Source organism: Leptopilina boulardi, unplaced genomic scaffold, assembly GCF_019393585.1.
Source record: "Leptopilina boulardi isolate dan_hultmark-lab unplaced genomic scaffold, ZJU_Lbou_2.1 LbouV2_102, whole genome shotgun sequence".
In the NCBI taxonomy this organism is placed as follows: Eukaryota; Metazoa; Arthropoda; class Insecta; order Hymenoptera; family Figitidae; genus Leptopilina; species Leptopilina boulardi.
The window spans coordinates 122321-193486 of record NW_026137644.1 but is presented as its reverse complement, the minus strand read 5'-3'; the positions used below and the strand labels follow the sequence as shown (position 1 = coordinate 193486).

General features: G+C 28.4%; 9 protein-coding genes across 9 annotated transcripts in view; 7 read left to right on the top strand and 2 right to left on the bottom strand.

The window, feature by feature from the left end:
- Nucleotides 1-12982: 12982 nt before the first annotated feature.
- Nucleotides 12983-14460, top strand: LOC127291697 (pinin-like). Its single transcript, XM_051320939.1, has 3 exons — nt 12983-13021; nt 13101-13331; nt 13837-14460. The coding sequence occupies exons 1-3, from the start codon at nt 12983-12985 to the stop codon at nt 14458-14460; spliced, it is 894 nt and encodes a 297-aa protein (XP_051176896.1).
- Nucleotides 14461-15699: 1239 nt separating this feature from the next.
- On the top strand, nt 15700-16584 carry LOC127291623 (uncharacterized). The gene is made up of 4 exons (XM_051320824.1): nt 15700-15836; nt 15917-16169; nt 16255-16419; nt 16504-16584. The coding sequence occupies exons 2-4, from the start codon at nt 15930-15932 to the stop codon at nt 16582-16584; spliced, it is 486 nt and encodes a 161-aa protein (XP_051176781.1). The 5' UTR covers nt 15700-15836; nt 15917-15929.
- Nucleotides 16585-18661: 2077 nt separating this feature from the next.
- Nucleotides 18662-19888, bottom strand: LOC127291694 (uncharacterized). Its single transcript, XM_051320930.1, has 3 exons — nt 19327-19888; nt 19042-19212; nt 18662-18795 (listed from the first exon to the last, which is right to left on the bottom strand). Exons 1-3 carry the CDS (start codon nt 19886-19888, stop codon nt 18662-18664), a joined length of 867 nt encoding a protein of 288 aa, XP_051176887.1.
- A 3114-nt stretch (nt 19889-23002) lies between these two features.
- LOC127291686 (uncharacterized) lies at nt 23003-23926 on the top strand. Its single transcript, XM_051320918.1, has 3 exons — nt 23003-23297; nt 23385-23717; nt 23784-23926. Exons 1-3 carry the CDS (start codon nt 23003-23005, stop codon nt 23924-23926), a joined length of 771 nt encoding a protein of 256 aa, XP_051176875.1.
- Nucleotides 23927-25582: 1656 nt separating this feature from the next.
- LOC127291680 (uncharacterized) lies at nt 25583-29116 on the bottom strand. The gene has a single exon (XM_051320906.1). The coding sequence runs from the start codon at nt 29114-29116 to the stop codon at nt 25583-25585; it is 3534 nt and encodes a 1177-aa protein (XP_051176863.1).
- Nucleotides 29117-31921: 2805 nt separating this feature from the next.
- Nucleotides 31922-36133, top strand: LOC127291674 (putative mediator of RNA polymerase II transcription subunit 29). Its single transcript, XM_051320894.1, has 5 exons — nt 31922-32186; nt 34548-34640; nt 34717-34773; nt 35431-35616; nt 35891-36133. Exons 1-5 carry the CDS (start codon nt 31922-31924, stop codon nt 36001-36003), a joined length of 714 nt encoding a protein of 237 aa, XP_051176851.1. The 3' UTR covers nt 36004-36133.
- A 19438-nt stretch (nt 36134-55571) lies between these two features.
- LOC127291596 (uncharacterized) lies at nt 55572-58120 on the top strand. Its single transcript, XM_051320798.1, has 4 exons — nt 55572-55914; nt 56120-56332; nt 57434-57781; nt 57865-58120. The coding sequence occupies exons 1-3, from the start codon at nt 55850-55852 to the stop codon at nt 57573-57575; spliced, it is 420 nt and encodes a 139-aa protein (XP_051176755.1). The 5' UTR covers nt 55572-55849; the 3' UTR covers nt 57576-57781; nt 57865-58120.
- A 9950-nt stretch (nt 58121-68070) lies between these two features.
- LOC127291605 (uncharacterized) lies at nt 68071-70610 on the top strand. Its single transcript, XM_051320809.1, has 4 exons — nt 68071-68413; nt 68619-68831; nt 69935-70282; nt 70366-70610. The coding sequence occupies exons 1-3, from the start codon at nt 68349-68351 to the stop codon at nt 70074-70076; spliced, it is 420 nt and encodes a 139-aa protein (XP_051176766.1). The 5' UTR covers nt 68071-68348; the 3' UTR covers nt 70077-70282; nt 70366-70610.
- LOC127291662 (uncharacterized) overlaps nt 70447-71166 on the top strand; it is a 4964-nt gene continuing 4244 nt past the window's right edge. The window contains exon 1 of the mRNA XM_051320868.1: nt 70447-70563. Coding sequence (XP_051176825.1) covers nt 70447-70563 — 117 coding nt within the window. The remainder of the gene's footprint in view (nt 70564-71166) is intronic.

The following is a 71166-nucleotide window of genomic DNA, read 5'->3' as shown; positions in this document are numbered from 1 at the left end:
ACGAATAAACTCATCAAAATCTATTTCAATTTTTTTTACTCTCCACTGACTGATTCTACACGATAGGATTCGCCAATCTTCAATAAAAACTTGAAGTTTTAGTTCCACTTTTTATCTCTCCACAAATCGACTGTACACGAATAAACTCTCCAAAACTTAATTCAATTTTTTTTATTTTCCACTGACTGATTCTACACGAAAGGATTCTCCAATCTTGAATAAAAACTAAAATTTTTTGATCCACTTTTTATCTCTCCACAAATCGACTCTACACGAGCAAACTCTCCAAAATTTACTTGAATTTTTTTTACTTTCCACTGACTGATTCTACACGAAATGATTCTCCAATCTTGAATAAAAACGAAAATTATTTGATCAATTTTTTATCTCTCCAGAAATCGATTCTACACGAATATACTCTCCAAAACTTAATTCAATTTTTTTTACTCTCCACCCACTGATTCTACACGAAATGATTCTCCAATCTTGAATAAAAACTAAAATTTATTGATCCTTTTCTTATCTCTTCAAACATCGATTCTACACGAATAAACTCATCAAAATCTATTTCAATTTTTTTTACTCTCCACTGACTGATTCTACACGATAGGATTCGCCAATCTTCAATAAAAACTTGAAGTTTTAGTTCCACTTTTTATCTCTCCACAAATCGACTGTACACGAATAAACTCTCCAAAACTTAATTCAATTTTTTTTATTTTCCACTGACTGATTCTACACGAAAGGATTCTCCAATCTTGAATAAAAACTTAAAGTTTTAATTCCACTTTTTATCTCTCCACAAATCGACTCTACACGATTAAACTCTCCGAAACTTAATTCAATTTTTTTTATTCTCCACTGACTGATTCTACACGAAATGATTCTCCAATCTTGAATAAAAACGAAAATTATATGATCAATTTTTTATCTCTCCACAAATCGATTCTACACGAATATACTCTCCAAAACTTAATTCAATTTTTTTTACTCTCCACTGACTGATTCTACACGAAATGATTCTCCAATCTTGAATAAAAACGAAAATTATTTGATCAATTTTTTATCTCTCCACAAATCGATTCTACACGAATATACTCTCCAAAACTTAATTCAATTTTTTTTATTTTCCACTGACTGATTCTACACGAAAGGATTCTCCAATCTTGAATAAAAACTTAAAGTTTTAATTCCACTTTTTATCTCTCCACAAATCGACTCTACACGATTAAACTCTCCAAAACTTAATTCAATTTTTTTTATTCTCCACTGACTGATTCTACACGAAATGATTCTCCAATCTTGAATAAAAACGAAAATTATTTGATCTATTTTTTATCTCTCCAGAAATCGATTCTACACGAATATACTCTCCAAAACTTAATTCAATTTTTTTTACTCTCCACTGACTGATTCTACACGAAATGATTCTCCAATCTTGAATAAAAACTAAAAATTTTTGATCCTTTTCTTATCTCTTCAAACATCGATTCTACACGAATAAACCTCTCCAAAATTTACTTCAATTTTTGTTACTTTCCACTGACTGATTCTACACGAAATGATTCTCCAATCTTGAATAAGAACGAAAATTTTTTGATCCATTTTTTATCTCTTCAAACATCGATTGTACACGAATAAACTCTCCAAAACTTAATTCAATTTTTTTTATTCTGCACTGACTGATTCTACACGAATGGATTCTCCTATCTTGAATAAAAACTTAAAGTTTTAATTCCACTTTTATCTCTTCACAAATCGACTCTACACGATTAAACTCTCCAAAACTTAATTCAATTTTTTTTATTTTCCACTGACTGATTCTACACGAAAGGATTCTCCAATCTTGAGTAAAAACGAAAATTTTTTGATCCATTTTTTATCTCTTCAAACATCGATTCTACACGAATAAACTCATCAAAATCTATTTCAATTTTTTTTACTCTCCACTGACTGATTCTACACGAAATTATTCTCCAATCTTGAATAAAAACTAAAATTTTTTGATCCTTTTCTTATCTCTTCAAACATCGATTCTACATGAATAAACCTCTCCAAAATTTACTTCAATTTTTTTTACTTTCCACTGACTGATTCTACACGAAAGGATTCATCAATATTGAATATAAACAAAAATTTTTTCATCCATTTTTTATCTCTTCAAACATCGATTCTACACGAATAAACTCGCCAAAATCTATTCCATTTTTTTTACTCTTCACAGACTGATTCTACACGAAAGGATTCTTTAATCTTAAATAAAAATTTAAAGTTATAATTCCACTTTTTATCTCTCCACAAATCGACTGTACACGAATAAACTCTCCAAAACTTAATTCAATTTTTTTTATTCTCCACTGACTGATTCTACACGAAATGATTCTCCAATCTTGAATAAAAACGAAAATTATTTGATCAATTTTTTATCTCTCCACAAATCGACACTACATGAGTAAACTCTCCAAAATTTACTTCAATTTTTTTTACTTTCCACTGACTGATTCTACACGAAATGATTCTCCAATCTTGAATAAAAATTTAAAGTTCTAGTTCCAACTTTTTATCTCTCCACAAATCGACTCTACACGAGTAAACTCTCCAAAACTTAATTCCATTTTTTTTACTCTTCACAGACTGATTCTACACGAAAGGATTCTTTAATCTTAAATAAAAATTTAAAGTTATAATTCCACTTTTTATCTCTCCACAAATCGACTCTACACGAATAAACTCTCCAAAACTTAATTCAATTTTTTTTATTCTCCACTGACTGATTCTACACGAAATGATTCTCCAATCTTGAATAAAAACGAAAATTATTTGATCAATTTTTTATCTCTCCACAAATCGACACTACATGAGTAAACTCTCCAAAATTTACTTCAATTTTTTTTACTTTCCACTGACTGATTCTACACGAAATGATTCTCCAATCTTGAATAAAAATTTAAAGTTCTAGTTCCAACTTTTTATCTCTCCACAAATCGACTCTACACGAGTAAACTCTCCAAAACTTAATTCAATTTTTTTTATTCTCCACTGACTGATTCTACACGAAATGATTCTCCAATCTTGAATAAAAACGAAAATTATTTGATCAATTTTTTATCTCTCCACAAATCGACACTACATGAGTAAACTCTCCAAAATTTACTTCAATTTTTTTTACTTTCCACTGACTGATTCTACACGAAATGATTCTCCAATCTTGAATAAAAATTTAAAGTTCTAGTTCCAACTTTTTATCTCTCCACAAATCGACTCTACACGAGTAAACTCTCCAAAACTTAATTCCATTTTTTTTACTCTTCACAGACTGATTCTACACGAAAGGATTCTTTAATCTTAAATAAAAATTTAAAGTTATAATTCCACTTTTTATCTCTCCACAAATCGACTCTACACGAATAAACTCTCCAAAACTTAATTCAATTTTTTTTATTCTCCACTGACTGATTCTACACGAAAGGATTCGCCAATCTTTAATAAAAACGAAAATTTTTTGATCCATTTTTTATCTCTTCAATCATCGATTCTTCACGAATAAACTCTCCAAAATTTATTTCAATATTTTTTACTCTCCACTGATTGATTTTACAGAAAGATTGTCCAGTCTTAAATAAAAGCTGAAAGTTTTAGTTCAATTTTTGTTCTCTCTACACACTGACTCTACACGATTAAACTCTCCAAAAGTGATAAAAATTTTTTTTACTCTCCACTGACCGATTCAACATAAAAGTACTTTTAAACTTAGTAAAAATCTCGATAGTTTAGTTTAACTTTTATCTCTCCATTGAGCGACTCCACTGATGTAAAATCTGTAAAACTTGTTTCAATTTTTTTCCCTCCAATAACTGACTTTACAGGAAAGAACTCTTCAATCTTAAATATAATTTTCAATGATTAATTTAATTTTTTTCTTTTTACTTTTAACTTTTACACGAAGGAACTCTGCAAAATTTAATTAATTTTTTTTATTCTCTACTGATTGATACTAAATGAAATATGTTTCCAAACTTAAATATAATGTCAAATATTTAATTCATTTTTTCTCTCCTGACCGATTCTACACGAGTGATCTTTTTGAAATAAGATAAAGAGTTGTGGCGTTCCATTTACCATGTCTATAGAAGAGAACTTTTAAAAATAGATATTTTTTTAAAATGACTAGAAACAATTTTTAATTTACATAAATATAAATTATTTTATTTTATAATTAGTTGATTATTACAGTGTGTAAAAGATATTAAGAAAATAAACATTAATAAATGGAATAATATCGAATGAAATTGAATTTTAACATTGTACAATTATAGTAAATAATATTAATATTAGAAATTTCAATTCTGCTTTGTTTTTCGTCCCCTTTTCGGAGGAGGTGCTTGATTCTGCTTATCTTCCTTTACGTATTTTGACGATCGCCCTCTATTTGTTTTAAGTTTTTCTGGCGACTTGTCGATTTTCGATTTCGATAATGGTCGTCCTCTTTTTCTCTTTATTTCAGCTGTGAGTTTTTCCCTCGCATTTACATTTTCGTTACGTTTGAAATTATCATTTTCCTCGTTAGTTTTGCTTGTTGTTGGCGTAGTTTTATCTACATTATTAACTCAGGTAAGTATAAGTTTATAATTTTTATAGTTAATATATAATACTTATAATAATAAATAATATTATTATTACTGTTATATAAATGTCTCCTTATCATTATTATTATCTTTCTATGGTTATGTTTTTTCTATATTTTCTGGGGTACCTGATAGATCGGATTTCTCTTCAACAGGATTGTTTATTGATCAGATAATTCTAAAAAAATTGTTTCGATAATTTTAAAGCTTAAACTTCAAGTGGAATAACTATATGATTTTATTAGTTATTAATTTTTTCTTATTATTCTAGTCTGTTCTTTATTACCCGTAATTTCAAAGATCTCGCTGAATTGTTGCTGTTGTTCACGCGATATAACGTCATTCAAAAACGTTGCCAGCGTCATCCTATTTATGTTTATAATAAAAATAATTTTAAATTTATGAAGGATTATTAACGATCGAAGCAAATACTTTTTTATAGCGAAAATATAAAATTTGTAATTTAAAATAATTTAAAAATTATTGTACAAGTTGACATATTCTTAATTTTTGCACTCTGTCTTACTTTTCGTTAACTAATTCTTGCTGGCAATGAAGAATATGTGCATCATTGCTTATGTATTTTTTCGGTACATTTCGACGAATAGAGAACCCTTTTTGAAGTCGTAGAAACTGCATGTCTTCAGATTTGATGTAGGAAGACATTTTTGCTTAAAAATTATAATTATAATGGGTTAAATTTTAGAAATTTTTATTATTTAAAAAAATTTATTTGTTAAGATACTCTCAACTAAATTAAAGTTTAGAATATCGACAGTTACAAAAGTTAATAAGAAATCTTAAATTTTTGAACCTTTTTTCTCAAATGTTTTAATTTTTTTAAAATGTGCATTTACGCTATTTTTTCTTAAAATAATTAAAGATGCTAATATTTTTAAACTTTATAGTGGTATTTTTGTTAATCAATATATTTAAAGATTAATTCAATATGATTAAAAGAAAAGTTTTAATGTCTGCAGTTAATATAACTGACAGATCTTGATTATTTTAGAGAAAAAATTACTACAATTTAATTTAATTTAACTCACTGAGAAATGAGTACATGTTAGGATGATTTCCTCCTAATTCATCGAAAGCATTTTTGTGGAAGCTTTCCACGGCATTATTCGTTCTTCTGCCATTGTCGTACATGCAAACAACATCTGCAAGAGGAAGCCATTGCTGTCTCAAATATTCAAAAAACAACTTAATTTGTTTAAATTGTTTTATATCCTCGTGGCACAAACTTTCTATTAATTTTAAACCTTCTTCGAAGTACGTTTCTGGTGCCAAAGCGAGGTTCATTGCCATCCACAAGGCCTTTTTCGGAGATTTTAAGCGAATTAAGCCCAACTTCTTCCACCTTCTCAATAAACACTTAAAAAATAATAAATAAGTATAATATAATAGTAAAGCGTTTAAACCCATGTGGAAAGGTTTCCGGAATTTCTGCGGATTGCCTTTAGAAAAATTTGTGGGATAGACTTCGGAAAAATTTGGGGAGTGATTGCAGAAAATTCTGCAGAGCGATTTCCAGAAAGTTCTGCGCAGTGACTTTTGGAATTTTCAAAAAAATTTCCGAAAATGATTGCGGAAAATTCTGCGAAGTGATTTCCAGATATTTCTGCAGAGTGATTTCAGGAAATTTTAAAAAATAATTTCCGGAAATTTGTGTAAAAAATTAACGAAAATCACTCCGCAGAATTTTCCGCAATCACTCCGCAAATTTTTTCGAAGTCTATCTAAAAATTTGTCTGCGAATTGACTTCAGAAAAATTTGCGGATAGACATCGGAAAAATTCGAGGAGTGATAGCAGAAAAATCATGCAGAGTGATTTGGGGCCATTCAAGTATTACGTAAACATATTTTTATGGTTTTTAGACCCCCCTCCCCTAATAAGCATTTTGTCATTATCCCCTCCCTAATATTAACATTACCGTAAGCAAATCAGAAACCCCCCCTCCCCATAAGTTACTTACGTAATACTTGAACGGCCCCTTTCCAGAAAATTATGCAGAGTGATTTTCGGAAATCATTCCGCAAAATTTTCCGAAAATCACTCCGCAGAACTTTCCGGAAATCACTCCGCTGAATTATCCGAAAATCACTCCGCAGAACTTTCCGGAAATAACTCCGCAGAATTTTCCGAAGTCAATCCGCAGAAATTCCGGAAACCTTTCTACGTTGGAATTCAAGTCGTTAATTTAGGTATTAAATATCAATTATAATAATTTTTTCTTTTAATTATATATAAAGTATAAAAATAACCTGGCAAAAATGAAACCAGCATCCCTTGATGGAGATTAATCTTGATATACAGTTGCGGACTGATTGCGGGATTGCTGATTCAAAATCAGACATTATTTCTGTAATATTTACCATCAAATTCGGGGCAAGTTCCATTATCTTTTTCCATACAGCAGTGTACAGTTTTAATTTCTTATGAGTCATCAAAACCCAAACCGCACAAAATTCCTGATAAGTTGTAAAAAAAATATGATTGATATAAATAAATTATAAATAATGGGTAACTAAGAAAATTATATATAATTAAAATAATAAATAACTTGTAATTCAAGTCTTTAAAATCGAAAAAAGGACTTACTGCACCCCGGTTTTCTATATGTACTGTATAAAGCTGATAAATTCTTAGATCCCGTGGTGATACCTACAGTGAAACAGTAACATTTAAAGTTTTAAATCAGGTAAGTTCGATTAATGAAATAATAGAAATATCTCTCATTAAATAATTTAACAAAATGATTCAATAAAAAATCGGGATAAGAAGTAGGCGCAAAGCGCCTACATCTAAAGTTTCGTGGCTTTTGAAATTCTAGACAAAAGTTATCTGTATATAATTTTAGATCACGTTAGTTTAGGTTAGATCTTATGGTAGTTGAGTCAGGTCAGGTCAGGTCGGGTCGGGTTAAGTTTTAAGATCAGTGGTCCATTTTTACCGCAAAAGTAGCGTCAATTTCGACTCTTTTTGTTTCATCTGAATTTAATAATTCAAGCATTAAGTCAGATGCAAAAATTGCAGCTGCTGATCCACCATCTGCTTCGACAATTCCTCTAAATAGTTCTTTTGTCGGTTGAAAACTGTTGTTTAAAATTTGCTCAAAATCTAATAAGTGTTTCGGAATCTTTGGTAGTCCGCCTACGCTTTTCCGACGCTGCATTGCTGCTCTCATTGAGTTATAATTAATGGACGATCCAAGACTCAATGATTCTCTATAATTTTTTGAATTTAATTAATTTTTACTTCAAAATAAATATAAAAATTGTAAATCAATGTTTTAAAGGCTTAGATCATTTTTTGAAACTTTAAAGTAATTTTGAAACACAATGCAAGATCGTTGTCTGCCCCACTTTAAAAATATGGATGTCAGTTTAAAAGCATGGTAGCCACTGGTTAGGAAAAACCTAGAAATCAAGGAAAAGTCAGGAAAATTTTTGATTAGTCAGGGGAATCGTTAGGAAAAGATTTAAATTTAACTAAACTTTAAAAATAGTTAATTTTTTATTAATAGTAAAATATAGAAATATTTCTCATTAAAATTAATATTAACTGAAATAATACTTAAGAACAGAAAAAAAATTATTGCTACAAAAGCTCAGTTTACTGAAATTTTTATCAATTAAAAATTTAATTATTCCAAGTTTTAATACATGAAAAAACTCAACTGTTTCAAAATTTTAATCACTTTAAAATTCAATTATTCAAGAATCAAGTGAAATTTCAATTATTCTAAATTTTAATAAATAAAAAAATCAATTATTTCAACTATAATCAGTTTAAAATTCAATTATTCAAGAATCAAGTACAATTTTAATTATTCCAAATTTTAATCTTTGGAAAATTCAATTATTCAAGAATCAATTAAAATTTAAATTTTTCTAAATTTTAATCCATGAAAAATTCAATTAATTTGGAATAGAATTTTCGTTAAAAAATTTCAAAATAATTGAATTTTAGGAAATCTGAAATAAAATTTTTTGTTAAAAAGTTCAATGAAAAAACCAACTTACATAATTACTGATTATTTAGCGGTGAAAGTCAAGGAAGGTAAGGGAATTGTCAGGGATATTTTTTGATTGTTTTTAGTGGCCACCATGCGAAAGGGGCCGTCCATAAATCACGTAGTACATTTTTTTTTAAATTTTGACCCCCCTCTCCCCCCATGAAGAACACTTTTCCCTACAATAGCGCAATTTTTTCGTCTTACCGTAGCAAATGACTTGACCCCCCTCCCCTAAAGAGCTACGGGGTTTATGGACAACCCCAAAGGAATTAAAAATATTATTTCACAATAAACTTACATACTTGAAAAATAGTAAATTTTTTCAAAAATTAAATACGGTTAACATGTACATAATATTTTTTTAAATAAAAAATCTATCATTTATTACAAATACATCATCATTTTAAAAAAGTCGGAATTAGCTCATTACTTACTTGGAAACAATTGAATTAAATAAATGTTTAGGTTTTATTTTCGCTGTTTCACTTTTTTTCAAAATTTTATTTTTCAAAAGTGACACTGACTGAGCGTTGAAATCCGCTTTATGGTTGTGATTTTTTGTAATTTCAACAACTTGAGACTCTATATTTACTTTTGCATCTCCCAAACAGCCACGAGAAAAATTTACGCACCGATACTCTATATCTTCATTTTTCTCAGTAGCACTTTTCATTTTTTTATGATAATAGTAACCATTGTGGTAATATTTTGAGGAGCCTTTTCGTACTCCTTCTTCCTTTTCCATTTTCTTAAAAAAGTGGATATTTTTCAAAAAAGACTTGAAATTATTATATAAAGCTTTTACATTATTATTTTACGTTAGAACCATAAAATATTAAAATTACAACTTTTTAAATTTGTATTAATTACATTTTAATTATATTCTTGGAATACTAAATACCATATTCAAATATTATTTTGTCAATGAAAAAACAACAAGCTATGTGAAATAAGCATATTATTGCTTTTCTTTTTTTTTGTTTTACTTAGTGATTAATCAATAAACATCAAGGCGTGCAAGTTTTCGAATGCAATTTGAGGTCGATAAATTAAAATTAATAATTAAAGACTAAAAAATTTAATTTGAAAGAAGGAAATTTATTGAAAAGGTAATTATGGAAAAGTTGCCTGGAGAGCGTGGAGACACTTTCAAATATTTCTCCAAAGGCTATATGTATCATAAAGATAAAGCTAATAAAAAAGGCCAAAGTAAAGTGACGTACAGATGTGCAACAAGATCTACTACTCATTGCGTTGCGTACGCTGAAGAAAATGATAGTGGAGAAATTGAATTGTTCGGAATACATTGTGATCAACCGATGATTGAGGGTGCGACCATATCGCGACTAAAAACCCAAATGCTTCATTTATCAAAAACCACTCTCGATTCGTTCGATGCCATTCACAAGAAGGTTCTTGAGGGGTAAGAATAAAAATTTAATTTATCGTCGATATCATTATTTTATTTCCAGAAGCTACATTTAAAAAATAATAAAAGTAAATAAATAAAAATAAATAATTATAATGAATAAATAAAAATAAGTTCATATATTTTAATTTTTGTCACACAGGCAGCCTGAAGAAATACAAAAGTTGATTCCATTGAAGTCAGTTAAATCGATGATGAGAAATAAACGATGCCCGAAGTCAGCAAGAAATCCAGAATCCATGACAACTTTAACGGAAAGTTTAAAGAATAATACCGAACTTGATAAACTATGTCGAGGAATTGTTGAGATCGAAAATTCCGAATCAGCCGCCATAATATTCATATCCAATTTTATGACAAAATTTTTAAACGATAACCCAACGTTAAACGCTCGCATTGAAGATTTTGTCTCAGTAAGACGATTAAAGATTATTATATTTAAAAATATTGAAACATTAAAATCTTTTGTGCCTTTTTCTAAGTTTTAAAATTTAAAAGAACCAATTTTCTCTAAATTTTATTAGAAATTAATTTTTTTCAGACTTTTTTATTAACATTTTTTTTTAATTTAAAAAAAATTTTTCTTTTTGAAATAAAAATTTTTTAAATAAATTTTTTTAAATAGTAAATTAAAAAAAAAATTTCTTAAATTTGATATTAATCAAGACGGCATTTTATTTTAATATTGTATTGGATTTGTCACAATGGTAATTTTTTTTTAATTTAGCTATTTAGATTTTCTTATTTTTGTTTTTTAGCTTAAATAAAGTTTTAATAAAAAGTACATTTTCAAGGTGCAAAACAAATTTCAATTTTAAATTTTCATCAAAATGTAGGGATTTAAGAAAATTTACAATTATTTTTAAAAATAATAAATTAAAAATGCTTTTAAAAATCTTTTTAATTGTTTATTTTATTACCGTAGTTTCCTTCCGTGAAACCACCATTTTCGCACCTTTACGTTGTAAGCGTACAAAAAGTTGAATCAAAAATTGAACAGGTAAATGATTTTCTATTTTTATCTTAAAGTAAATTATTTTTTTTAATTAGTCATTTTATTTTTCAAATTTAATTTTATAGATTCATTCAGCAATTTGGGTTATAATGACCGATAGGAGTTTACTTTTGTATGATGCTGTTTGGTCCAAAATTCTCGAACTCTTTCCACAACTGAAGTTTCAAAAAATTAAATGCGGCTTCAAACTCAATGCAGTGACTGCTCTGCATCAGAAAATGCCAGAATCAGTTTTCATTGGCACTTGTCACAATTTTACATTGGTAAATAGATTTAACGCACTTTGGTTTCACTACTGATAAAGAAAAATATCTTTAGAAAGTCACATCTGGTTTTAAAAATCGCAGATAGTTTTTAAAATTTTAAATATATTACCACTCTATTCTTTTCATTTGACATTATAAAAAATTGCCTGTGGTGTGAGAATTAAGGATTATATAATCTTTTGATTTATTTGAGGGAATACACCCAGAAAAAATATTTCTTTGATTTAAAGAAATCAATTTCTTTGACTTGTTTTCTTTCATTCAAAATAAAATTTTCTTTGAATCAAAAAAATTTAATAGTTTAAGGGGAGGCACCGATGAAATTTTAACTCATCGAAATCATTGTTGTTTAGGGTCGTTAATTCTTTTTCTGGTAATATTAAGTATCTAAAATTATAATATAATGTAAAAAATTTTTAAAAAATAAAAATTTAGTAGTATAGCAACACGGGTTCTAGCGCAGTTACCGACCGAGGTCGGTAAAGTAGGAATCTGTTTTACCGACATTTTTTACCTGCGTTGCAATGTGGTGTAGTTCTAATTTTCACCGCTAGATGGCGCCACTTTATTTTGGCGGCCAATTTAAACTGGCTTGCAATGTGGTAATTTTTTTTTCTCACACATTTTTTTACCTGCGTTGCAATGTGGTGTAGTTCTAATTTTCACCGCTAGATGGCGCCACTTTATTTTGGCGGCCAATTTAAACTGGCTTGCAATGTGGTAATTTTTTTTTCTCACACATTTTTACCTGCGTTGCAATACTGTGTTCTTCTTTACCGATCGTTTTAATTCTCGTTGCCACCGCTAGATGGCGCCACTTTTTTTTGGCGGCCAATTTAAAATTGCTTCGAATTTGGTAATTTTTTTCTCAACCATTTTTACCTGCCTTGCAATATTGTGTTCTTTTATACCGGCCGTCTTAATTCTCATTGTCACCGGTATATGGCACCACTTTATTTTGGCAGCCAATTTAAAATTGCTTGGAATTTGTATAATTTTTATTACCGGTGAAATTAAAGTGCCTTGGCATAGGGGATTTTTAAATTCCCCACCAAATTTAACGATAAAATTATTACCAGCGTCACTATTAGAAGGGGCCACTTTATTTTCGCGGCCAATTCAAAATGGCTTGGCGTTTTGTAATTTTAAAAATAATAATTTAAAGTTCCTTGGCATAGGGGATTTTTAAATTTCCCTCCAAATTATTACTGGCTGCCACGGTTAGATGACACCACTTATTTTCACAGTCAATTTGAAATGGATCGGCGTTAAGTAATTTTTTAAAACAACTTAAAGTCCTTAGGCATGGTGGTACTAGGTAATAATAATAATAATGTGTTTTAATTATTTTTATCTAATTAGTATTAGTATATAATTATAGTATATTAAACAATAATAATTTTTCATATAATAATCATAAGCTATTTATATTAAATGTTAAATATAAATGTTAAATATAAATGTTTGTATCGATTTTATTTAAAAACACGCTGATTGGCTATTTCTAATAGAGAAAATAAGAGCAGCCAATCAGAAGTTAGACAGCTGCTGAAAGCATCCTTAATTCATAAACCTTGGTTTTACTGTAGTATACTAACCTTCTCTACTCTGGCCGTGAATGCAAATGGCCGCTATTGATGAAAAACAGCTGGATATAACGATGGTAAGTGTAAAATTAATGTACATAAATATGTTATGTTTATATATATATTGTTATAAGAAAAAGAACAAATATTTTCTAGGTTGATGAACAAAGAAAAGGATGCGATTGCGAGAGTTGTCGTTTTTTCCGAACGACAGATCCGTTTTATTTAAGGTCGTATGCACCAGGTCCACCGAAGGAAAGCGTTTATTGTTCCTGTGAAGCATGTCAACTAGTTTATCCAAATGATCCTCGATTAAAAAAAAAGCAAAGAACAAGAACAACAATAACACTGCCTGTGCCACATTTTTCTTTGACTTCAATTCCAAAGGTAAACGATTTTTAAAAATATTTTTTTATTTACATATTAATCTAAATAAATATTTTTGTGACTATTTTTTCACAAGTCAAATGCAAAAATAATTAGCTTCTATAAGGGAGAGTTGGGTAACCATGGCCATGGGGTAGCCGTGGCCACACACGGTAATTAATAAATTATTATTATTATTATTATATTTACGATAATAGTAAATTGTTTTTTTTTATTTGAGATGTTCTCATAATGTAAATTTAAAATTATTTGAACAAATGGTCACCCTAAAAGAGTAAAAAACCTTGTCTAAAAATTTTGCCTTCAAAACAAGTCAATTTACTAAAGTTGCGCTGACTTATTTATCCATTATTTTTATATTTTATATATTATATTATTTTTATATAATAACCTGAAAACGTTAAGATGACGGGGCTACCCGACTCTGCCCTATATAAGAAAATAAGAATAAAACTTTCCATGATTTACACACACTTAAATTAATGAAATTAATTGATATTTCTAGTGTCAGCAGAAAGACGAATCCGTTGTCAAGGTTGACCTTGCGGAACGAGTACGAAAGGTACAATTAAAATTAAATATTTTAAAAGAGAGAAGACAACAAGAAACAAAAAAACGGTGCAAAGTATCTAGATGGGATATTTTGCCCTCTACAAACCTCATTGCAATCCAGCCACCAATAAACAGTGAAGAAGCAGATCTACCATTGCAGGCAGCATCTATTCCAACTGAAAGTGCTAAAATTCCAAATCAAAACTTGAGTTTTTCCGAAGAAGATTCATTTGAGGAGTCGGAACCGGAAGAGAACCCAGAGAATTTTGCAAACGTCGACTCAGATGCACCCTCTGAGGTAAATGAAAATATCGAGGCCGTGAACGAGGAAGATAAAGATGATGATGATGATAATCAGAAAAAAATCCCATTTTCATCGTCAAGCTCATCTTCTACATCAGGCTCCTCTTCATCATCAGGATCATCTTCATCATCAGGCTCATCATCATCGTCAGGCTCATCATCATCGTCAGGCTCAACTTCAGATTCATCTTTATCGACAGGCTCAACTTTAAGCAATAAAAAAAGAAGGAAAAAAATGGACAAGAGGTCATGTAAAAAGTCCAGAAAAAGTTAATCTATTAGATGTTACTGTCATCGCCTTCATTTTTTTTTTTTTGTATAAAGTTTTTTTTTATCTTGTATGAAATTCTCTTTTATTTTGTGTGAAGTTTTTTTTTGTATGGCCTTTTGTTTTCTTTTCAAATGTGTTTATTTTATTTTTTTATATATAATTTGTGTTTAATTTTTTATCTTGTGTGAAATTTTCTTTTATTTTGTGTGAAGTTTTTTTCTTTTCTTTTTTTTTGTATGGCCTTTATTTTTTTTCTAATGTGTGTTTATTTTATTTTTTATAATTTGTGTTTATTTTTTATATCTTGTGGGAAATTTTCTTTTATTTTGTGTGAAGTTTTTTTTTGTATGGCCTTTTGTTTTTTCAAATGTGTGTTTATTTTATTTTTATAATTTGTGTTTATTTTTTTGTTTTTATCTTGTGTGAAATTTTCTTTTATTTTGTGTGAAGTTTTTTTTGTATGGCCTTTATTTTTTTTCTAATTTGTGTTTATTTTATTTTTATAATTTGTGTTTATTTTTTTTTATCTTGTGTGAAATTTTCTTTTATTTTGTGTGAAGTTTTTTTTGTATGGCCTTTATTTTTTTCTAATTTGTGTTTATTTTATTTTTTATAATTTGTGTTTATTTTTTAAAAAGTTTTGCAAGTATTGCTAAAAATAAAAAATATTTCTTGCACGAAGTGAATTTATTTGGTTTTTTTTATATTGTATGTGTTTATTGTCTTGAAAAAAAATTTCTTGACTTTTAATAAAAAAAATTTTTTTTTTTCAGTGAAAAATTACTTGAAGCGTTCTATTTTATAGTTTTGTGAAGAACTTTTTTGTTTTTTTTGTGATATACTTTTTTTGATTTTATTCTATAAAAATTACATTTTTTAAAAAAATTAACGTACATCTTAGTGTTTTACGAGAACTTCATATAATTAAATGTTTTCCATATACTTTTTTTAGTTTTAATTTTGTAAAAATTCTTATATAATACGAATTGCATTAAATTAAATTAAAAGAAAAAGTAAATTAGGTAAAATAATTTTCAAACACATCTAAGGTGAGTACAAATAATTTTTGCTATATCAAATTATCCTGAAATAACTAAAATTAAATGAAATTCACAAAATTGTTCTAGTAAAAGTAAGTGTAACCTAACTTACTTAAAATTGAATTTGATTTAAATAAAATATTTAATTTATGTCGTATTTTAAAACATCGCGCCAATGAGTGTTAGTTCTTCAGTTTGCCGCGGAGGGTGTTGGATGTCATGTGACTGTAGTGGGGAGCGTTGAAGAGGCATAAAAGTTAGCGCACGAGCTCGAAGAGTCATTATTTCTTTTTCAGTTGCAGCAACATCAGAAGCAGCAGTAGAAACTGTAGTAGAACGGTACATTTTATTTTCAGTTTCCTTTCTCTTTCTTATCTAGGCGCTTTTTCAAACATGTTTTTTTTTTTTTTTTTTTGCAGTTTCAAAGTAAAAATGTCAAATTTCTTACCAAACTCTAATCAACTCTGTAGCGGGGAAGAGGACATAGAATATGTTATATTTGATGAATATTATTATAATTCTTATGAGGATTCGGATGAGAACTCCGATGATAATGAGGTTGAAATATATGATAGTCAGGGTTCAACCATCATTCTTAGCAGCGATGATGAAGACACAAATGATAATAATAATGATATTAATATATTTGATATTAACTTTGGTGAAGAAGAGGTATTTTTTTCTTTTTTTTAATAGATTAAATTATAATTATTCTTTTCTTATAAAAAAAAAAAATTTTATGGCTTTTCTTTTATAGTTGTCAGAATTATTAGAATGCGTCCCTGACATTGATCAAATGTTGAATGCATACAACATGTTCGAATCTTTGCCTGATATTAATCAAATATTGGATGAATACGGCATGATTCTACCAGAGAGTCCGAACAGTGACGTATTAGAAATTAATATTAGTGAAGATGAGGTAAACTTCTTGGAATAAAACATGACTATTAACATACTTTTTATAAAATTGTTTTACTAAAAACTTATAATTTTTTTTTTATAGATGTCGGAATTACATGAATTAATTCCTCCAGAAACACCACCCACTCTAAGCGATGACACATCCTGCAAATCTTCACCTTAACGTCATGACAATTCTGATTAAAATACTTATTAAAAAAAAAAAAATTTAATAATTAAATATTTTTTTATACAAAATAAAATCATTAAATATTTTTTTAAAATATTACCTCATGCTAGTCACATTCAAATGATGCGTGCGCATGTTGTGAGAGGGGAAAGAGAAAGTGGGGTAAAGAGAAAGTGGGGGTAAAGAGAAAGTGGGGACTTGGTGATTTAAACCGGTGTGCAAAGAAAGGCAGCTCATTTATGTTTCAGCATTCCGGGACTATTTGCAACATTAAAACAGTAAGTATGGATTCCTTCTTTCAGCTTATTTTTCTGTTACAGATTTCTCCTTTTAATTTTCTGTTTCAGTTCTATTTTTATGTTTCAGGTTTTTTCTTAAATTTTTTTTTTGTTTCAGTTCCCTTTGATTTTTTTTCAGTTACAAGTTTTTCTTTTTATTCTCTTTCAGCTTATTTTTCTGTTACAGATTTCTCCTTTTAATTTTCTGTTTCAGTTCTATTTTTATGTTTCAGGTTTTTTCTTAAATTTTTTTTTTGTTTCAGGTTTCCTTTGATTTTTTTTCAGTTACAAGTTTTTCTTTTTATTCTCTTTCAGCTTATTTTTCTGTTACAGATTTCTCCTTTCAATTTTCTGTTTCAGTTCTATCTTTATGTTTCAGGTTTATTCTTAAATTTTTTTTTGTTTCAGGTTTTTGTTTTAGCTTTGTTGAACTTGAAACATAAAAATGTTTCAAGTTTCTTTTTTTCAGTTTCCTTTTTATGTTTCAGGTTTCTTCTTTTAATTTTATGTTTCAGTTCTATGTTTTTTTTAAAAATGTTTCAGAATATTTTCTATTTTTCTGTTACAGATCTTTTTTTAACAAAAAAAAATATGGATTTAGAAAAAGTCAATGCAGTTGGACGATTGGAGGGTTTTCTGCCAACAAAGCCGCTATCGGAATTAGTGACAAATGGCCGATACTTTGTGACAAAAATCAAAAAGGTGCAGACGAAATACGGACCCAGAATCATCGTAGAACTCGACGCAGACTTTATCACATATCTTCCAACCAGATTCGCTAAACATTTCGAAGATGATGAGCCTAACACTTTAAAAATGATGCAAGAAGCTGCAGCCCTAAAGAACCTACAATTGAAGTACCTTGGAGGACCATACAACATCGTTGAATTTAAATTATTAAAGTGAAAAAAAAAGAAAAAAATTAATTTAAGAAATAAAAGTTATGTTAAAACAAAAATGTATACATATAAAATAACTGTTAAAAATAAAAAAAAAATTTAATTGTAAATTGGTTTTAAAATTATTTTCTTCACCCTATATAAGTTTATTTTCATTAAACATTAACATTAAAGGTTTTAAAAATTAACGAACAAAGTATTAAATTGAAATTATTAATATTTTATTTGAAAAAACATATTAAACTATTTACAAAAAAAAGATTCACAATTTTCGTAAAAACATTTTAAACTAGTAGAATCAACTTCATCAAAGCCTTTTGTAGCAGCACTTACATATTTGTTTGGAGGATCCAAAAACCAGTCGCGAAGAATTTTAACATTTCTGACAGCACAATTTTCAGTATAAAGAGTATGATGCGTACATATTGTTAACAAATCAGTCTTAAGTTTTTTTAAAGAAGGACATTCGAAATCTTCTAAATTTTGTACATTCAACACATATTTCTCTAACCATGTTTTCTTTTCTAATCCTTTAACGTAAATTACGCTAGCGCCTTGAAGTATTTCTCGTAGAATAGGACGAAGTTCATCATATGAGACATCTCCAGCTGCCCAATGGATTCCATGGTAGTTGTGTGTTAACCAGCGATTTTCACTTTTATAGCGTCCTGGCAATGAATTCCACGTACAAGGTGATTCAAATAGGTAGACAAGTGGTTGAGCATCTGGTTGAAGAGGAAGTATTGCCAACTCTTTGAAAATAAAATCGTTGTAGGGTCTTTTAAATCCTTGGACGTCTACAATGAACTCCATGTTGAACCAGAAATGAATTTTTTGGCTGAAAACTACTGCATTTATACTCAATCATACTCCCTCCACTTTATCCCCTCTCCTCTACAGCAGCTTCTTGACGACGCCGCTGATTGGTTTATATTGTACAACGCGGTCATGAATAATGAGGCAATATGCAGTGGTCTCAGCCGGCATATTATTTCCTGATTCAAATTCTAAACGTACATCTACTGATGCTTGTTTAAGAAACTCATTTTGTTTTGAACAATCAATAACAATTAGAGGAAATAGTTGTTTAAAAATAGCCCTTGTTAAAATAGGTTCTGAGTCTTTTCCATAGTAAGAACTTTGAAAATTAGCATACATTTCATAAAGCAGAGCATACTGATTTTGATCAAAGTTTAGATTTAAATTTCCATAAGGGTAATATTGTGAATTTAAAAATAGTTTAACATTTGTAATGTTACAATGATCAAAATGACAGGCATATTTTTTTCGTTTATCTTTTCTTGCTGTTTGAAATCCTACAATTACATATCGTGGTTTCTCCAATTGTGTTGATGTTTTTATTTGCCATAGGACTTTTGAACTTGTTGGAAGTAACGGATACTCGTACATTTCCCATGATCGAAAACTTATTGAAATTAAAGGATCTTTTTCAATAAATTTCAATAATTTTATTTTATTATTATCAGCTGGTAAAACGTATGGTACCATCCATTCTAGTTTATTGATGAAAATTTTAAATTCTTCATCAGCTCCTTGACCTGTTTGAATTATAGCATTAGTGTCATTACGTGCTCTTGTTAAAATAAGTTCATGTTTAGCGTTCATAACAATTTTCTTATAATCCTCAGCAAAACCAAAAATCATGCCAAGTGGTATTGTAATATCAAAGTATCCATTTTCTAAAGAAATTCTTGCATCAGCTGTAATTTTTGAAAACCCTGCATTTTCAATTAGATTTAATTGAGGTGGAGTCAGAGATACTAAATTTTTCATAATAGTTGTATGTCCAACGTATTTGCATCGATCAATCTCGATACCATTTAATTCATAGCGAATTTCATCAAATAAAAAACATATTGCATTGCTACTTAAGTGCACGTTTTCTGTAACAGCAATACCATCATTTTTAGTCAATTTCCCAAATATGTGCAATGAACTTTTACTCGGTAGAATACATAAATCTTGATGTTGAACTGCAATTCGAATTTCATCACTATTGTTAAAAGAGGATGAAGCATACGGTTGATGAGCATGAATTTCATAATGAGCTATGGACTCATCAAAATTCACTGCTGCTGGAATGTTGAGAATTTCGTCCATTTTTGTTGCAACAACACCCAAAAAATATATAAATTATTTGTCTTGGCGTTTTCCTTGAGGTATAACTTTTAGACCTAGTTTTTTCAGGAACAGGTGATTCTGAGGTGTTAACACCTTGTGAGACAAATTTAAACTGATTTGTCTTTGGCATGTTGGCTGACTTTTATAGTTTCCACCAACTTTTTGATTATATACAATTCCCATTACATTGACTTTATGTGCAATCGGGTAGTTATAGTTTCTCCTCGAAAATTAATCAAATCACCGTCCTGATCGACAATGCGGAGTTGAATATTATGTATTGTCTTGACAACAATCGGAAGGTAAATGACGTGTGCTGGCACTTCCACAATCTTATATCCTGGTGGAACGCTAGGGAAGAATTCATGGATAGTGTGGGCTTTTTGATTATTTATATATGCTCCAGATGTAATACTACACTCAACTCTGACTGAATTTACCTTGAGAATGGCTACAGGTAAATCAGAGATGTGCGTTTGATTAGGTGATAATTTCCGGGGTGTAAATCCTAATAATTTACCAATTGAATCTTTATGTTTAAAATCAATTGGTAAATTTGATTCAACTAAACTGCGCAATGTATTGTTATTAGGTTTTATACTAATAACAGTTCCAAGTTTCACTGAATTTTTTATACATGTTTCAATATCTGTGATTTCATAACTCCCAGTTGGTATATCAATTATATGATTACCAATGTAAAATTTATTGTTACCTTGATCAATATTGGGAATAGAATTAAAAGTCAGTAATTCAACAAGACCGAGGACATAATTTTTATTTGGATTAAGTTCTATTGGTGGGAAATATTCAGATTCAAGAACTGAACTGTTTCCACTTAGTGTTAAAGTAAACGAATCACTCATGATGCTGTCAGTTTATATACTAAAAGATTACAAAAGTTACACGTTCTTATATACACTAAAGCTGCTCTTAACATTAAGTTGTTCATATACTAAAAGATTACAAAGTTACACGTTCTTATATAGACTAAAGCTGCTCTTAACATTAAGTTGTTTACATAAAAATTTTAAACATAAATGTCCACACACATAAGTATCATAATTCTGATATCTTTCATGATTATATTTTATTAAGCTACCATCACCCAAGTATATGATTAGATCTGTTGGTGGAGGAAGGTTGCCAAAACTATCAAAATACATTATTTCGTTATTACATTTTTTATATGCCACCCAATGTGTTCCTGGGCCTTCTTTGTTATCTAAGTTAATAATTCCTGACTCATATCGATAAGGTCCTTTTAAAGATAGTTCATTTCGCATGAAAACTCCACGAAAATGTGGTATTTTCATAGTTTTAGCATATTTCAACAGATCAAAATCAGTTAGAGGACGGTGAGGTAGCTTCAATACAAGTTTTTTTTCTTCCTTTATGTTGGTTTCTTCTTCTTTTTTAATCCTTTCCCCTGAATGTATGGTTTAATATGAAGACCAAGTCCTTGTCGGTAGGGTTTGAGATGTAATCCTTTTCCAAGCGATATTGCTTCCATTACTTTATTATGTCGTTGAGCTTCAACAAGTTGTTCCTTGGCAGTTTTAGCCTTATTTACAGCTTTCACTATACCTGAAGCTCCACCAGCAAGAGCTCCTAAAGCACTAAGTCCAGCAAAAATTGGAACTAGTGGTAAAATACCACCAACTTTAGAAGGTACAGGTAGAATTCGCGGTGACAAAATTTTTGATTTACCACCAGCATTCTTTATTGCTTCTTTTGCACCAATCAGAGCAGCTTGAATTGATTCTCCAGAATTATGATCGGGTAGCATACTTTTTCTAGCAGCATCAACAACTCTTCTTAATGCTAGTCGCTTTTTCTTACACATGGTTTTCCTTTTTTTCTTCCTAATTAAAGACTTTTTCTTTCTTTTCATTCCCATACCTAACGTTGATTTAGCTTTCATCGTTCCAGATATCGCTAAAGCTGCTGCCTTTTCACTGATACTAGAATCCTTAGCTGTAACACGTTGCCACGCCTTTTCAGCTAGCTCTTGGTCTGCAACGTTTCTTGCTTCAATGTTTTCTCTATTTTGTGAATATGCAATGTCATGTGCTTTACATGCAGCGTCTAATGGGTTAACACCTTTATCACCACGTGCCAATCTTTTTGTCAACTTTGTACCGGGTCCACAGAATTGGTATCCAGGTAAATGTAATTCAAAAGGTAAACTATTGATAATACGGTTAACTAATCCTCTACCACGACAAAGATGTTTTTTATCACTTCGATGTAAAATCATTCTACACTCTATGAAGTTTGATATGCAACTGACTGTAAGACTATAAAAGCCGAGTATTTATAGTTTACAGAGCAGTTACTGTCAAGATGCAGTTCACGAAACAACCTGTAGCACTCCCAATCACAAGTATTGACGTTGAAAGTAGTGAGAAAAAAATTCAACGTCATGGTAGCTTGTTTTCAGATAGCATCCGAGCTGTCTTTTGTGGTCCCTCAAATTGTGGTAAAACAAACGCTCTTCTCTCTTTAATTATACATCCAAATGGTTTAAGTTTTGAAAATATTTATCTATACTCTAAATCTCTGCAGCAGCCAAAATATCAATTTTTGAAAAATGTAATTCATGACGTGGATGGAATTGAATACTTTCCATTTAGTGAGCATGAAGAAGTAGTATCTCCAAAAGATGCTAAACCAAACTCAATATTCATCTTTGATGATATTGCTTGTGAAAAGCAAGACAATGTTAGAGCTTTCTTTTGTATGGGTAGACATGTAAATGTTGACAGTTTCTACTTGTGTCAAACATATGCTCGTATTCCAAAACATCTAGTCCGAGATAATGTAAATTTACTGGTGCTTTTTAGACAAGATGAAAAAAATTTAAAACATGTCTACGAAGATCATGTAAATACAGACATGTCTTATACTCAATTTCGTGATTTATGTTCAGAATGTTGGAAATCTGATAAATATGGATTTGTCGTTATTGATAAAGATAGGAATTTTAATGAGGGAAGATATAGAAAGGGATTTGATTGCTTTATTACACTATAAATATAAGGACTTTATTTCATTTTAAATTAGTATAGTTTATGTTATCAAGACGAAAACATGTATCGAAAAGAGCAAGAAACATTGCGTCAAATAGCAAAAGCAAGCGACGCTATTAGACGAAAACATCGCTTACTTAAAATGGGTAAAGAGGCTGCAGAGACATTGTTAAAAGAAACTCTGCAACCAATAGTTACACCTCTTCAAAAGTTGGCAAATGTAACTGAAACTCCTTTCAAAAATGTTAAAATTGAAAAATTCAAGAAAGATATTAATGATTTCTCTTTTTCAACTGCTGTTGACGATGATGAAGAATTTGATAAAACTTTACTAAATTCAACTTTTCTTGATAAGAGTAATAACTTTGAAAAAGAAGAAGATTATGAAAAAATTACAAATAAATTTATTTTTATGTTAGATAAAAATAGAAAACTGTTTTTAGATACGGTTTATGGAGTACGTAAACTTGCCAACGGTTCTTTTATGATTGGTGATACACCTATTGAATTTGAAGGTTCACATATTAAGCTTGTTGGAAAGAAAAATTATTTAAAAACTGCTGGGTTACTCGAACTATTATTTAAACAAAAACCAAAAGAAGCTTTAATAAGTTCAGATGATTTTTTAAATTACAAAGAAATTCTCATTGCTACGAATGCACATCGAAAAAATTATAGTCCAAGTGAATCTGTCAACATAAGTAGAACTTCCAAGTACACTGATGTTATTGCAAAACTTATCAAAAGTACACCAAAGAAAAGTGGTGGTGGTGGTGGTTCTTTAAAGAAGCATAAAAATATATTACCACAATTTATGATTGCAAAAAGACAATTTAATCCAGACTACATCTATTGGGATGATCCAAATGAACTCGTTGACCGTTTACGACTACTCATAGGATCACAGCAAGCTGGTAATCCAAGTCATAATAATGAGATTATGTCAATTATCGAAGAACTTCGTGAAGCTCGAATTATATATTAAGAGAGAGCATAAAGAAGAAGTGCTTAGTATTACAATGAGCATTGATGTGTTCGGACATTCTTTAACACGACGTGTTGCCTCTGCAAGTCGTGGACTGCCTGGACCTTCTGGTATTGGATTTAAAGTTACTCCAAGTGGAGATTACAATATTGAAGGCAAAAGACTTTGTAACGTTCAAGATGCTGAAGAGCTGCATGATGCAGTAAATTTACGACTTGTACAACAAATTATCCGAAACGAGATAAAAACTATCTTTCAAATTATATCTTCATTAAGATCAGCCATTGATGATTTGAATATTTTAGTACAAGTTGTTGAAGATAGAGTTAACGAAAAACTAAAACAAATTAAATTACAACAAAATATTATTATCAAGGAAACTACATTTATTCCAAATGATGAATGATAAAAAGTTAACAGTTGTAACTGAACTGCATAAACAAGCGAGAAGGAATTATCCTCGTCGTAAAGTTCAAATGCGTGGCATAGATGAAACCTGGCAAGCAGATTTGGTAGAAATGATACCTTACTCCTATTCCAATAAAGGTTTCAAATACATGCTCACAGTAATAGACATATTTTCCAAATATGCCTGGGCTGTACCTGTAAAAAGTAAAAATGGAAAAGATATTTCTTCAGCCATGAAATTAATATTAAAAGAAGGTCGTATTCCAAAAAATTTACACACTGATAGAGGCAAGGAATTTTATAACTCTGAATTTCAGAGTTTAATGCAAGAATTCAATATTAATCTCTATTCGACTTATAGTAATTTAAAAGCATCAATTGTTGAAAGGTTTAACCGCACTCTAAAAAATATGATGTGGCCTGAATTCAACTTACAAGGCAATTACAAATGGTTTAATCTTTTACCAATTCTCATATCAAAGTACAATAATAAAAAACATCGTACGATTGGTATGAAACCTAAAGATGTCACCGTAGAAGATACAAGAGAACTGATGAGACGTATCCGTAAATTAAGAAAAATTCTAATGAGAAGACAAAAATTTAAAGTTGGAGATAGAGTTCGAGTCAGCAAACATAAAAACATCTTTGAAAAAGGATACACCCCCAACTGGACAACGGAAATATTCACTGTAGATCAAGTAAAACGAACAAAACCAGTTACATACAAACTTTCAGATTATGAAAATCAGCCAATCGAAGGTGGTTTCTACGAAGAAGAACTATTAAAAGTTAAATATCCAGATGTTTACCTCGTCGAGAAAGTCCTTAAAAGCCGTGGCAACAATGTATATGTAAAATGGCTTGGATTTGACAACTCACACAATAGTTGGATAAAAAAATCTGATATGTAATATATATATAAAAATAGTTAAAATAAAGTTAAAATAAAGTTAAAAATAGTTAAAGATAAGTTAAAATAAAGTTAAATATAGTTAAAAAAAGTTAAAAATAGTTAAAGATAAGTTAAAAATAGTTAAAATAAAGTTAAATATAGTTAAAATAAAGTTAAATATAGTTAAAAAAAGTTAAAAATAGTTAAAATAAAGTTAAAAATAGTTAAAATAAAGTTAAAAATGTAACTAGATTAAGGTTCTAATAAATAAACATAATATAAAATGTACAGTATCTTTTATTAAAACACCTTTATCTTCCCAAATCATCATCATCATCATCATTATCATCTATTTACAATTCCATAGCTTCATCGTTAATTTGTCTAATTTTACAATGTCCCCATGCAAGGGTATCTGTACTATTATCTAACAAAAATCTTTTATCATCGTAAGGACTTAAAGCTACTTTTGTTTGTTTTAAAGTTTGAACATTGTGAAGTTTCGATCTGATACAATATTGAGTTCGCGATTGCATTTTAACATTTCGTAAACAATACGTGTAGTCATCAAAGGTAATAGTTTTCTTTACAACTGCGGATTTCACACCTTTTGCTTTTTTAATAAAATCTTGATCTTCCACTCGCACACTGTACATTTTACTCCGCAAGCCAACAAATTCAGTTACAATTTTCCCGCTGCACTCATCTTTCATAAGTCCTAAAATTTTTTTGTTGGCTTGCGGAATATTGTACACATTATTTACTGGATAATCCGAAGTATCGAATTTGTGAATATCTTCTTTCATGTCTCTATAAATATTAGAGCATTTGATTTCATAAATAAGGCTATCGGTGTCGGTGTACAACAGTTTTAAATTTTTTCCATCATACTTTTTTAGCATGTAATCGTAATGAAAGTTGTAAATTAAAGTTTTTGACACATCCAAAACAGTCAAACCAACATAAAGTGGTTTGTTCATCAAAACTTCCATTTTTCTAAGCTCCACAGCAACCAAGTTCTCGTTAAAAATGGCCCTGCTGTGGAAATTAGGTTTCGCAATGAATGCTTCAGCTCCATATCTACCCTGCCACTTTGTCACAAGTTTTATATCAACATGTTTTCGCACGTTCTCCATTGTTTTGCCAAATACCGCGTTGTTCATTAATTTAAACAAGTTTTTTTCAAACTCATTATTAGCATTAGTTCGTTGAGTTGTATTAAAATCAATGTAATTTTTTAACCACATGGCTTGCTGAAATTTTAAAACGCGATGAATTTGAATTAATACTAGGCCGTTGGCTACAGCTTGCTTCAAAGCACGGTAATGGAGAACATGCTTTCGCTTCGGTAGAAGGGTAGTTAGAAGCTTCGGCTCTTTTGACCCTGGTGGCTTTGAGCGTTCAGGACAAAACGGAAAATCACTATGTTTTTCATGAAGTTCTTCCGGATAATCTAAGTCGACTTCCAAAATGTAACCTATTGGCCCATCATCTGGAACGTTAAAATCAAAAGAATTGTCAATATTTTCTTCCCACTCAAAGCCACCATATGGAAGTGATTGAATCATGGCCCAACCATACAAGTTATTTGCGTCAAAGTATACGATGTAAGATGTTTCCTCATTTTCATTATATTCTTCCATGTAAGGATTATTTGCTTTTGCGTACCGATTGGTACATTGACTTATTCCACCTCTAATTCCACGTTCAACAAACATCACCATATCAATGTCTGTGAGGAGTTCCAATTTTATATTCGTATACTTTAACATAGCATCCCATGTTAAACCTGGTGTTGTATAATAATGCGCTGCATCAAGACCGTATGCGAGTAAACACTGATTTCGGAAATTTTCGAAAATATCTGCAAGTAACAGTACATCTGTTTGCATATACAAATACACGTAGTCGCCGAGATTTTGACAATTGAATTCGGTCCACACTTTCTGCGCATGTGCATAATCTTCGTCGGAAACATTTGAATCATTTAACGTACTATAAAATTTTTCTTTTGGTGGTAATTGAGTCTCTTCAAGTTTTTCCCGTGAATCAATATATTCGTAAGGAAAAACTCCTTTACGAGTTAACAATTTAATTTTATCGTTGCTGTAATTAAAAAATACTGAACTTACAATTTTGTATTCATCGAGGTAGGACGCTAATTTGTCCAATGATGATGCCATAAATTTAAATGAATCAATAAAGCGAAATTTTATAACACTATCCTTAATATTTTTTGTAAAACTGATATACTTCTCTTTATTTATGGGAAGCAGATCAACTTTGCCTTCAAATTCCGTAGCAATAGATTCAATTATGAAATGCGCGTCATAACCACTCAGGTTATGAAAAACAACAGGTATAACCTGTGATTCGTGATAATTAATGTTGCACTCTTGATGCGCGGGCCCACGATACTTCCCTGTTAGATGACAGTGGTCTCTTACTTTTACATCCCCATACTTGATTTTCTTTCTACAAATATGACATGTATTTACATTTCTAAAATCAACCAGTTCTTGTCGACTTAGCACTTTCATTGGAATAGGGTTTTTAAATCTCATATTAAGATTATCTGATAAATTCTTTAACTCCTTTGAAAACCACTTTGCAGGATTCTCCTCATCTATTGGAGATGCTTTGTACATGGACAATGAGTCATCAAAACCACACTTCAAGTAGTAACCAATACTGAGCGTTTTATGATTTTGGAAAACCTCAGTATTATTGATCTCTTGTGGTATATCAGCAGGAATTAATAAACTCTCACAATCCGCATAAATAATAAAAGGAACACGCTCCTTGTTCTGGAAATTTTTAAATTCAACAAAATTTTTTCCTTCTTCCGGTAGCCTAATTCTTGTCTCGTTCATTTTTCTACAATTTTCTTCATGGCTTGTAAGCTTTTGTTCATTAAGAAAATAGTGTAAACAGCGATCACATATGTACTTTTTATTTTTCTGCTTTGATAAATCCGAACTTACTAGTCTCGATAAGTCCTTTATCCAGACATAATGGTAGTTGAATGAAATGATAGTTACATTATCAGACTCCCTCTCTTCATCATCAATAAGATTTTCATCTATGTAGTGGTCTTCAATTAGTAACATATTTACATGAGTAAACTTTTTTTGAGATGAAAGATGTAGAGGTGAAACGGTAAACTTTTTATCTCTTTTGCTAAGACCGTATACATTTACTGAAATGTTGTTCAGAGCCTCAAATTTAGAAATATCTTTAAGTGCGACAGGAAATTTAATTCCAGTAAAATTAAGCGTTTCTTCATACTGTCTGTATTTTGAAACGCGGTCAGCATCTCTCAAAGGTGGGTATAAAGCTGATAGTATTGCCCATTTAAAACACTGATTATCTATGTTTTGCACATTAATACAGGCTTTTTTACGTTTTATTGGAAGTGGTAAGTCAATGTAAGAACTTGCGCGCATAGGGTTGTACTTGTTAATGTTAACCTCTAATCTTTGAATCGAATCAAGTTTCCAATTAGAATCTTTCTCTTGGAACTCTTCAATTCTTCTCAAAGTAACTTGTTTAACATTAACATTATACCAGTCATCTAACGGGGTTGTATTTAAGATTTCAGCAGTTTTTGCGGTAAATGTTTTTAAATCAGATATTTCTTCTCTACCATCTATTGAATCTTTTTTGAATTTTGCACCTAACACGGTATATACTTTTATTGGACCAAATTTGTTTAAAGCTTTTTCAATATTAATCTGAAATAAAACAAAAGCATCATCAAGGAACTCATTAATGTCCTTGTAATCTACATTAATGATAGCACTACTTTGTAATCGACCCTCAAAAGCCTCATCAAAATTCACCCACTTTATTCTGTCATTCATTTGCACTCCTGCACCACGCTTCATTAACGCATCAAAATTGCAACGCAAGTATTCAAGCTTTTGGCATAAATTTAGATATCTCGATTTTTGATGTGGGAAAAAATCAAATTTACGCGAAAATGTTCTCATTACATTTTTATAACGTTGACACTTGTTTTGCCATTCAAATGCGTTAACAAATCTATCATCTCCAGTCTTTCCCATAGTGGAGATGAGTTGATTTTCCGCGATTTTTATAAAATTGTCACATTCTTGGCAAACTTCATTGAATTCATTTACCTGAATTCGTTTCCGTGATTTTTTTGGAGAATTAACCTTTGGCATTTTTTTTTACAAACGAAGAATCTTAATTCTAAACCTTAAAACGTATAACGAAAACCCTAAGACTAAGAAAAAAAGAGATACAATATATACACTTAAACCTAAAACAAAAGAACAAACCTGAAACAAAAGAACAAACCTGAAACAAAAGAACAAACCTGAAACAGAAGAAAATCTGAAACAAAAAAAATAAGAAAAAAAAACTGAAACAGACAAAATAAAACAGAAGAAAAAAACTGAAATAAAAGTATTAAAAAGTGTGGAAAAATCTTCTTGAACTGCTACTCTTCTCTATAGACGATCTATGCTGTACCTGTGAACACAAGATAATGCTGCTGGTGGCTTGCGCTGCCCGCCTTATACCCTGTTCCCCACTATGGCGCACCCCACCTCAACCGCTCCCCACTATGGCGCACCCCACCTCAGCCGCTCCCCACTACCTAACAGCCGCGCGCAACTAAACACACCCATCCCTGCGCGCTCCGCTGACAGGCGCGTAAAGCCTGGGGATTCCCCGAACTAACTGAATGAAATGAAGTGTTGATAGATCAGGGTGCAACTACTTCCAAGCAAATTTAAATAAAGACGCCATCATTGGCGCTAAAATTTAAAACGCCCCACTTCCAATACACCTTTTTAAGTTTATAATTTTTAAGTGAGGCCATCTATTGACGGCAACAGGTAATAATTCGGTAGGTAAAATTTGCGAGATATTTAAAAATTATACAAATTCCAAGCAATTTTAAATTGGCTGCCAAAATAAAGTGGTGCCATATACCGGTGACAATGAGAATTAAGACGGCCGGTATAAAAGAACACAATATTGCAAGGCAGGTAAAAATGGTTGAGAAAAAAATTACCAAATTCGAAGCAATTTTAAATTGGCCGCCAAAAAAAAGTGGCGCCATCTAGCGGTGGCAACGAGAATTAAAACGATCGGTAAAGAAGAACACAGTATTGCAACGCAGGTAAAAATGTGTGAGAAAAAAAAATTACCACATTGCAAGCCAGTTTAAATTGGCCGCCAAAATAAAGTGGCGCCATCTAGCGGTGAAAATTAGAACTACACCACATTGCAACGCAGGTAAAAATGTGTGAGAAAAAAAATTACCACATTGCAAGCCAGTTTAAATTGGCCGCCAAAATAAAGTGGCGCCATCTAGCGGTGAAAATTAGAACTACACCACATTGCAACGCAGGTAAAAAATGTCGGTAAAACAGATTCCTACTTTACCGACCTCGGTCGGTAACTGCGCTAGAACCCGTGTTGCTATACTACTAAATTTGTTAATAATTTCTTTCAATAAACTTCAAAAATCTCGAAAAATATAAATTTAAACATCTCTCACAATTTTAATTATTTTTTATTGACGATTTTTGCATAAGTTTTTTTCATAATTCTGAACAATCAGGCGCGTGGATTTTAAAAAATGTAAATTTTTTTAAAAAATGAAAAAATTAAAAAAAAAAAAATTGTAAAATAGTTAAAAATTTTTTTTTTTTCACAGTGGAATACGATTTTAGGTTGTAAAAAAATGTCACAAAAAAATTATTACCCCTAAAAATATTCAATTTGAATTTTTTTTAGTTTTAGTGTTAATTCCTTAAAAAACAACTCCTTCCACAATTTTCGTTATTTTTCATTGTCAAATTTTTTATACGATTTTTTCATGATTATGAACAATCAATCGCATGGATTTTAAAAAATTTTAATTTTTTCAAAAAATAAATGTTCTAAAATGGCCAAAAAATTTTTTTTTCAATTTTAATAATATATATTAATATATTAATTTTGGGTCCTAAATTATGAAAGAAAAAAAATTGACACCCTTTAACAATAATAATTTTAATAGGCTGAAATTTCACCAGTGCCTCTCATTAAAAGAAAATTTCTTCGATTCAAAGAAAGTTTTTTTGATGGAAAAAAATTTGTGTATTAAATCAAAGAAATTTCTGCATTGTCATATGGTCAAAGAAACATTTCTTTGAATTTAAGGCCATGTGGGAAAGTCCCACGTGACGAAGATACATTAGATCACTATTTATTGCTTTATTTTTATTATTTTTCCGTAAAATTATAGTTAATGAGGAGGACAGCGCAATTAATTGAACCCTTCTCTATCATCCCTCAAAATTTCAGCTAAAAATTTATTTTTATTTCCAAGGATACTTGGAAGTACCAAAAAGTGTATTCTTCTCAAATGGCCAAATTTCTATGAAACGAAAATAATTTTTTTAACAAAGATGAGTTGTTTGAAAAAAAATTTATTTATATTAAATAAAAATTTGTCAAAGAAATTGATTTTTTGAATTAAAGAAATCTTTATTCTGGAGGTATGTTAAAAAAATATCTGGGATGTATCATCCACAATTAATGCCTTCTTGGGATATTATTAAAAAAATTATACAAAAAATATATTTATTTCCTCAAAACAATCATATGTACAGGAATTGTTAAAACAGTGGAAATTGCTTGGTATTTCTGACAATTACAATGAAATATTGTGGATGTCACTGGGATTGCCTTTAGCGTCACTCTCACATTTCCAAGATGGATTAACGATTATTCAAAGTGAAGCTGACAAAGTTGCTCATGAAGTTCCACTTGTTAACAATTACATGACGTATTTAAGGAGAAAATGGATACCATTATCAGAATCTGTGAACTCATTTTATTGTACTGAACGAATGGATCCGTTTGCAGAAACGCTTTTTAATACACTAATTGCATCATTCCTGCAAGTGTCGGACCCAACAATCATGAAGTACATCAGTGAGTTTAAACATTGACCACATTGACTAAACCAGGATTGTTGCGCTTTTCCATTATGAAAATCCCCTAACTTTTCCAGGCCAAATAATGATATTTTTCCAAGTTTTTTAGAAATTATTTTTCATAAAAAAAGAAAAAAAATTCATAGAAAAATATTAGAAGTAATATTTATTAATTATTTTTCATTTGGTCATCCAAAAAATGGCTTGCATTTCTGAAATCATTACATTACATTTTTTTGATCCATTAATAAAAATTTTTTTTTCATTAATTCATTAGTAAAATTTAACCAACTAATAGAAAAAAGTCAATCACTGATACAAATTAGTTAAAAATTGAACATTTCTCAGGTTTCAGAAACAAATTCCCTGACTTTTCTAGGTTTTTTCAAGGTTAAAAAAATGAAATTAAATATTTCTGTAATATTGAAATTAAAATAGAGGTGTGCGTTTAATCAACCCAAAAGAGTTATATATCTTTCGATTATTCTAACATAAGAGTTCCAATAATTCAGATAAATACAATTGAATAAATTGAAGATATCTGTAACTATAGCCGAGAAATTTTTTTTTTATTTTTCAAGTTTTATAAAGTAAAATAAATGAAATTCCAGGAATTCACAAAAATTTCCTGTTTTTGTCAGAATTTTTTACGAATTCCAATTGTCATTTTCAATCTTTCATAAAAATTTGAATAAGTTCAAAAATAATTAACGTTTTTTCATGTTCTTAGGTTTATATTTTAAAGGTACTCTTTATACAGAATGAGAAACATTAACAGGTAACTTTTTCTTGAAAAATACAAGTTGTCAAAATTATACTAAAAAATTTAAAAATTTGGAAAAATTTTTTTATGTTGATAGCAATTTTGTAAAATATATAAAACTTGATATTATTTGGATTTATTTAAGAAAAATACATAAAGTAAATTTATTAGAATTTTAAAAATCATTTTACTGATAAAATAATTCTAAGAACGTGAAGAAGCGTTTATTATTTTAGAACTTAATCAAATTCTTATGCAACATTGAAAATGACACTTTTTTTAGAAATATCTAAATAAAATTTTGACAAAATGATTTTTTTAAGTTTTATTCTTCCGATTAACTTTAAAAAAAATTAACAAAAAATTGTTAGTTTCCATGAATTTTATATTTTAAGATGTTTTACATTCATAAAAAATGGATGATCCCTCATATTTTAATTGGTTGTGTATTTATAAAGAATAAATTGGAAATTTGTCAATGATTAATAAAATAATTAGATATTTATACGAAAAATATATGTGTAAAATTAACCTTGAAATTTCTGAAACTAGTCCTGGAAAACCTGAAAATGTCATTGAATTTTAAAATCAGATTTTTGTACCAACCCTGATTACAACATAGCGTAATTTTATTTTTTATTTTTACAAGTACTCGATAAGCTGATTAAGAAAGAAGATCAGAAGCTAGAGAGAGTAATTAATGGGGAAAAAAATTGAGACAAAGTAGGAATTCGCGTTGGAGCATGGACAAAGATTTCATTAAAAATCAACAAGAGAAACTTACAGTAAACAAGTAAAAAAAATTGTTAATCAATAATTATCGGATTGATGACGATTAAAACTAAGCTACTGATTTATATGAGCCCTAAGAGCAACCGGATATTCAGGATATCCTGTGGACGTCGTAGGGATACCCGGAAATTAGGATATCCATAGGATGTCCCACGAATATCCGTGGATATCCTGAAGACATCCTAAAGATATTCTAATTTCCGGATATGAATATGACATTCGTAGGATATCCTAGAACATCCATTGTTGTTAGGGAGTATTTTATTATCAGTTTTATTATTTATTTCATTAACTAAGAGAAACATTTTTATAACTAGTGTGAATTAGTAGCGCAGTGTCACTAATGAATTTAATAATCTTTTATTGATTTAAATTTAGAAGTGATAGTTAGCGCACAAATTTTTTAAAATATTTTAGAACTTTTTATATAAAAAATAATAAATATTTATAAATTCAAATTTAGATTGTCTTTGAAAGGATTCTTACAAACTGTAATTAATTCTAATCGACGCTTAGCTTATGACAATATATTATATCAAATGTGTACGTAAGAAAACAAAATTAAATTTAGTAATATGTATATTTTTATTATTATTACCTATATACATATGTAATTATATGTAAAAAATTTTAGACTCAGAAAATGAGAGTGAACTTTTGTTGGAAACCTCTATGATGGAAAAGAACAAAAATACAGAAGGTCATAAAAAATTCGCATATAAAAACTCAAAAAACATTAATGGAACTAAAGTAAACCGATTAGCACAACTTGATAATAAATTAACAACTCCATATTTTTTCTAGAAACTGTATCTGATAAATTGCGCAGGGACGTGGGTCGGGGCGTAACGCCGCAGCCAGATAACTCGAATCAAAATTCAAATCTTTCTACACCAGGTAATAAAAATTCAGATCGATAATTTTTTAAGCAATTTTTTTAAAATAAGATAATGAAAATCTGATTAAATTATAGATTTTCACGAATTTCTGTTCAATGAACATGGCCTTGAAGAGGAGTTCCTTTCGAAAGGTAATGTATACATCATGTGGAAATTAAAAATTATTTGTGCATTTCAAAATTTAACATTAAAATAATAATTTTTTATAGAGTCATCTTTCTTAATTGATGGTTTTCTTGGCATTGAATTAGATTTAACAGGTATTTTATATAAATATAGCCTCTGAATATAAAAACAATAAAATTAAAATAAAATTTAAATAATAATATTAAAAATAATATATAAACAATAAAAATAAAATACAAAATAATAATAATAAACCAATAATAATAATAACACAAGTACATAAAAAATTTTTTTAGCCGAGATACCACACTACTATATTTTCATGTATTTTTCCACTGAATTAAAATCTGCTGTGAAAATTTTCAAATTGACTCAAATTTTTGAGACAATGTCAAAAACTGCCCAAGAAAAATATGAAACAAAAAAAAATATGTTTCGCCTTTATTTCGTGTTTCTGAGTAGTTTTTCGAAATTATCTGTAAAATTGGACACAATCTGACAATTCTGTTTTGAATTTTAATTCAAGGGAAAACACAAAAATATATTAGTCTATTTTTTTGGCCAAACAAATTTTTTTTAGATCAATAAAACTTTATAAAATGGGGGTTCTATAATTTCTTTCTTAAAAAAATAATACTTACATATTTGGACAAATATTTCAGAGGAAACAAGATTAACGACAATCGGCACTAACGAGAGCAGCCAAAAACATTGCGAAAATAACGATAACAGCGAAATTGAGAAAAACAACGAAAACAATCACGATATAAATAAGTGTAATAATAACAGAGAGGCAGAATCAAAATTAAATGTAGAAAGTGAGAAGGAGAACAGCCAAGAAATTTCAGGTGATTTGTATGGTGATTTGTATAAATGTATAAAAATTACAATATTAAAGTGTGAAACGCACAGTAAAAACCTGTGACTCAAAATGATCCGCATGCGGTTCATTTTGATACGCAGCAAAAATGAGCCAGTTAGGTGGCGCCATTAGCCCATGTTTGTTGCGTATCAAAATGAGCCTCATGCGTATCATTTTGAATCGCAGCTTTTTACAGTGAAGATACAAATAATTCAGTAACTAAAATTTAACTAAAATACTTACTTGAATTATTAATTTAGATAAAACAACACCGGGAACGAGCGGCACCAACGAGGAAAACAGAAAGAAGTCCGAAAAAAGGGAAATGTTAAGTCCAACGCAGGGGCAAAAAACACACCTGAAAATAAAATGAAAAAAAGAGGTCGACCATTCTCGAAGTCCAACAGCGTCAAGCCGTCAGAAAAAGGGAAAATGACAAAAACACGATCGATAAAAAAAGTAAAAAAAGATAAACAGGATCAAGCACCTCCCCCAAAACGGAGACGTAGAACAAAAAAGAATTAAATTTTGTTGATTCCCAGCATTATTTAAGAACTAATTATATTGGCTACTTGTTCAGTGATTACAGACATTTTTTATTATGGATTTTTCCGTCTGTTCCTAATTAATACTTCACTACTTTTGTAAGCTACAATAATTAATAAAAATAAAATGATATACATTCCTGTCAACCAAAAATTAATTTTAATAATTTCCAAAATTTTATATTACTCATTTATTGAGTTACGTTAATTCATTTATTCAAACTATTAAATTGGTCAGGTAACACTATTTATAATTTATAAAAACTGAGTTTAACTTCCTGTTCATTAATTAAATAACACAATTACTATAAATAAAAAAAATGGTATGTTGAAATAAAAAATTGATTTAATTTTGGGGAATTCCTTCGTGAAGAATCGATCACTGTTGAGGAAGACATTAATTTAATTTTAAACAGTTTCTTTACATAGAATTAGTCTGTGGGTATAGAAAAATACTTGAATTAAATTTTGGAGAGTTTATGAGTGTAGAGTCAAAGTGTAAAAACATAAAAAGTGGATCAAAAAATTTTAGTTTTTATTCAAGATTGGAGAATCCTTTCGTGTAGAATCAGTCAGTGGAGAATAAAAAAAATTGAATTAAGTTTTGGAGAGCTTACTCGTGTAGTCGATTTCTGGAGAGATAAAAAGAGGAACTAAAAATTTAAGATTTTATTAAAGATTGGCCAATCCTTACGTGTAGAATCAGTCGATGGAGAGTAAAAAAAATTCAAATAGGTTTTGGAGAGGTTTATTCGTGTAGAATCGATGTTTGAAAAGATAAGAAAAGGATCACAAAATTTTAGTTTTTATTCAAGATTGGAGAATCATTTCGTGTAGAATCAGTCAGTGGAAAGTAAAAAAAATTCAAGTAAATTTTGGAGAGTTTGCTCGTGTAGAGTCGATTTGTGGAGAGATAAAAAGTGGATCAAAAAATTTTAGTTTTTATTCAAGATTGGAGAATCCTTTCGTGTAGAATCAATCAGTGGAGAATAAAAAAAATTGAATTAAGTTTTGGAGAGTTTAATCGTGTAGAGTCGATTTGTGGAGAGATAAAAGTAGAATTAAAACTTTAAGTTTTTATTCAAGATTGGAGAATCCTTTCGTGTAGAATCAGTTAGTGCATTATAAAAAAAATTGAATTAAGTTTTGGAGAGTTTGCTCGTGTAGAGTCGATTTGTGGAGAGATAAAAAGTGGATCAAAAAATTTTCGTTTTCATTCAAGATTGGAGAATCCTTTTGTGTAGAATCAGTCAGTGGAGAATAAAAAAAATTGAATTAAGTTTTGGAGAGTTTACTCATGTAGAGTCGATTTGTGGAGAGAAAAAAAGTTGGAACTAGAACTTTAAATTTTTATTCAAGATTGGTGAATCCTTTCGTGTAGAATCAGTCAATGGAGAGTAAAAAAAATTGAAATAAATTTTGGAGAGTTTATTCGTGTAGAGTCGATTTATGGAGTGATAAAAAGTGTATCAAAAAATTTTCGTTTTTATTCACGATTGGAGAATCATTTCGTATAGAATCAGTCAGTGGAAAGTAAAAAAAATTCAAGTTAATTTTGGAGAGTTTGCTCGTGTAGAGTCGATTTGTGGAGAGATAAAAAGTGGATCAAAAAATTTTAGTTTTTATTCAAGATTGGAGAATCCTTTCGTGTAGAATCAGTCAGTGGAGAATAAAAAAAATTGAATTAAGTTTTGGAGAGTTTAATCGTGTAGAGTCGATTTGTGGAGAGATAAAAGTAGAATTAAAACTTTAAGTTTTTATTCAAGATTGGAGAATCCTTTCGTGTAGAATCAGTTAGTGCATTATAAAAAAAATTGAATTAAGTTTTGGAGAGTTTATTCGTGTAGAATCGATGTTTGAAGAGATAAAAAATGGATCAAAAAATTTTCGTTTTTATTCAAGATTGGAGAATCATTTCGTGTAGAATCAGTCAGTGGAAAGTAAAAAAAATTCAAGTAAATTTTGGAGAGTTTGCTCGTGTAGAGTCGATTTGTGGAGAGATAAAAAGTAGATCAAAAAATTTTAGTTTTTATTCAAGATTGGAGAATCCTTTCGTGTAGAATCAGTCAGTGGAAAATTAAAAAAAATTGAATTAAGTTTTGGAGAGTTTAATCGTGTAGAGTCGATTTGTGGAGAGATAAAAGTGGAATTAAAACTTTAAGTTTTTATTCAAGATTGGAGAATCCTTTCGTGTAGAATCAGTCAGTGGAGAGTAAAAAAAATTGAATTAAGTTTTGGAGAGTTTATTCGTGTAGAATCGATTTGTGGAGAGATAAAAAATGGATCAAATAATTTTCGTTTTTATTCAAGATTCGAGAATCATTTCGTGTAGAATCAGTCAGTGGAGAATAAAAAAAATTGAATTAAGTTTTGGAGAGTTTATTCGTGTACAGTTGATTTGTGGAGAGATAAAAAGTGGAACTAAAACTTCAAGTTTTTATTAAAGATTGGCGAATCCTATCGTGTAGAATCAGTCAGTGGAGAGTACAAAAAATTGAAATAGATTTTGGCGAGTTTATTCGTGTAGAATCGATGTTTGAAGAGATAAAAAATGGATGAAAAAATTTTTGTTTTTATTCAAGATTGAAGAATCCTTTCGTGTAGAATCAGTCGGTGAAGAGTAAAAAAAATGGAATTAAGTTTTGGAGAGTTTAATCGTGTAGAGTCGATTTGTGGAGAGATAAAAGTGGAATTAAAACTTTAAGTTTTTATTCAAGATTGGAGAATCCTTTCGTGTAGAATCAGTCGGTGAAGAGTAAAAAAAATGGAATTAAGTTTTGGAGAGTTTATTCGTGTAGAATCGATTTGTGGAGAGATAAAAAATGGATCAAATAATTTTCGTTTTTATTCAAGATTGGAGAATCATTTCATGTAGAATCAGTCAGTGGAGAATAAAAAAATTGAATTAAGTTTTGGAGAGTTTACTCATGTAGAGTCGATTTGTGGAGAGATAAAAAGTTGGAACTAGAACTTTAAATTTTTATTCAAGATTGGTGAATCCTTTCGTGTAGAATCAGTCAATGGAGAGTAAAAAAAATTGAAATAAATTTTGGAGAGTTTACTCATGTAGAGTCGATTTGTGGAGAGATAAAAGTGGATCAAAAAATTTTCGTTTTTATTCAAGATTGGAGAATCATTTCGTGTAGAATCAGTCAGTGGAAAGTAAAAAAAATTCAAATAAATTTTGGAGAGTTTGCTCGTGTAGAGTCGATTTGTGGAGAGATAAAAAGTGGATCAAAAAATTTTAGTTTTTATTCAAGATTGGAGAATCCTTTCGTGTAGAATCAGTCAGTGGAGAATAAAAAAAATTGAATTAAGTCTTGGAGAGTTTATTCGTGTACAGTCGATTTATGGAGAGATAAAAAGTGGAACTAAAACTTCAAGTTTTTATTGAAGATTGGCGAATCCTATCGTGTAGAATCAGTCAGTGGAGAGTAAAAAAAATTGAAATACATTTTGGCGAGTTTATTCGTGTAGAATCGATGTTTGAAGAGATAAAAAATGGATGAAAAATTTTTTTTTTTATTCAAGATTGGAGAATCCTTTCGTGTAGAATCAGTCAGTGGAGAGTAAAAAAAATTGAATTAAGTTTTGGAGAGTTTATTCGTGTAGAATCGATTTGTGGAGAGATAAAAAATGGATCAAATAATTTTCGTTTTTATTCAAGATTGGAGAATCATTTCGTGTAGAATCAGTCGGTGAAGAGTTAAAAAAATGGAATTAAGTTTTGGAGAGTTTAATCGTGTAGAGTCGATTTGTGGAGAGATAAAAGTGGAATTAAAACTTTAAGTTTTTATTCAAGATTGGAGAATCATTTCCTGTAGAATCAGTCAGTGGAGAGTAAAAAAAATTGAAATAGATTTTGGCGAGTTTATTCGTGTAGAATCGATGTTTGAAGAGATAAAAAATGGATGCAAAAATTTTTGTTTTTATTCAAGATTGAAGAATCCTTTCGTGTAGAATCAGTCGGTGAAGAGTAAAAAAAATGGAATTAAGTTTTGGAGAGTTTAATCGTGTAGAGTCGATTTGTAAAGAGATAAAAGTGTAATTAAAACTTTAAGTTTTTATTCAAGATTGGAGAATCCTCTCGTGTAGAATCAGTCAGTGGAAAATAAAAAAAATTGAATTAAGTTTTGGAGAGTTTATTCGTGTAGAATCGATTTGTGGAGAGATAAAAAGTGGATCAAAAAATTTTCGTTTTCATTCAAGATTGGAGAATCCTTTTGTGTAGAATCAGTCAGTGGAGAATAAAAAAAATTGAATTAAGTTTTGGAGAGTTTACTCATGTAGAGTCGATTTGTGGAGAGATAAAAAGTTGGAACTAGAACTTTAAATTTTTATTCAAGATTGGTGAATCCTTTCGTGTAGAATCAGTCAATGGAGAGTAAAAAAAATTGAAATAAATTTTGGAGAGTTTATTCGTGTAGAGTCGATTTCTGGAGAGATAAAAAATGGATCAAATAATTTTCGTTTTTATTCAAGATTCGAGAATCATTTCGTGTAGAATCAGTCAGTGGAGAATAAAAAAAATTGAATTAAGTTTTGGAGAGTTTATTCGTGTACAGTTGATTTGTGGAGAGATAAAAAGTGGAACTAAAACTTCAAGTTTTTATTAAAGATTGGCGAATCCTATCGTGTAGAATCAGTCAGTGGAGAGTACAAAAAATTGAAATAGATTTTGGCGAGTTTATTCGTGTAGAATCGATGTTTGAAGAGATAAAAAATGGATGAAAAAATTTTTGTTTTTATTCTAGATTGAAGAATCCTTTCGTGTAGAATCAGTCGGTGAAGAGTAAAAAAATGGAATTAAGTTTTGGAGAGTTTAATCGTGTAGAGTCGATTTGTGGAGAGATAAAAGTGGAATTAAAACTTTAAGTTTTTATTCAAGATTGGAGAATCCTTTCGTGTAGAATCTGTCGGTGAAGAGTAAAAAAAATGGAATTAAGTTTTGGAGAGTTTATTCGTGTAGAATCGATTTGTGGAGAGATAAAAAATGGATCAAATAATTTTCGTTTTTATTCGAGATTGGAGAATCCTTTCGTGTAGAATCAGTCAGTGGAGAATAAAAAAAATTGAATTAAGTTTTGGAGAGTTTAATCGTGTAGAGTCGATTTGTGGAGAGATAAAAGTGGAATTAAAACTTTAAGTTTTTATTCAAGATTGGAGAATCCTTTCGTGTAGAATCAGTCAGTGGAGAGTAAAAAAAATTGAATTAAGTTTTGGAGAGTTTATTCGTGTAGAATCGATTTGTGGAGAGATAAAAAATGGATCAAATAATTTTCGTTTTTATTCAAGATTGGAGAATCATTTCGTGTAGAATCAGTCGGTGAAGAGTAAAAAAAATGGAATTAAGTTTTGGAGAGTTTAATCGTGTAGAGTCGATTTGTGGAGAGATAAAAGTGGAATTAAAACTTTAAGTTTTTATTCAAGATTGGAGAATCATTTCGTGTAGAATCAGTCAGTGGAGAGTAAAAAAAATTGAAATAGATTTTGGCGAGTTTATTCGTGTAGAATCGATGTTTGAAGAGATAAAAAATGGATGCAAAAATTTTTGTTTTTATTCAAGATTGAAGAATCCTTTCGTGTAGAATCAGTCGGTGAAGAGTAAAAAAAATGGAATTAAGTTTTGGAGAGTTTAATCGTGTAGAGTCGATTTGTGGAGAGATAAAAATTGGATCAAATAATTTTCGTTTTTATTCAAGATTGGAGAATCATTTCGTGTAGAATCAGTCAGTGGAGAATAAAAAAAATTGAATTAAGTTTTGGAGAGTTTATTCGTGTAGAATCGATTTGTGGAGAGATAAAAAATGGATCAAATAATTTTCGTTTTTATTCAAGATTGGAGAATCATTTCGTGTAGAATCAGTCAGTGGAGAGTAAAAAAAATTGAAATACATTTTGGCGAGTTTATTCGTGTAGAATCGATGTTTGAAGAGATAAAAAATGGATGAAAAATTTTTTTTTTTATTCAAGATTGGAGAATCCTTTCGTGTAGAATCAGTCAGTGGAGAGTAAAAAAAATTGAATTAAGTTTTGGAGAGTTTATTCGTGTAGAATCGATTTGTGGAGAGATAAAAAATGGATGAAAAAATTTTTGTTTTTATTCAAGATTGAAGAATCCTTTCGTGTAGAATCAGTCGGTGAAGAGTAAAAAAAATGGAATTAAGTTTTGGAGAGTTTAATCGTGTAGAGTCGATTTGTGGAGAGATAAAAGTGGAATTAAAACTTTAAGTTTTTATTCAAGATTGGAGAATCCTTTCGTGTAGAATCAGTCGGTGAAGAGTAAAAAAAATGGAATTAAGTTTTGGAGAGTTTATTCGTGTAGAATCGATTTGTGGAGAGATAAAAAATGGATCAAATAATTTTCGTTTTTATTCAAGATTGGAGAATCATTTCATGTAGAATCAGTCAGTGGAGAATAAAAAAATTGAATTAAGTTTTGGAGAGTTTACTCATGTAGAGTCGATTTGTGGAGAGATAAAAAGTTGGAACTAGAACTTTAAATTTTTATTCAAGATTGGTGAATCCTTTCGTGTAGAATCAGTCAATGGAGAGTAAAAAAAATTGAAATAAATTTTGGAGAGTTTACTCATGTAGAGTCGATTTGTGGAGAGATAAAAGTGGATCAAAAAATTTTCGTTTTTATTCAAGATTGGAGAATCATTTCGTGTAGAATCAGTCAGTGGAAAGTAAAAAAAATTCAAATAAATTTTGGAGAGTTTGCTCGTGTAGAGTCGATTTGTGGAGAGATAAAAAGTGGATCAAAAAATTTTAGTTTTTATTCAAGATTGGAGAATCCTTTCGTGTAGAATCAGTCAGTGGAGAATAAAAAAAATTGAATTAAGTCTTGGAGAGTTTATTCGTGTACAGTCGATTTATGGAGAGATAAAAAGTGGAACTAAAACTTCAAGCTTTTTTGAAGATTGGCGAATCCTATCGTGTAGAATCAGTCAGTGGAGAGTAAAAAAAATTGAAATACATTTTGGCGAGTTTATTCGTGTAGAATCGATGTTTGAAGAGATAAAAAATGGATGAAAAATTTTTTTTTTTATTCAAGATTGGAGAATCCTTTCGTGTAGAATCAGTCAGTGGAGAGTAAAAAAAATTGAATTAAGTTTTGGAGAGTTTATTCGTGTAGAATCGATTTGTGGAGAGATAAAAAATGGATCAAATAATTTTCGTTTTTATTCAAGATTGGAGAATCATTTCGTGTAGAATCAGTCGGTGAAGAGTTAAAAAAATGGAATTAAGTTTTGGAGAGTTTAATCGTGTAGAGTCGATTTGTGGAGAGATAAAAGTGGAATTAAAACTTTAAGTTTTTATTCAAGATTGGAGAATCATTTCCTGTAGAATCAGTCAGTGGAGAGTAAAAAAAATTGAAATAGATTTTGGCGAGTTTATTCGTGTAGAATCGATGTTTGAAGAGATAAAAAATGGATGCAAAAATTTTTGTTTTTATTCAAGATTGAAGAATCCTTTCGTGTAGAATCAGTCGGTGAAGAGTAAAAAAAATGGAATTAAGTTTTGGAGAGTTTAATCGTGTAGAGTCGATTTGTAAAGAGATAAAAGTGTAATTAAAACTTTAAGTTTTTATTCAAGATTGGAGAATCCTTTCGTGTAGAATCAGTCAGTGGAAAATAAAAAAAATTGAATTAAGTTTTGGAGAGTTTATTCGTGTAGAATCGATTTGTGGAGAGATAAAAAGTGGATCAAAAAATTTTCGTTTTCATTCAAGATTGGAGAATCCTTTTGTGTAGAATCAGTCAGTGGAGAATAAAAAAAATTGAATTAAGTTTTGGAGAGTTTACTCATGTAGAGTCGATTTGTGGAGAGATAAAAAGTTGGAACTAGAACTTTAAATTTTTATTCAAGATTGGTGAATCCTTTCGTGTAGAATCAGTCAATGGAGAGTAAAAAAAATTGAAATAAATTTTGGAGAGTTTATTCGTGTAGAGTCGATTTCTGGAGAGATAAAAAATGGATCAAATAATTTTCGTTTTTATTCAAGATTCGAGAATCATTTCGTGTAGAATCAGTCAGTGGAGAATAAAAAAAATTGAATTAAGTTTTGGAGAGTTTATTCGTGTACAGTTGATTTGTGGAGAGATAAAAAGTGGAACTAAAACTTCAAGTTTTTATTAAAGATTGGCGAATCCTATCGTGTAGAATCAGTCAGTGGAGAGTACAAAAAATTGAAATAGATTTTGGCGAGTTTATTCGTGTAGAATCGATGTTTGAAGAGATAAAAAATGGATGAAAAAATTTTTGTTTTTATTCTAGATTGAAGAATCCTTTCGTGTAGAATCAGTCGGTGAAGAGTAAAAAAATGGAATTAAGTTTTGGAGAGTTTAATCGTGTAGAGTCGATTTGTGGAGAGATAAAAGTGGAATTAAAACTTTAAGTTTTTATTCAAGATTGGAGAATCCTTTCGTGTAGAATCTGTCGGTGAAGAGTAAAAAAAATGGAATTAAGTTTTGGAGAGTTTATTCGTGTAGAATCGATTTGTGGAGAGATAAAAAATGGATCAAATAATTTTCGTTTTTATTCGAGATTGGAGAATCCTTTCGTGTAGAATCAGTCAGTGGAGAATAAAAAAAATTGAATTAAGTTTTGGAGAGTTTAATCGTGTAGAGTCGATTTGTGGAGAGATAAAAGTGGAATTAAAACTTTAAGTTTTTATTCAAGATTGGAGAATCCTTTCGTGTAGAATCAGTCAGTGGAGAGTAAAAAAAATTGAATTAAGTTTTGGAGAGTTTATTCGTGTAGAATCGATTTGTGGAGAGATAAAAAATGGATCAAATAATTTTCGTTTTTATTCAAGATTGGAGAATCATTTCGTGTAGAATCAGTCGGTGAAGAGTAAAAAAAATGGAATTAAGTTTTGGAGAGTTTAATCGTGTAGAGTCGATTTGTGGAGAGATAAAAGTGGAATTAAAACTTTAAGTTTTTATTCAAGATTGGAGAATCATTTCGTGTAGAATCAGTCAGTGGAGAGTAAAAAAAATTGAAATAGATTTTGGCGAGTTTATTCGTGTAGAATCGATGTTTGAAGAGATAAAAAATGGATGCAAAAATTTTTGTTTTTATTCAAGATTGAAGAATCCTTTCGTGTAGAATCAGTCGGTGAAGAGTAAAAAAAATGGAATTAAGTTTTGGAGAGTTTAATCGTGTAGAGTCGATTTGTGGAGAGATAAAAATTGGATCAAATAATTTTCGTTTTTATTCAAGATTGGAGAATCATTTCGTGTAGAATCAGTCAGTGGAGAATAAAAAAAATTGAATTAAGTTTTGGAGAGTTTATTCGTGTAGAATCGATTTGTGGAGAGATAAAAAATGGATCAAATAATTTTCGTTTTTATTCAAGATTGGAGAATCATTTCGTGTAGAATCAGTCAGTGGAGAGTAAAAAAAATTGAAATACATTTTGGCGAGTTTATTCGTGTAGAATCGATGTTTGAAGAGATAAAAAATGGATGAAAAATTTTTTTTTTATTCAAGATTGGAGAATCCTTTCGTGTAGAATCAGTCAGTGGAGAGTAAAAAAAATTGAATTAAGTTTTGGAGAGTTTATTCGTGTAGAATCGATTTGTGGAGAGATAAAAAATGGATCAAATAATTTTCGTTTTTATTCAAGATTGGAGAATCATTTCGTGTAGAATCAGTCGGTGAAGAGTTAAAAAAATGGAATTAAGTTTTGGAGAGTTTAATCGTGTAGAGTCGATTTGTGGAGAGATAAAAGTGGAATTAAAACTTTAAGTTTTTATTCAAGATTGGAGAATCATTTCCTGTAGAATCAGTCAGTGGAGAGTAAAAAAAATTGAAATAGATTTTGGCGAGTTTATTCGTGTAGAATCGATGTTTGAAGAGATAAAAAATGGATGCAAAAATTTTTGTTTTTATTCAAGATTGAAGAATCCTTTCGTGTAGAATCAGTCGGTGAAGAGTAAAAAAAATGGAATTAAGTTTTGGAGAGTTTAATCGTGTAGAGTCGATTTGTGGAGAGATAAAAGTGTAATTAAAACTTTAAGTTTTTATTCAAGATTGGAGAATCCTTTCGTGTAGATTCAGTCAGTGGAAAATAAAAAAAATTGAATTAAGTTTTGGAGAGTTTATTCGTGTAGAATCGATTTGTGGAGAGATAAAAAGTGGATCAAAAAATTTTCGTTTTCATTCAAGATTGGAGAATCCTTTTGTGTAGAATCAGTCAGTGGAGAATAAAAAAAATTGAATTAAGTTTTGGAGAGTTTATTCGTGTACAGTTGATTTGTGGAGAGATAAAAAGTGGAACTAAAACTTCAAGTTTTTATTAAAGATTGGCGAATCCTATCGTGTAGAATCAGTCAGTGGAGAGTACAAAAAATTGAAATAGATTTTGGCGAGTTTATTCGTGTAGAATCGATGTTTGAAGAGATAAAAAATGGATGAAAAAATTTTTGTTTTTATTCAAGATTGAAGAATCCTTTCGTGTAGAATCAGTCGGTGAAGAGTAAAAAAATGGAATTAAGTTTTGGAGAGTTTAATCGTGTAGAGTCGATTTGTGGAGAGATAAAAGTGGAATTAAAACTTTAAGTTTTTATTCAAGATTGGAGAATCCTTTCGTGTAGAATCAGTCGGTGAAGAGTAAAAAAAATGGAATTAAGTTTTGGAGAGTTTATTCGTGTAGAATCGATTTGTGGAGAGATAAAAAATGGATCAAATAATTTTCGTTTTTATTCGAGATTGGAGAATCATTTCATGTAGAATCAGTCAGTGGAGAATAAAAAAAATTGAATTAAGTTTTGGAGAGTTTATTCGTGTACAGTCGATTTGTGGAGAGATAAAAAGTGGAACTAAAACTTCAAGTTTTTATTAAAGATTGGCGAATCCTTTCGTGTAGAATCAGTCAGTGGAGAGTAAAAAAAAATTGAAATAGATTTTGATGAGTTTATTCGTGTAGAATCGATGTTTGAAGAGATAAAAAATGGGTCAAAAAATTTTAGTTTTTATTCAAGATTGGAGAATCCTTTCGTGTAGAATCAGTCAGTGGAGAGTAAAAAAAATTGAATTAAGTTTTCGAGAGTTTATTCGTGTAGAATCGATTTGTGGAGAGATAAAAAATGGATCAAATAATTTTCGTTTTTATTCAAGATTGGAGAATCATTTCATGTAGAATCAGTCAGTGGAGAATAAAAAAAATTGAATTAAGTTTTGGAGAGTTTATTCGTGTACAGTCGATTTGTGGAGAGATAAAAATTGGAAGTAAAACTTCAAGTTTTTATTAAAGATTGGCGAATCCTTTCGTGTAGAATCAGTCAGTGGAGAGTAAAAAAAAATTGAAATAGATTTTGATGAGTTTATTCGTGTAGAATCGATGTTTGAAGAGATAAAAAATGGGTCAAAAAATTTTAGTTTTTATTCAAGATTGGAGAATCCTTTCGTGTAGAATCAGTCAGTGGAGAGTAAAAAAAATTGAATTAAGTTTTCGAGAGTTTATTCGTGTAGAATCGATTTGTGGAGAGATAAAAAATGGATCAAATAATTTTCGTTTTTATTCAAGATTGGAGAATCATTTCGTGTAGAATCAGTCGGTGAAGATTAAAAAAAATGGAATTAAGTTTTGGAGAGTTTAATCGTGTACAGTCGATTTGTGGAGAGATAAAAAGTGGAAGTAAAACTTCAAGTTTTTATTCAAGATTGGAGAATTCTTTCGTGTAGAATCAGTCAGTGGAGAGTAAAAAAAATTGAAATACATTTTGGCGAGTTTATTCGTGTAGAATCGATGTTTGAAGAGATAAAAAATGGATGAAAAAATTTTTTTTTTATTCAAGATTGGAGAATCCTTTCGTGTAGAATCAGTCAGTGGAGAGTAAAAAATAATTGAAATGGGTTTTGGAGAGTTTACTCGTGTAGAGTCGATGTTGTGAAGAGATAAAAAATGAATGAAAAAATTTTTAGTTTTTGTTGATGATTGGAATAATCCTTTGGTGTAGAATCAGTCAGCGGAGAGTAAAAAAATGGAATAAGTTTTGGAGAGTTTATTCATGTAGAGTCAGTGTGTGGAGAGATAAGAAATTGAAATAAAATTTCAAGTTTTTATTTTAGATTGAAGAATCCATTCGTGTAGAATCGGTCAGTAGAGAGTAAAAAAATTGTATCAAGCTTTGGAGAGTTTCTCTGCGTAGAGTCAGTTCGCGTAGGATTCTAACTTTGTAATTTATTTAGTTTTGTATAGTTTTGCTGTGCAGAGGCAGTCTGTGAAGAATCAAATATCTAACCCCTTTTTACTTATTATATTATACAGTAACTCTGTGTAGAGTCCGTCAGGTGAGAGTAAGATTGCGTTTTGAGTATTCATTTGTATAATCTACCATGTAAAATCGGTCTTTGAAGAATTGGAAAAGGTTGAACTGAGTCCCTGCCATCTGGACCATATTAAATCCCAGGAAGGTTTTGTTCTTCAGGATTCTCTCCCGTCTAACTCAAAGTCAACGGACATCCCCACTCTTGATACACCCCGTTCCAACAAAAGTAATAAGAGGGGACGCCCATCCAAAGCGTCAGCCGTCGATGTGACGCCCAACCTGTCCATGGATCAATTTGTACACTCTAAACCCCCTCCTGCGTCGCTCGATGACTCTTCTCCTAACCCTAAGACTCCTCGTCTCAAGGACTAGCAATTAGGACCCATCGGCTCTATGTCAACTAACAACACTTTGTCGTTTCCTCATGAGGTCTACAACTTCTCTCCTGGTACTTCGCACTTATTCAAAATCTTTTTTTGGAATGTACACGGATACACAAACTTGGAGGACATTTCCTCCACTTCTGCTATGTATGATATCCTCTGTGTTTACGAAACCTGGTTGGATCACCCTGTCCAGCATCCGCATGGTCTTCTTAAATCCCATTATGCGTTCCAGTCGCCTGCTACCAGAACAGCCTCCAGAGGAAGAGCCAGCGTTGGTATTTTAGTTTTAATGAATAAACTGCGATACTCAGGTGAGATTTTACACATCTCAAATTTTTATGTCATTTTGAAAGTTACCACGTCTTCGTTTTAATTTATTCTCGGTACTGTTTATCTCCCACCTGATACTGATTTTGACGTATTTTCTATTAATTTCGAAATAATTATTAACACAGTTTGTCGCGATTATTGTGATTTGCCAATTCTTATTGGTGGAGATTTTAACTGTCGTATTTCAAATTTTAATAATCTTGATCAACACATTTTTAACAATAACACCTCTTTTTTTTCGTCCAGAACTTCCCTGGACTCTTTTTTGTGTAATAAAGGTAAAAAACTAGTGGAATTTATGGAAAGCTTCGAGTTTTTTGTGTGTAACGGTCGTAGCGTTGTTGATTCTTCGGCTCAGTATACATTTCATGGACCACGAGGAAAAAGTGTAATTGACCTTCTCTGGTGCTCCAACAATTGTTCACAGGTTTTACGCGATTTTCAAGTTTGTAATTTAGAGACTTTGTCCGACCATCTTCCTATTGTTGTTTCAATATCTCCAAATTTATTTATTAACTCCGATATTTGTTCTAAGCGTTCCCCTCCGTTCAGGTTCACTTTTGATAAAGAAAAATTTGATATGTTTGATAATCTTATGCAATGGAGAAATGAAGTCTCTGAACTGGATGGGGACGTTGATACTTTAAATAATACTTTAATTACTACTGTTAAATCTGTAGCCACTGAACTTAGCATGCGAAAAACTGTTTCTTCCTGCGCCTCCTTAGCAACATTTTATAAAAGTAAACCGTGGTTTGACAATACATGTAAATCGGCAAAGCGTTCACTTTACTCGGCATATAATGATTGTAAAACTAACAATTTTCGACATGATTCTCGTTCGTTGTACATATCCTTATCGATGTCCTATAAGAGGCTTCTGAAAAGGAAGAAACATGAATACGAGCTTAATTTAATTAACGAGTTGGCTGCAGCTCGTAATTACGCAACATTTTGGGCAACTATTAAGAAATCTCGCTTCTCGCCACGTGAATTTTCCCCCATTAGTACAGACACATGGTATAACTATTTGACAGAAGCATTTCCTTCTAAGCCTACGCCTACTTTGCCCCCTCCCTCCGATTTCCATCCTTCCCTCGACTATCAGATTAACGAAACTGAAATCAGACTTTGCCTGGGGAAGTGTGGGGATGCGAAGGCAGCCGGTCAGGATGGTATTAATTATAGCTTTTTTAAAAATTTGCCCGACAATTGGATTTTATACATTGAAAATTTATTTAATAAAATTTTAGATACAGAAACCATACCAAAAGCCTGGGGGGAGTTGAATTTGTCAATGATTCACAAGAAGGGAGACGCTACTAATTACAATAATTACAGACCTATTTCCTTGGTTAATTGTATAGCCAAGGTATTTACACAATTACTATACCACAGACTTTCTAACTGGACTATTGAGCAACGTTTAATTCCCGAATTTCAATCTGGCTTTAGGAGCGGAAGGGGTTGTGTCGACAACCTCTTCACCCTCCTGTCTGCGATTCAGATTCACCTCAGGCATCCTAAAAGTGCTGTCTTCGCCGCCTTTATAGATTTTAAGAGTGCATTTCCCTCGGTTGATCACAACCTTTTATGGCATAAATTACACAAGGTCGGTGTCAGTTCTAAGCTAATTAGAATTATCGCTAACTTTTATGAAAATGCCTTCGCCTCTGTAAAATGTAATGTCGGACAAACTAACTTTGTTAAAATCACTCAAGGTGTGTTGCAAGGAGAGGTGCTTAGCCCTCTCTTGTTCTCGTTTTTTATTCGTGACCTCGAACAGTTCTTAATTTCTCAAGGCTGCAGGGGCCTTTCAATAAATAGTTTATGCGAAATTCTAATTTTGGCATATGCGGACGACTTGGTTTTACTATCTGACACACCAACTGAATTAGCTAAAAAACTTAAAGCATTGCGTCTTTACTGTGCGAAAAACAACCTTGCCATCAACACCGATAAAACAAAAATTGTGATTTTTCATCGAGGTGGCAACTCTTCTTTTAAAAAGTTTACGTCTTTTAAATGCGGTGATATGAGGATTGAGGTCGTTAAAAGTTACATGTATTTGGGTGTAATTTTTTCAAACTCTTGTTCATTTAAGGAAGCGGCCGATAAATTTGTAAGCTCAGCCAACTCAGCGATAGGCGCAACAATGGGTGTCATATACCGTTCCAGGGCTGACTCGTGGCAATCTTACAATAGACTTTTTGATAGTCTGGTTATCAGTTCACTTTTATATGCTGTTCAAATCTGGGGTCACCAATGTTTTGACTTATTAGAAAAAGTTCAACTCAAATTTTTTAAACGTTTATTTTTTCTCCCGCCGACAATTCCTGGTTACGCTATCCGCCTCGAGACTGGCAAGCCTGCTCTTTCTTTCATTATTCTCAAAAGATCCCTGTCTTGGATTAGCAAAATTTGTGTTATGGAAAATTCTCGGTACCCAAGACAGTGTCTATTTAGCCTTGCGCGGCTTGCCTCCTCGGGACGAGGTTGCGGTAAATTCAACTGGTTTCTTAATATTAGACATTTTTTAAGTGAATGTGGCTTACTGGACCGTTTTGATTGCTCTAATCCTGAACTTGCTGTTGTTAATAAGGACCTAATCTTGCAAAAATATGCGAAATTCTTGTTCGCTCGCGATGTTCATTCTAGAGAAAACTCAAGAAGCCTCCCCATTTGGCCTTTTCTTACGTTAAAGTTTGGGACGCAGGATTATTTGCTCAGTAGATTGGAACTCGATACTCGCAGAGTTTTTGCACAACTTCGTCTTACCAGTTCTTACACAAATTACATTCGGGCTAACAAATTGTTCCTCTATCTAAAGCCACGCGATAACTGTCTCTTTTGTAACTTTAACGGTTGTGACTTGCACCATTTTTTGACGGAATGTACACGTTTTGAGGACATACGCATATCGTTTTTCCCTGAAATTTTATCTTGTGATTGCCGCGAGTCATTCTGGAAGGGTATTCTTTCTACCTCTAAGACTTCAATCATAAAGAGGTTTGTTTTAATGTTCACGAAGATGGTCGAGATTTATAATACTTGAATGGATTGAGTGATTCTGTGTTTTATTAAATGTTTTTTGTTTTTTATGTTTAAGTATGAACTGTAATATTTTTTATTATTTTTTTTTTTTTCTTGTTCTCTTTCTTTTTTTCTTTTTGTATATTTCCATTTTGAATGGACCGTTGGGTCTTAATAAACGAATAATATTGAATATTGAGTTAATATAGCTGAAAAATGCAAAATCTAATGATTTTTGATAATATTTATTAATTTTTGAAAAAAATTCAAAATTTTCAAAATTTTCAAAAATTGTTAAAAATTAATTATTTTTGAAAAAAAAATTATTTTTCAGTTTCATTGAGTTAATATAGCTAAAAAATGCAAAATCTAATGATTTTTGATAATTTTTATTAATTTTTGAAAAAAATTCAAAATTTTCAAAATTTTCAAAAATTGTTAAAAATTAATTATTTTTGAAAAAAAAATTATTTTTCAGTTGCATTGAGTTAATATAGCTGAAAAATGCAAAATCTAATGATTTTTGATCATTTTTATTAATTTTTGAAAAAAATTCAAAATTTTCAAAATTTTCAAAAATTTTTAAAAATTAATTATTTTTGAAAAAAAAATTATTTTTCAGTTACATTGAGTTAATATAGCTGAAAAATGCAAAATCTAATGATTTTTGATAATTTTTATTAATTTTTGAAAAAAATTCAAAATTTTCAAAAATTGTTAAAAATTAATTATTTTTGAAAAAAAAATTATTTTTTAGTTAAATTGAGTTAATATAGCTGAAAAATGCAAAATCTAATGATTTTTGATAATTTTTATTAATTTTTGTAAAAAGTTTAAAATTTTCATAATTTTCAAAAATTGTTAAAAATTAATTATTTTTGAAAAAAAATTATTTTTTAGTTAAATTGAGTTAATATAGCTGAAAAATGCAAAATCTAATGATTTTTGATAATTTTTATTAATTTTTGAAAAAAATTCAAAATTTTCAAAAATTGTTAAAAATTAATTATTTTTGAAAAAAAAATTATTTTTTAGTTAAATTGAGTTAATATAGCTGAAAAATGCAAAATCTAATGATTTTTGATAATTTTTATTAATTTTTGTAAAAAGTTTAAAATTTTCATAATTTTCAAAAATTGTTAAAAATTAATTATTTTTGAAAAAAAATTATTTTTTAGTTAAATTGAGTTAATATAGCTGAAAAATGCAAAATCTAATGATTTTTGACAATTTTTTTTAATTTTTGAAAAAATTCAAAATTTTCTAAATTTTCAAAAATTGTTAAAAATTAATTATTTTTGAAAAAAAAATTATTTTTCAGTTACATTGAGTTAATATAGCTGAAAAATGCAAAGTCTAATGATTTTTGTTAATTTTTATTAATTTTTGAAAAAAATTCAAAATTTTCAAAATTTTTAAAAATTATTAAAAATTAATTATTTTTGAAAAAAAATTATTTTTTAGTTAAATTGAGTTAATATAGCTGAAAAATGCAAAATCTAATGATTTTTGATAATTTTTTTAAATTTTTGAAATAATTCAAAATTTTCAAAAATTGTTAAAAATTAATTATTTTTGAAAAAAAATTATTTTTTAGTTAAATTGAGTTAATATAGCTGAAAAATGCAAAATCTAATGATTTTTGATAATTTTTTTAAATTTTTGAAATAATTCAAAATTTTCAAAAATTGTTAAAAATTAATTATTTTTGAAAAAAAAATTATTTTTCAGTTACATTGAGTTAATATAGCTGAAAAATGCAAGTTCTGATGATTTTTGATAATTTTTTTTAATTTTTGAAAAAATTCAAAATTTTTAAAATTTTCAAAAATTGTTAAAAATAATTATTTTTGAAAAAAAAATTATTTTTCATTTACATTGAGTTAATATAGCTGAAAAATGCAAAATCTAATGATTTTTGATAATTTTTATTATTGAAAAAAATTCAAAATTTTCAAAAATTGTTAAAAATTAATTATTTTTGAAAAAAAAATTATTTTTTATTTTTTGATAAATTTTTTTAATTTTTAAAAAAATTCAAAATTTCCAAAATTTTCAAAAATTGTTAAAAATTAATTATTTAAAAAAAAAATTATTTTTCAGTTACATTGAGTTAATATAGCTGAAAAATGCAAAATCTCATAGTTCTACAAATTATCCTAACAAACATTTCCCCTTAACTCAAAATTTACGAATCTACAGAACTTTAAAAATGCAAAAAATATAATTTTCAAAAAATTTATTTTTTGTGAATTCTGGGCAGAGTTCTAGATAGAGGAATCATAGTTCTACAAATTATCCTAACAAACATTTCCCCTTAACTCAAAATTTACGAATCTACAGAACTTTAAAAATGCAAAAAATATAATTTTCAAAAAATTTATTTTTTGTGAATTCTGGGCAGAGTTCTAGATAGAGGAATCATAGTTCTACGAATTATCCTAACAAACTTTCACCCTCAACTCAAAATTTAAGAATCTACAGTACTTTAAAAATGCAAAAAATATAATTTTGCAAAAAATTTACTTTTTGTGAGTTCTGAGTAGAGTTCTGGATAGAATAATCATAGTTCTACAAATTATCCTAACAAACTTTCATCCTCAACTCGAAATTTAAGAATCTACAGTATTTTAAAAATGCAAAAAATATAATTTTCAAAAAATTTATTTTTTGTGAATTCTGGGCAGAGTTCTAGATAGAGGAATCATAGTTCTACGAATTATCCTAACAAACTTTCACCCTCAACTCAAAATTTAAGAATCTACAGTACTTTAAAAATGCAAAAAATATAATTTTGCAAAAAATTTACTTTTTGTGAGTTCTGAGTAGAGTTCTGGATAGAATAATCATAGTTCTACAAATTATCCTAACAAACTTTCATCCTCAACTCGAAATTTAAGAATCTACAGTATTTTAAAAATGCAAAAAATATAATTTTGCAAAAAATTTACTTTTTGTGAGTTCTGAGTAGAGTTCTGGATAGAATAATCATAGTTCTACAAATTATCCTAACAAACTTTTCCCCTCAACTCAAAATTTAAGAATCTACAGTATTTTAAAAATGCAAAAAATATAATTTTGCAAAAAATTTACTTTTTGTGAGTTCAGAGTAGAGTTCTGGATAGAATAATCATAGTTCTACAAATTATCCTAACAAACTTTTCCCCTTAACTCAAAATTTACGAATCTACAGAACTTAAAAAAAAACAAAAAGCAAGATTAAAATTTCTCGTGTTTACACTTGTACTCTTTTTTTATTAGGATTTGTATTAACTAAAATAATTTTTTCATTTGAGTTAAATTTTGGTATTTGTCATATTTTTTACACCTTGTATAAACTCAGAATTGTGAAAGAGGTGGGTAAGGTGTCAATTGCCGGAAAATTTATTTCACGGAAAAAATTTTAGCATTAAAAAACAAATGATTTTGTTAATGAAGTTCCTGATCTTTAATGCTAAAATGTGATCGTGTTATCTTTCCGTGAATTAACACGTTACCAGGTGATAAACAAATTAATTCAACTGTTTTTCATCTTTCTTTGTTTCTCATCATCAGGCAATTGTTTTATATTCAATACTTTTATTAGTCTTCTGGTAGCAAAACGAGTTACATTTCACTTTTTGGTAATTCTGATTCGTCACAAAATGCCTCGACTATATAATTTCCATGGACATCATTATATGAAATATAGTTTAATCAGAAATGTGATGTGAGTATATTTTATAAATTTCAAATTCTTTCCCTTTCTAAAGATTTGGAGTGGAAAATTTTTTTTTTATTCTTTTTTAAAGGTTTTTTTTTACTTTAAAATGAGACTTGAGCAATTGTTTATTTATTTGACAAATATATTATTTAATTAATAAAAATTAATTGAAAAATAATTGTATATTATATTAAATTTATTATTGTTACAGATACTTAAAATGTATTTTTCATAAGAAAAAAAATTGTGGTGGACGTGGAAAATTGGATGTAGATGGTACATTTGCAATGACAAGGGAACATAGTCACACGACTGATGCGTCACTTTTATATGAAGAAAACACCTCCTTCAAGACGACATTAAAGACGTCAGCGACGACACAACCTGGACCGCTGATTGATATTTATAACTCGACAGCAGATTTGTAAGATAATATTATTATTTATTTTTTTACTTATTTTTTAATATCTATTTTTTATTATTTATAACTTATTTTTATTTATTTTGTATCATTTTTTTCTATTATTTGTAATTTTTCTTATTATTTGTTATTTATTTTTAATTATTCATTTTGTGATATCTACATTTTATTATTTATTAATTATTTAAATATTATCAATTTAATTATGAATTATTTATTAAGTTCTTATTATTTCTTTATTATTTATTTATTTTTTTTATTATTTGTTATTAATTATTTATTTCTCATTATTTCTTTTTTATTATTTATTACTTATTTTTTATCATAAATTTATTTTTTATTTTGTATAATTTTTTTTCTTTTTTTTCTTTTATTATTTGTTAAATATTATTTATTCTTTTTTATTATTTATTTTGAATGATTCATTTTGTGATATCTATATTTTATTATTTATTAATTATTCAAACCATTTATTTCTAAATTTTTTTTCTTAGTACTTTGTACGAAAGTGCACTTTTATTGTTTTGTAAGCCCGTTTATATATATATATATATATATATATATATATATATATATGAATAAATAAATATAATTAATTTTATTATGAATTATTTATTAAGTTTTTATTATTTCTTTTTTTATTATTTATTAATTCATTAATTTAATTATTAATTATTTATATTTTATTAGTTATTTTCAATAATTCATTTTTTATTATTTACTAATCATTTATGAATTGTTTATTATTTATTTTTAATTATTCATTTTGTAATATGTATATTTTATTATTTATTTATATATCATTAATTTAATTATGAATCATTTATTAAGTTTTCTTTTTAATTTATTTATTTTTCTTTTATTATTTGTTATTTTTTTTATTATTTATTATTAATTTTTCATTTTTTAATATCTATTTATTATTATTTACTTACATTTGATAATTTATTTTTATTATTTGTTATTTATTTTTTATTATTTATTTTTTATAACATTACTAATTTTTTATTTATTTTTATTATTTATTAATTATTTATTACTTAATTTTCATTATTTATTTTTATTAAAAATCCTGTAATTCTTTATTAAATGTATTTTTTTTAGCCACCAAAGTGCAAGTCAACGATTGCCATTTGCTCAGTTGAAAACCTCACTGATAAACGCGAGAAAAAACAATATTCCACCATCATTTATATTAACAGAATCTCTTGAAGATCTCAGAGATACTTTGAATTCAAATGCCTAGAGTCATCTGAGAAGATATGTTGATGGCACCCTGGAACTCGAGATGACTACCGACAACATGTCACTAATAATTTTAGATGTGGCTTTCACTAGATCTGTAATGGCTAAAAATTTTTTTTTATTAATGAAGTAAAGCAGCACTTCCCATCTAATATTGGATGCCAACAATTGGTGACAATAATGGCTGTTTATGGCGACAAAAACTTTGTAAGTACATGTTGGGATTTTTGATACTTTTTTCAATTTAGAGGACACTTTTATTTTTCAAAATGCCTAATATTTGTATCTAGGTGCTCCCCATTATATGGGTCCTGATGACAAACAACACATTGGAGTCGTACAATAATGTATTTTTAAAATTGAGAGAGATAATGCCCGAAATGCTGATGGAGACAGTGATTACTCTATTCAACCAAATCATGGAGGCTGCTCTTGAATTTGTCTTTCCAGAAGCGGATGTTCATGGAAGTTTTTATTGCTATGAAGAGGTTAGAATAAAAAGATAAAGAATAATAAATGGATTATTAGACCGAAAAAAAATCCTCCTGGATCAAGAGGATTCCTCTTATTTCAATGCATATTTTCCTCTTGTATATGCTGCAAAAGGATACGTCTTATTTTAAGAGGATTCTTCTGCATTTAAGATTATTCCTCTTAAAATAAGAGGAAAATACTCGAAGAATTAGAGGAATATTCTTGATTCAAGAGGATTTTAGCAAGAGGAATTTTCCTCTTCTTTTAAGAATTTTTTTTTCGGTGTACATAAAGGAATGAAAATAAATAAAGAGACTTTTAATTATACAATCACTTACACTTCACTTACACTCACACTTACAATTTTTACACTCTCATTACACTTTCACTCATAATTTTTATACTTTCATTTACATTTTCACTTACACTTTCACTTACAATTTTTATACTTTCACGTACAGTTTCATTTAAACTTTCACATGAAATTTAAACACTTACACTTACACTGCCATTTACATTTACAATTATAATTTTTACCCTTCACTTACACTTTCACTTACACTTTTATTCAAATTTTTATACTTTCACTTACACTCTCACTTAAAATTTTACACTTACACTAACACTTTCACTTTCATTTACAATTGAAATTTTTATACTTTAATTTTCACTTACACTTACATTTTAACTTAGATTTACACTTGAAATTTTTACACCTTTACTTACACTGACACTGAAATTAACACTTGACATTTCTATACTTTCAATAAATTTCAATAAATAAGTAAATAAATAAATAAACAAACCAACAAATAAAAGATTTGTAGAAATCTTCAAATCATTTAAAAGTAGAAGATGAAGAAATCGTTAACAATGAAATTAAATTATTAATGAAAAATTTGCTATCGCTGCCATTACTGCCAAGTGGTGAAATCCACCAATTAATCAACGGAATGACAGATCAACAAGAGGCACAACCGTTTTTACGAGAATCCTTAACGCTTATAGAGAACATCACCGTCGAAAAGCTGTCAGTTTACAGAAATACAGACCATTTAACGGATGCTTTCCTACTCTACGAAGCGAGACTAAATGTACTGCTGGGAAAAACACCAGAAATTTGGAACTTTATTAGTAAGATTAAAATAATAATAATTTATAAACAAGGTGAACATGATCCGCACAAGAAACGTTTGGAATTCTTTCGTACCTACATTTACACTTGAAATTTCCGCACCATCATTTTCACTTACACTTACATTTGCACTTGAAACTTTTACTTTCATCTTAACTTACACCTACATTTGAAATTTTTACACCTTTACTTTCACTGACACTTACATTTACACTTGACATCTCTATACTTTCACTTACACTTGCAATTTTTTCACATTCACTTACACTTTCACTCACACTTATAATTTTTACATTTTCACCTACACTTTCACTCAAAATTTTTATACTTTCATTTGCACCTCCTTTCACTTACATTTTCACTTACACTTTTACTAAAAAATTTTACACTTTCTGGGGAACGTTCGCGTGATTACACTTACGCTTATAATTTTAACACTTTCCTTACACTTTCACTTTTTATTCTTTCATTTACACTTTTACTTAAAATTTTTATACTTGCACTTACACTCACACTCCAAATTTTACACTTTCACTGACACTTCACTTACATTTTCACTCACACTTTCACTTACACATGAAATTTATATACTTTCACTTGCACTCTCACTTATAATTTTAACACTTTCCTTAAACTTCCACTTACAATTTTTATATTTTCTCTTACACTTTTACTGACACTTCACTTACATTTTCACTCACCCTTTACATACACTGCCACTTACATTTACACTTGATATTCCTACACTTTCACTTACACTAGAAATTTTCACATATTCACTTTCACTTGCACTCACACTTATAATTTTCACACTTACACTTAAAATTTTTTGACCTTTACTTTACTTACACTGAGACTTACATTTACACTTGACATTTCTCTACTTTCACTTAGACTTGAAATTTTTGCACATTCACTAACACTTTTTTTTAAAAAAACTTATTTCAATGAAACTAATTTTAATCATTATTTACATTTTTACTAATGCTAATAATAGTTGATAAAACAATATTAATAATTATTATTTAAAAAGTTATTTCTCATATTTCAATTTTTCATACTGGACATATTGTTATTCAGGATATTTCAAAGTATGAATAAAATAGAAGGCAATACCGTTTCAAGCCATACTACTGCTTTTTAATGCAATAAAACAAATATTTATTACTGGATCAGTACTGGTTGCCAGTATTGTATTAACTCTGGCAATCAGTACTGACAAAATGTTACACAGCCCCACAAAAAAAAAAAGTGTCATGTACTTTTGACCGGAATACCCTAACCCTATGTATTTTGACACGCTGAACACGAATCCGAAGTCCGTTTTGCTCTATCACGTCAGGATTTTTTTCTAACCTCAAAAAACATGTCGGATTTTGAGAAGTAGGCGATTTTTTTTAAAATTGATGTATTAACTTCAAACTTGGTATATGGGGGTTTTTTGTGTCGCTGATTACGAATCTGAAGTTAGATTTTCAAAATCCAAAATGGCGGATCCAATATGGAGGACGAATTTTGAAAAAATTTTAAGATTTACTTCAAACTTGGTATCTAGGGGTTTTTTGGGTCGCTGATTACGAATCTGATGTCAGATTTCCGAAATTCGACATGTCTGATTCAATATTAAAGAATTATTTTTAAAAAATCGTCAGATTATTATGAAATTTGGTATCTACAGGTTTTCTAAGTTGCTGACAAGTAACACTAGGGAAGTGCCATACGACGATTTTTCTGAAACTTGGCAGTTTTGTAGTTTTTTAAAAACAATTTGACACGTATGTTTTGTCTTTCCCCAAAAGCTGATTTATGGGGGGGAACTACCCCTTGAATTTTTTTTGGTAGGGGGACATTTTTTTACGAAATTTTTTAAAAATTAATGTGCAATAGTGTATCTGGGGGTTTTTTGGGTCGCTGATTACGAATCTGATGTCAGTTTTCAAAAATTGATAATGGCGTATCTAATATGGCCGATAGAAGTCCATGGTGATATGCCATTTTGAATTTTTGAAATCTGACATCAGATTAGTAATCAGGGACCCAAAAAACCCCCAGATACACTATTGCACATTAATTTTTAAAAAATTTTGTAAAATAATGTCCCCCTACCAAAAAAAAATTCAAGGGGTAGTTCCCCCCGAAAAATCAGCTTTTGGGAAAAAACAAAACATACGTCTCAAATTGTTTTCCAAAAACTACTAAACTGCCAAGTTTCAGAAAAATCGGCGTATGGCACATCCCTAGTGTTACTTTTCAGCAACTTAGAAAACCTGTAGATACCAAATTTCATAATAATCTGACAATTTTTTAAAAATAATTCCTTAATATTGAATCAGACATATCCAATTTCGGAAATCTGACATCAGATTCGTAATCAGCGACCCAAAAAAACCCTAGATACCAAGTTTGAAGTAAATCTTAAATTTTTTTCAAAATTCATCCACCATATTGGATCCGCCATTTTGGAATTTGAAAATCTAACTTCAGATTCGTAATCAGCGACACAAAAAACCCCCAGATACCAAGTTTGAAGTTAATACATCAATTTTTAAAAAAATCGCTTACTTCTCAAAATCCGACATGTTTTTTGAGGTTAGAAAAAAATCCTGACGTGATGGAGCAAAACGGACTTCGGATTTATGTTCAGCGCGTCAAAATACATAGGGTTAGGGTATTCCGGTCAAAAGTACATGAAACTTTTTTTTTTTGTGGGGCTGTGTTATCATCCCAAAGTAACGCCATCTCTGGCACCAATACTGGGTACCAGTACTGAGCCAGTAGTGGTCAGTACAGCACCAGTAGTCGATTTCTGATTGTATTCTTGTTGCTTAATTATAGAAAAAATCATTGACCTTCAATCAAGAACATTCAAAGACAAAGCTAACATAGATTCAAATAATTCTAGAAATTGCTATTCAACAAAAATCATAGAAAAATCGAAAAAAAATATTAAGAGGTTTTGGGAGAATTTGGATAACGGCACGTATACGCCCCAAGAGGTACTGAAATGTGCTTTCGCAATTTGCGTAGAAGACGCAATTAATATTTTCGAATTGAAGAAGGTTACGAATGTGGAAAATGAAGAAAATAATGAGAATAATAGGAATTATGAAAATAACGAAGAGGGCCAAATAATGGAACAAGCAGAACCACCTGTTCTGCCAGTGTTACCAGCACCACCTCAAAACATTCAAAATCAAATAATAAAAGAAAAATAAATAAATTAAAAAGAAAACTTAATAAATGATTCATAATTAAATTAATGATATATAAATAAATAATAAAATATACATATTACAAAATGAATAATTAAAAATAAATAATAAACAATTCATAAATGATTAGTAAATAATAAAAAATGAATTATTGAAAATAACTAATAAAATATAAATAATTAATAATTAAATTAATGAATTAATAAATAATAAAAAAAGAAATAATAAAAACTTAATAAATAATTCATAATAAAATTAATTATATTTATTTATTCATATATATATATATATATATATATATATATATATATATATATATATATATATATATAAACGGGCTTACAAAACAATAAAAGTGCACTTTCGTACAAAGTACTAAGAAAAAAAATTTAGAAATAAATGGTTTGAATAATTAATAAATAATAAAATATAGATATCACAAAATGAATCATTCAAAATAAATAATAAAAAAGAATAAATAATATTTAACAAATAATAAAAGAAAAAAAAGAAAAAAAATTATACAAAATAAAAAATAAATTTATGATAAAAAATAAGTAATAAATAATAAAAAAGAAATAATGAGAAATAAATAATTAATAACAAATAATAAAAAAAATAAATAAATAATAAAGAAATAATAAGAACTTAATAAATAATTCATAATTAAATTGATAATATTTAAATAATTAATAAATAATAAAATGTAGATATCACAAAATGAATAATTAAAAATAAATAACAAATAATAAGAAAAATTACAAATAATAGAAAAAAATGATACAAAATAAATAAAAATAAGTTATAAATAATAAAAAATAGATATTAAAAAATAAGTAAAAAAATAAATAATAATATTATCTTACAAATCTGCTGTCGAGTTATAAATATCAATCAGCGGTCCAGGTTGTGTCGTCGCTGACGTCTTTAATGTCGTCTTGAAGGAGGTGTTTTCTTCATATAAAAGTGACGCATCAGTCGTGTGACTATGTTCCCTTGTCATTGCAAATGTACCATCTACATCCAATTTTCCACGTCCACCACAATTTTTTTTCTTATGAAAAATACATTTTAAGTATCTGTAACAATAATAAATTTAATATAATATACAATTATTTTTCAATTAATTTTTATTAATTAAATAATATATTTGTCAAATAAATAAACAATTGCTCAAGTCTCATTTTAAAGTAAAAAAAAACCTTTAAAAAAGAATAAAAAAAAAATTTTCCACTCCAAATCTTTAGAAAGGGAAAGAATTTGAAATTTATAAAATATACTCACATCACATTTCTGATTAAACTATATTTCATATAATGATGTCCATGGAAATTATATAGTCGAGGCATTTTGTGACGAATCAGAATTACCAAAAAGTGAAATGTAACTCGTTTTGCTACCAGAAGACTAATAAAAGTATTGAATATAAAACAATTGCCTGATGATGAGAAACAAAGAAAGATGAAAAACAGTTGAATTAATTTGTTTATCACCTGGTAACGTGTTAATTCACGGAAAGATAACACGATCACATTTTAGCATTAAAGATCAGGAACTTCATTAACAAAATCATTTGTTTTTTAATGCTAAAATTTTTTCCGTGAAATAAATTTTCCGGCAATTGACACCTTACCCACCTCTTTCACAATTCTGAGTTTATACAAGGTGTAAAAAATATGACAAATACCAAAATTTAACTCAAATGAAAAAATTATTTTAGTTAATACAAATCCTAATAAAAAAAGAGTACAAGTGTAAACACGAGAAATTTTAATCTTGCTTTTTGTTTTTTTTTAAGTTCTGTAGATTCGTAAATTTTGAGTTAAGGGGAAAAGTTTGTTAGGATAATTTGTAGAACTATGATTATTCTATCCAGAACTCTACTCTGAACTCACAAAAAGTAAATTTTTTGCAAAATTATATTTTTTGCATTTTTAAAATACTGTAGATTCTTAAATTTTGAGTTGAGGGGAAAAGTTTGTTAGGATAATTTGTAGAACTATGATTATTCTATCCAGAACTCTACTCAGAACTCACAAAAAGTAAATTTTTTGCAAAATTATATTTTTTGCATTTTTAAAATACTGTAGATTCTTAAATTTCGAGTTGAGGATGAAAGTTTGTTAGGATAATTTGTAGAACTATGATTATTCTATCCAGAACTCTACTCAGAACTCACAAAAAGTAAATTTTTTGCAAAATTATATTTTTTGCATTTTTAAAGTACTGTAGATTCTTAAATTTTGAGTTGAGGGTGAAAGTTTGTTAGGATAATTCGTAGAACTATGATTCCTCTATCTAGAACTCTGCCCAGAATTCACAAAAAATAAATTTTTTGAAAATTATATTTTTTGCATTTTTAAAATACTGTAGATTCTTAAATTTCGAGTTGAGGATGAAAGTTTGTTAGGATAATTTGTAGAACTATGATTATTCTATCCAGAACTCTACTCAGAACTCACAAAAAGTAAATTTTTTGCAAAATTATATTTTTTGCATTTTTAAAGTACTGTAGATTCTTAAATTTTGAGTTGAGGGTGAAAGTTTGTTAGGATAATTCGTAGAACTATGATTCCTCTATCTAGAACTCTGCCCAGAATTCACAAAAAATAAATTTTTTGAAAATTATATTTTTTGCATTTTTAAAGTTCTGTAGATTCGTAAATTTTGAGTTAAGGGGAAATGTTTGTTAGGATAATTTGTAGAACTATGATTCCTCTATCTAGAACTCTGCCCAGAATTCACAAAAAATAAATTTTTTGAAAATTATATTTTTTGCATTTTTAAAGTTCTGTAGATTCGTAAATTTTGAGTTAAGGGGAAATGTTTGTTAGGATAATTTGTAGAACTATGAGATTTTGCATTTTTCAGCTATATTAACTCAATGTAACTGAAAAATAATTTTTTTTTTAAATAATTAATTTTTAACAATTTTTGAAAATTTTGGAAATTTTGAATTTTTTTAAAAATTAAAAAAATTTATCAAAAAATAAAAAATAATTTTTTTTTCAAAAATAATTAATTTTTAACAATTTTTGAAAATTTTGAAAATTTTGAATTTTTTTCAATAATAAAAATTATCAAAAATCATTAGATTTTGCATTTTTCAGCTATATTAACTCAATGTAAATGAAAAATAATTTTTTTTTCAAAAATAATTATTTTTAACAATTTTTGAAAATTTTAAAAATTTTGAATTTTTTCAAAAATTAAAAAAAATTATCAAAAATCATCAGAACTTGCATTTTTCAGCTATATTAACTCAATGTAACTGAAAAATAATTTTTTTTTCAAAAATAATTAATTTTTAACAATTTTTGAAAATTTTGAATTATTTCAAAAATTTAAAAAAATTATCAAAAATCATTAGATTTTGCATTTTTCAGCTATATTAACTCAATTTAACTAAAAAATAATTTTTTTTCAAAAATAATTAATTTTTAACAATTTTTGAAAATTTTGAATTATTTCAAAAATTTAAAAAAATTATCAAAAATCATTAGATTTTGCATTTTTCAGCTATATTAACTCAATTTAACTAAAAAATAATTTTTTTTCAAAAATAATTAATTTTTAACAATTTTTGAAAATTTTGAATTATTTCAAAAATTTAAAAAAATTATCAAAAATCATTAGATTTTGCATTTTTCAGCTATATTAACTCAATTTAACTAAAAAATAATTTTTTTTCAAAAATAATTAATTTTTAAAATTTTTAAAAATTATTAAAAATTAATTATTTTTGAAAAAAAATTATTTTTTAGTTAAATTGAGTTAATATAGCTGAAAAATGCAAAATCTAATGATTTTTGATAATTTTTTTAAATTTTTGAAATAATTCAAAATTTTCAAAAATTGTTAAAAATTAATTATTTTTGAAAAAAAATTATTTTTTAGTTAAATTGAGTTAATATAGCTGAAAAATGCAAAATCTAATGATTTTTGATAATTTTTTTAAATTTTTGAAATAATTCAAAATTTTCAAAAATTGTTAAAAATTAATTATTTTTGAAAAAAAAATTATTTTTCAGTTACATTGAGTTAATATAGCTGAAAAATGCAAGTTCTGATGATTTTTGATAATTTTTTTTAATTTTTGAAAAAATTCAAAATTTTTAAAATTTTCAAAAATTGTTAAAAATAATTATTTTTGAAAAAAAAATTATTTTTCATTTACATTGAGTTAATATAGCTGAAAAATGCAAAATCTAATGATTTTTGATAATTTTTATTATTGAAAAAAATTCAAAATTTTCAAAATTTTCAAAAATTGTTAAAAATTAATTATTTTTGAAAAAAAAATTATTTTTTATTTTTTGATAAATTTTTTTAATTTTTAAAAAAATTCAAAATTTCCAAAATTTTCAAAAATTGTTAAAAATTAATTATTTAAAAAAAAAATTATTTTTCAGTTACATTGAGTTAATATAGCTGAAAAATGCAAAATCTCATAGTTCTACAAATTATCCTAACAAACATTTCCCCTTAACTCAAAATTTACGAATCTACAGAACTTTAAAAATGCAAAAAATATAATTTTCAAAAAATTTATTTTTTGTGAATTCTGGGCAGAGTTCTAGATAGAGGAATCATAGTTCTACAAATTATCCTAACAAACATTTCCCCTTAACTCAAAATTTACGAATCTACAGAACTTTAAAAATGCAAAAAATATAATTTTCAAAAAATTTATTTTTTGTGAATTCTGGGCAGAGTTCTAGATAGAGGAATCATAGTTCTACGAATTATCCTAACAAACTTTCACCCTCAACTCAAAATTTAAGAATCTACAGTACTTTAAAAATGCAAAAAATATAATTTTGCAAAAAATTTACTTTTTGTGAGTTCTGAGTAGAGTTCTGGATAGAATAATCATAGTTCTACAAATTATCCTAACAAACTTTCATCCTCAACTCGAAATTTAAGAATCTACAGTATTTTAAAAATGCAAAAAATATAATTTTCAAAAAATTTATTTTTTGTGAATTCTGGGCAGAGTTCTAGATAGAGGAATCATAGTTCTACGAATTATCCTAACAAACTTTCACCCTCAACTCAAAATTTAAGAATCTACAGTACTTTAAAAATGCAAAAAATATAATTTTGCAAAAAATTTACTTTTTGTGAGTTCTGAGTAGAGTTCTGGATAGAATAATCATAGTTCTACAAATTATCCTAACAAACTTTCATCCTCAACTCGAAATTTAAGAATCTACAGTATTTTAAAAATGCAAAAAATATAATTTTGCAAAAAATTTACTTTTTGTGAGTTCTGAGTAGAGTTCTGGATAGAATAATCATAGTTCTACAAATTATCCTAACAAACTTTTCCCCTCAACTCAAAATTTAAGAATCTACAGTATTTTAAAAATGCAAAAAATATAATTTTGCAAAAAATTTACTTTTTGTGAGTTCAGAGTAGAGTTCTGGATAGAATAATCATAGTTCTACAAATTATCCTAACAAACTTTTCCCCTTAACTCAAAATTTACGAATCTACAGAACTTAAAAAAAAACAAAAAGCAAGATTAAAATTTCTCGTGTTTACACTTGTACTCTTTTTTTATTAGGATTTGTATTAACTAAAATAATTTTTTCATTTGAGTTAAATTTTGGTATTTGTCATATTTTTTACACCTTGTATAAACTCAGAATTGTGAAAGAGGTGGGTAAGGTGTCAATTGCCGGAAAATTTATTTCACGGAAAAAATTTTAGCATTAAAAAACAAATGATTTTGTTAATGAAGTTCCTGATCTTTAATGCTAAAATGTGATCGTGTTATCTTTCCGTGAATTAACACGTTACCAGGTGATAAACAAATTAATTCAACTGTTTTTCATCTTTCTTTGTTTCTCATCATCAGGCAATTGTTTTATATTCAATACTTTTATTAGTCTTCTGGTAGCAAAACGAGTTACATTTCACTTTTTGGTAATTCTGATTCGTCACAAAATGCCTCGACTATATAATTTCCATGGACATCATTATATGAAATATAGTTTAATCAGAAATGTGATGTGAGTATATTTTATAAATTTCAAATTCTTTCCCTTTCTAAAGATTTGGAGTGGAAAATTTTTTTTTTATTCTTTTTTAAAGGTTTTTTTTTACTTTAAAATGAGACTTGAGCAATTGTTTATTTATTTGACAAATATATTATTTAATTAATAAAAATTAATTGAAAAATAATTGTATATTATATTAAATTTATTATTGTTACAGATACTTAAAATGTATTTTTCATAAGAAAAAAAATTGTGGTGGACGTGGAAAATTGGATGTAGATGGTACATTTGCAATGACAAGGGAACATAGTCACACGACTGATGCGTCACTTTTATATGAAGAAAACACCTCCTTCAAGACGACATTAAAGACGTCAGCGACGACACAACCTGGACCGCTGATTGATATTTATAACTCGACAGCAGATTTGTAAGATAATATTATTATTTATTTTTTTACTTATTTTTTAATATCTATTTTTTATTATTTATAACTTATTTTTATTTATTTTGTATCATTTTTTTCTATTATTTGTAATTTTTCTTATTATTTGTTATTTATTTTTAATTATTCATTTTGTGATATCTACATTTTATTATTTATTAATTATTTAAATATTATCAATTTAATTATGAATTATTTATTAAGTTCTTATTATTTCTTTATTATTTATTTATTTTTTTTATTATTTGTTATTAATTATTTATTTCTCATTATTTCTTTTTTATTATTTATTACTTATTTTTTATCATAAATTTATTTTTTATTTTGTATAATTTTTTTTCTTTTTTTTCTTTTATTATTTGTTAAATATTATTTATTCTTTTTTATTATTTATTTTGAATGATTCATTTTGTGATATCTATATTTTATTATTTATTAATTATTCAAACCATTTATTTCTAAATTTTTTTTCTTAGTACTTTGTACGAAAGTGCACTTTTATTGTTTTGTAAGCCCGTTTATATATATATATATATATATATATATATATATATATATATGAATAAATAAATATAATTAATTTTATTATGAATTATTTATTAAGTTTTTATTATTTCTTTTTTTATTATTTATTAATTCATTAATTTAATTATTAATTATTTATATTTTATTAGTTATTTTCAATAATTCATTTTTTATTATTTACTAATCATTTATGAATTGTTTATTATTTATTTTTAATTATTCATTTTGTAATATGTATATTTTATTATTTATTTATATATCATTAATTTAATTATGAATCATTTATTAAGTTTTCTTTTTAATTTATTTATTTTTCTTTTATTATTTGTTATTTTTTTTATTATTTATTATTAATTTTTCATTTTTTAATATCTATTTATTATTATTTACTTACATTTGATAATTTATTTTTATTATTTGTTATTTATTTTTTATTATTTATTTTTTATAACATTACTAATTTTTTATTTATTTTTATTATTTATTAATTATTTATTACTTAATTTTCATTATTTATTTTTATTAAAAATCCTGTAATTCTTTATTAAATGTATTTTTTTTAGCCACCAAAGTGCAAGTCAACGATTGCCATTTGCTCAGTTGAAAACCTCACTGATAAACGCGAGAAAAAACAATATTCCACCATCATTTATATTAACAGAATCTCTTGAAGATCTCAGAGATACTTTGAATTCAAATGCCTAGAGTCATCTGAGAAGATATGTTGATGGCACCCTGGAACTCGAGATGACTACCGACAACATGTCACTAATAATTTTAGATGTGGCTTTCACTAGATCTGTAATGGCTAAAAATTTTTTTTTATTAATGAAGTAAAGCAGCACTTCCCATCTAATATTGGATGCCAACAATTGGTGACAATAATGGCTGTTTATGGCGACAAAAACTTTGTAAGTACATGTTGGGATTTTTGATACTTTTTTCAATTTAGAGGACACTTTTATTTTTCAAAATGCCTAATATTTGTATCTAGGTGCTCCCCATTATATGGGTCCTGATGACAAACAACACATTGGAGTCGTACAATAATGTATTTTTAAAATTGAGAGAGATAATGCCCGAAATGCTGATGGAGACAGTGATTACTCTATTCAACCAAATCATGGAGGCTGCTCTTGAATTTGTCTTTCCAGAAGCGGATGTTCATGGAAGTTTTTATTGCTATGAAGAGGTTAGAATAAAAAGATAAAGAATAATAAATGGATTATTAGACCGAAAAAAAATCCTCCTGGATCAAGAGGATTCCTCTTATTTCAATGCATATTTTCCTCTTGTATATGCTGCAAAAGGATACGTCTTATTTTAAGAGGATTCTTCTGCATTTAAGATTATTCCTCTTAAAATAAGAGGAAAATACTCGAAGAATTAGAGGAATATTCTTGATTCAAGAGGATTTTAGCAAGAGGAATTTTCCTCTTCTTTTAAGAATTTTTTTTTCGGTGTACATAAAGGAATGAAAATAAATAAAGAGACTTTTAATTATACAATCACTTACACTTCACTTACACTCACACTTACAATTTTTACACTCTCATTACACTTTCACTCATAATTTTTATACTTTCATTTACATTTTCACTTACACTTTCACTTACAATTTTTATACTTTCACGTACAGTTTCATTTAAACTTTCACATGAAATTTAAACACTTACACTTACACTGCCATTTACATTTACAATTATAATTTTTACCCTTCACTTACACTTTCACTTACACTTTTATTCAAATTTTTATACTTTCACTTACACTCTCACTTAAAATTTTACACTTA

Coding starts and splice junctions, on each gene's coding strand:
- LOC127291697 (XM_051320939.1), top strand. CDS start 12,983: ATGGCCGCTATTGATGAAAAACAGCTGGATATAACGATG. Junction 13,022..13,100: donor AACAGCTGGATATAACGATG/GTAAGTGTAAAA, acceptor AATATTTTCTAG/GTTGATGAACAAAGAAAAGG. Junction 13,332..13,836: donor CTTTGACTTCAATTCCAAAG/GTAAACGATTTT, acceptor TGATATTTCTAG/TGTCAGCAGAAAGACGAATC.
- LOC127291623 (XM_051320824.1), top strand. CDS start 15,930: ATGTCAAATTTCTTACCAAACTCTAATCAACTCTGTAGCGGGGAAGAG. Junction 16,170..16,254: donor TTAACTTTGGTGAAGAAGAG/GTATTTTTTTCT, acceptor TTTCTTTTATAG/TTGTCAGAATTATTAGAATG. Junction 16,420..16,503: donor TTAATATTAGTGAAGATGAG/GTAAACTTCTTG, acceptor TTTTTTTTATAG/ATGTCGGAATTACATGAATT.
- LOC127291694 (XM_051320930.1), bottom strand. CDS start 19,888: ATGGACGAAATTCTCAACATTCCAGCAGCAGTGAATTTTGATGAGTCC. Junction 19,213..19,326: donor TAATGCTATAATTCAAACAG/GTCAAGGAGCTG, acceptor TTATTGAAAAAG/ATCCTTTAATTTCAATAAGT. Junction 18,796..19,041: donor TAAACGAAAAAAATATGCCT/GTCATTTTGATC, acceptor TTCTTAAACAAG/CATCAGTAGATGTACGTTTA.
- LOC127291686 (XM_051320918.1), top strand. CDS start 23,003: ATGTATCGAAAAGAGCAAGAAACATTGCGTCAAATAGCAAAAGCAAGC. Junction 23,298..23,384: donor TTCAACTTTTCTTGATAAGA/GTAATAACTTTG, acceptor AACTGTTTTTAG/ATACGGTTTATGGAGTACGT. Junction 23,718..23,783: donor GAAAAGTGGTGGTGGTGGTG/GTTCTTTAAAGA, acceptor AATTTAATCCAG/ACTACATCTATTGGGATGAT.
- LOC127291680 (XM_051320906.1), bottom strand. CDS start 29,116: ATGAAGCGTGGTGCAGGAGTGCAAATGAATGACAGAATAAAGTGGGTG.
- LOC127291674 (XM_051320894.1), top strand. CDS start 31,922: ATGTCACTGGGATTGCCTTTAGCGTCACTCTCACATTTCCAAGATGGA. Junction 32,187..34,547: donor AACAATCATGAAGTACATCA/GTGAGTTTAAAC, acceptor TATTTTTTCTAG/AAACTGTATCTGATAAATTG. Junction 35,617..35,890: donor GAACAGCCAAGAAATTTCAG/GTGATTTGTATG, acceptor TTATTAATTTAG/ATAAAACAACACCGGGAACG.
- LOC127291596 (XM_051320798.1), top strand. CDS start 55,850: ATGCCTCGACTATATAATTTCCATGGACATCATTATATGAAATATAGT. Junction 55,915..56,119: donor AGTTTAATCAGAAATGTGAT/GTGAGTATATTT, acceptor TTATTGTTACAG/ATACTTAAAATGTATTTTTC. Junction 56,333..57,433: donor TATAACTCGACAGCAGATTT/GTAAGATAATAT, acceptor TATTTTTTTTAG/CCACCAAAGTGCAAGTCAAC.
- LOC127291605 (XM_051320809.1), top strand. CDS start 68,349: ATGCCTCGACTATATAATTTCCATGGACATCATTATATGAAATATAGT. Junction 68,414..68,618: donor AGTTTAATCAGAAATGTGAT/GTGAGTATATTT, acceptor TTATTGTTACAG/ATACTTAAAATGTATTTTTC. Junction 68,832..69,934: donor TATAACTCGACAGCAGATTT/GTAAGATAATAT, acceptor TATTTTTTTTAG/CCACCAAAGTGCAAGTCAAC.